The 72,089-nt window shown below is 32.8% G+C and overlaps 2 protein-coding genes across 2 annotated transcripts; one reads left to right on the top strand and one right to left on the bottom strand.

Moving 5' to 3' along the window:
- The first annotated feature begins 16,164 nt into the window (after positions 1–16,164).
- LOC139852047 (isocitrate dehydrogenase [NAD] regulatory subunit 1, mitochondrial-like) lies at positions 16,165–23,836 on the top strand. The gene is made up of 4 exons (XM_071841263.1): positions 16,165–16,788; positions 22,575–22,814; positions 23,008–23,086; positions 23,201–23,836. Exons 1-4 carry the CDS (start codon positions 16,276–16,278, stop codon positions 23,473–23,475), a joined length of 1,107 nt encoding a protein of 368 aa, XP_071697364.1. The 5' UTR covers positions 16,165–16,275; the 3' UTR covers positions 23,476–23,836.
- A 4,280-nt stretch (positions 23,837–28,116) lies between these two features.
- LOC139851960 (protein DETOXIFICATION 45, chloroplastic-like) lies at positions 28,117–36,112 on the bottom strand. The gene is made up of 16 exons (XM_071841156.1): positions 35,912–36,112; positions 33,903–34,294; positions 33,204–33,373; positions 32,875–33,009; positions 32,625–32,767; positions 30,917–31,052; positions 30,642–30,738; positions 30,262–30,362; positions 29,980–30,143; positions 29,731–29,802; positions 29,486–29,602; positions 29,276–29,371; positions 29,048–29,169; positions 28,768–28,825; positions 28,602–28,676; positions 28,117–28,428 (listed from the first exon to the last, which is right to left on the bottom strand). The coding sequence occupies exons 2-15, from the start codon at positions 34,250–34,252 to the stop codon at positions 28,665–28,667; spliced, it is 1,773 nt and encodes a 590-aa protein (XP_071697257.1). The 5' UTR covers positions 34,253–34,294; positions 35,912–36,112; the 3' UTR covers positions 28,117–28,428; positions 28,602–28,664.
- Between the last annotated feature and the right edge of the window lie 35,977 nt (positions 36,113–72,089).

Genomic DNA, 72,089 nt, shown 5'->3' with positions numbered 1-72,089 from the left:
CTCCAGCTTCTATCGAATCTCAGATTAGAATGCAGTGTGTGTTCAGGAATCGTTGGGTATTCTACTGGCGGATGCATCGGAAATACTATGAAGGCATCAACAAATTGTAGCGGATCATAATATGGAACGTGTTCATCAGGTTGTTGTTATGGTTCCTGTTGTTGCTCCGGTTCAGGTTCATATTGCATTTCTGGTTTAGGTTCTGGAGCAGGTTGCCTGGATGATGATGTTGCACCATCAGTATCTGTAAATCTCTGCAAAACACATTAAACACAAAATTTGTGCATCCAAATATGCATTAGTGTTAGCAAAATAACAAATTGAAACAATTACAATAACATGTTAAATCAAAATTAAACTTATACACATTTTCACAATTTTTTACAATTCTACACTTTTTCAAATAAGCATATATGAAAATGTTTACAAAGTTCATAAGCATTTAACTCAAATAACATGTTAAAACAACCATTACTAGTAATTAAACAAGTTTCAAATGGCATTTACATCAATTTAATCAAGTTCATGAATTTTATACCTAAAAAGTCCACTTTAATTCTCAAAAATCATGTTTAGGATCAAAGTTTGGATCATTTAGCTACCTAAACATGTTACACTACTTAATTTAGCAATAATTCATGACAAAAATCGGCTATAACATGTTTATATCAGAAAGCCCCAAATTGCTCAAGAACACAAACCCTAGATTCCTAAAAAATTTGAAGTTTTTGGCTTCAAATCATGTTAAATAGCATCAATCTAGGTTATACATGCATAAAATACTAACAATTTAACTCTAATTACACTAGAAATTAAAAAAATCAAATTAGGTAAATTATAGCTCAAGAACACTAAAAATCAAATTTAAAGAGGTTTAGGGGTGAAATTTTTACCTTCTTTGAAAAGCTTCTGAACAATTTCATGATTAGAGCGAGAAATTTGACGAATTATGGTGAAAAATTGCGAATTTTAGAGGTGATTTTTGGGTTATTTTCGTGTATATGTGTGTGTGTTGTGGTGAAGACAGACTCGTCTGTCTATTTGATCTGCCCAGATATTCTGCCTCATGCGATCGCATGAGGTTACAAGCCAAACCCCATGCGATCGCATGGGGGTCTGTATTTTTTTTTTTTTTGAAACCTTTACTAATAAAACATATATATTAAAAATTAAAATTTTGTTTTTAGGATGAGGGCGTTTCGGATCGTTGTCCTAGTCCGTCCCTCGACAAAATTTTAAAATTTGTCATTTTTTTAAGCACAGTTTTAAAAGCAAAGATTTTTAAGTTTTTTCTTTATATGTTTTTGGCATACTTTAATTCAATAAGATTAAAAATAATGATAATAAAAATTCTCGTCCCTCCCTTGGGTAGAGCAATTTCGGTTCAACGACCTAGTTTTCAACTCACGACGAATTTTAAAAATCATATTTTTAACTTAGCGAAATAAAGTAAATTTTTGTTTTTAAATTCACACCAAACTTAAATTTAAATTGCATAAAATTAAAAATTCATATTATTAAAATTTTAAAAATTCACACCAAATTTATATTATATTTTTGTTTTTATACATACAAACTTATATTAAAAATATTAATTTTTTTTATATTTACAAAATTAAATATATTAATTCAAAAAGTTTACAATAATAATTTAATATTAATATATTAATTTTAAAAACAAAGTAAAAATAAAAATTAAAAATCTTTTTAGTCTTTTATCCCACTTTAATCAATCAAATATTATCAAAAATATACTCCCCTCTTTTCGGTAAAGTAATTTCGGCTATATTACCTAGTTTTACTCCTGACGAATTTTTGAAATATTTTGGGTTGATTGATTAAAGATATTTATACCTTAAGAATAAACGGTAAATTTTGCAGTGATGTAATAAATTTTTGTATGATATCAATAATTTCGGTCACAAAACCTAATTTTATTGAGTATCAATTTAATACTTTATAGCGAACAATTTAGCGTTTAATGTCAAAAGGTTAAAAGCAATAAAATAAAAATAAAAATAAAAACTGTACAAACTTACCCGGTAGATAGAATTCTCAGTGACCTGCTTTAGCCCACTCATAAGATAGTCGGACTAATTAGTTTTCCATAGCTACATAGGCGTAACCTCGAGCATTCAACGATTTTTCTTCGAAACATATGAACGGTCCTTCTCTGCATAAAGTAACGAACTCGGTATTGGAATATGTCTGATTCGTAGAGCATTTTCCTTCGTGTGACCATTTTTCGCATTTGTGACATCTTTCAAGGTGTCATGCTCTTCTTTTCACTGCGGATTTTGATTTTCCTTTACCAAAATGTAACTTATTATGATTGTTTCTGAGTTCTTTTCTTACTCAGTCTAATTTGGCTCTTATTACTGATACCAGGTCACTCGGGAGTGTGTCATTATTACGTTTAGTGATCAAAGCGTGTAGCATTAGACCATGGTTTAGTTCACAGGAATTCTTCATCTCGTAAAACCTAAAATAAAAATAAAAATTCAGAATGGGGGGAGAAGACTAGTTCTTTAGGGTCTACTAGGGAAAGACCATTCGGATTCCATTCTCGAGAACTACACGAAAACATAATATCTAACTCTAACAGAAATACGTATTACCCTTAAAAGACTCGAATCTTCCCACACTTAGTTAGCTGTGGTGTCGAAATTGTGATTAACTTCGTTTTCAATTTCCATCGGTCCATGTATGTAATGTTTAACTCTGTGACCATTAACTTTAAATTCAATCCCATTTGAATTTATTAACTCTATTGTTCCGTATGGGAAAACTCTTTTGACGATGAATGGTCCAGACCATCTTGATTTCAATTTTCCAGGAAACAGCTTGAATCGTGAATTGAAAAGAAGAACTCTGTCTCCTTCTTTAAATTCTTTTGAACTTCTAATTCTTTTATCATGCCATTTCTTCGTTCTTTCCTTATAGATTAACGAATTTTCGTATGCTTCAAGTCTTAATTCTTCTAATTCGTTTAGTTGACTTAATCGTAGACATCCGGCTTCATGTAAATCAAGATTACATGTCTTCAAAGCCCAAAATGCTTTGTGTTCAATTTCTACTAGAAGATGACATGCTTTTTCGTAAACGAGTCTAAAAGGTGTGGTTCCAATTGGAGTTTTGTAGACTGTTCTAAAAGCCCAGAGTGCATCCTCCAATTTCATGGACCATTCCTTCGGATTTGATCCTACGGTTTTCTCTAGAATACGTTTTAATGCTCGGTTGGTATTTTCAACTTGTCTACTTGTTTGTGGATGATAAGCAGTGGAGGTTTTATGAGTTACTCCATATCTTTTGAGAACTTTCTCAAGTTGATTATTACAAAAATGAGTACCCCGATCACTTATTAAAAAGTTGACTACAACTCGTGCATCGTTAGTCGGGAGAGCTTGTGCTTCCGCCCATTTAGATACATAATCAATGGCAACGAGAATGTAGAGATTATTATGAGATTTTGGAAATGGACCCATAAAGTCAATACCCCAAATGTCAAATACTTCACATACTTGAATGATATTTTGTGGCATTTCATCACGTTGACTTATTTTTCCGGCCCTTTGACATGCATCACAGGATTTTCAAAGAAGGTGTGCGTCTTTGAAAATTGTAGGCCAATAGAATCCAGCATCGTAAACTTTTCTTGCTGTGAGTTGAGGCCCATAATGCCCTCCTGTTGGTCCTGTGTGACAATGGTTTAAAATTTGACTAGCTTCATCTCCGAATACACATCGGCGTATTATTCCATCGGGACAACTTTTAAATAAATGTGGATCTTCCCAGAAATAGTGTTTTATATCACTAAAGAATTTCTTTCGTTTTTGGTACGACAACCCTTTTTCAAGGAATCCACATACTAAGTAGTTTGCATAGTCTGCAAACCATGGAATTTCATTATAATCTATCTTCAATAGATATTCATCAGGAAAGTTGTATTGTATGGCCGATTCATTTAGAACTTCTAATTCGGGACTTTCAAGACGAGAAAGATGATCAGCGGCGAGATTTTCTGCTCCCTTTTTGTCTCGAATTTCAATATCGAACTCTTGTAAGAGTAAAATCCAATGGATTAATCTTGGTTTGGCATCTTGTTTCGAAAATAGGTATCTAAGAGCAGAATGGTCGGTATAGACCACCGTTTTATCTAGAACGAGATATGAACGAAATTTGTCAAAAGCAAAGACAATAGCAAGGAGTTGTTTTTCAGTAGCTGTGTAATTCGTTTGTGCTCCTTGTAACGTCTTACTAGCATAATATATAGGTTGAAATCGTTTTTCAATCCTTTGTCCTAAAACGGCTCTCATTGCAAAATCACTTGCATCGCACATTAGTTCAAACGGTAGATTCCAATTTGGAGTTATCATGATCGGCGCATTAGTGAGTTTTTCTTTAAGAATATTAAAAGATTTGATGCATTCATCCGAAAAGATGAATGGAACATCCTTTTCTAGGAGTTTATTCATAGGAGTGGCAATTTTAGAAAAATCTTTTATGAAACGTCGGTAAAAACTGGCATGCCCTAGAAAACTCCTAACTCCTCTAACATTGGTGGGATGTGGAAGTTTAGCAATTACATCTACTTCAGCTCTATCTACTTCAATTCCTTCCTTTGAAATTTTATGACCAAGAACGATGTCTTCTTTAACCATGAAATGGCATTTCTCCCAATTAAGTACTAGATTTAATTGTTCGCATCTAATAAGCATTCGTTCAAGATTAACTAGACATGATTCAAATGTATCACCGAAGACTGAAAAGTCATCCATGAAAACTTCCATACATTCTTCAATCATGTCGTGAAAAATCGCCATCATGCACATTTGAAAGGTTGCAGGGGCGTTGCAAAGTCCAAATGGCATGCGTTTGTAAGCAAAAGTACCATAAGGGCACGTGAATGTGGTTTTCTCTTGATCTTCGGGTGCTATTGGAATTTGAAAATATCCGGAAAAACCATCAAGAAAACAATAGTAACTATTTCCGGCTAATCTTTCCAACATTTGATCAATGAAAGGTAATGAAAAGTGATCTTTTCTGGTGGCGTCATTTAATTTTCTATAATCAATACAAACACGCCATCCTGTTACAGTCCTAGTAGGAATAAGCTCATTTTTCTCATTTGTGATGACAGTCATGCCACCCTTCTTAGGCATGCATTGAACTGAGCTTACCCATGGACTATCAGAAATTGGATAAATTAAACCTGCATCTAGCAGTTTAATAAGTTCTTTCTTAACAACATCTTGCATATTAGGATTTAGTCTTCGTTGACGTTGCACATACGTTTTATGACCTTCTTCCATAAGGATTTTATGTGTGCAATACGAAGGACTTATTCCTTTAATGTCATGAATCTTCCATGCAATAGCTGGTTTATGAGCTTTTAGCACAGAAATGAGTTGAGATTTTTCATTTTCAGTAAGAGAAGACGATATTATTACAGGTAATTCAGATTCACCATGTAAATAAGCGTATTCCAAATGGTTTGGAAGTGGCTTTAACTCTAATGTCGGTGGTTCTTCTATCGATGATTTATATCGATATATGTCTTCTTCTTTTAGCATTTGAATTTCTTCTGTTGTTGGTTCATATCCATTAGCCATAAGTGTAGCTAACATTTCAATTTCATCAATTGGTTCAGTTCCTTCTCCTAAAGAACATTCTCATGTTCCTTGTAATTCTGGAAATTCTTCTAATAATTCTGCATGTGAATCTATAGTTTGAATATAATAACATGTATCATCTGCAGATTGCGGTTGTTGCATGGCTCTATCAACAGAAAAGGTAACACTCTCGTCCTCTATACTTAGGGTCAGTTTCTTACTGAACACGTCTATTATTGCTTTAGCCGTGTTTAAAAATGGTCTTCCTAATATGAGAGGAACTCGAGAATCTTCTTCCATATCCAGAATAACAAAATCTACTGGAAATACTAAAGTACCAACTTTAACTAGCATGTTTTCCATTATCCCTCTAGGATATTTTACTGATCGATCGGCTAGTTGTATACTTATTCGTGTTGGTTTCAATTCTCCAAGGTCTAGTTTGGCGTATAGTGAATACGGCATTAAATTTATACTAGCACCTAAGTCTGCCAATGCTTCTATTGAACTAAGACTACCCAGAAAACATGGAATTGTGAAACTTCCTGGATCAGATAATTTTTCTGGTATCTTATTCAACAGCACTGCAGAACAATTAGCATTCATAGTAACAGCCGAGAGTTCTTCTATTTTCTTTCTATTTGTGATTAGATCTTTCAAGAATTTAGCATATCTAGGCATTACTGAAATCACATCAATGAAAGGAAGATTGACATTTATCTGTTTAAACATATCCAAGAATTTGGATTGCTCGGCTTTAAGTCTTTCTTTTCTCATTTTACTCAGGTAAGGAAGTGGTGGTTGATATGGTTTAACATAAGGTTTAGCTTTAACTGTGTTATCTTCATTAACCTTTTCAACTACCGGTTCTGTTTCCTTATCTTGCTCAGATTGTGGTTCTTGTGGAGTAGGAATAACTTCATCAGAAATTACAGGCATTTCAGGTGGTTTAAGTGTAATACCACTTCTTGTGGTAATGGCTTTAGCTGTTTCATTCCGGGGGTTAGCATTTGTATCACTAGGTAAACTTCCCGATTTTCTTTCACCTATTAACCATGCTAGGTTGCTCACTTCTTATTCCAGATTTTGAATAGAAGCTTGTTGATTTCTAAATGCTTGAGCATTTTGTTCATTGGTTTGTTTCTGAGATGTGAAAAACTGTGTTTGAGATTCAACTAGCTTCGACATCATATCTTCTAAATTTGGCTTTTTATCATCGGTTTGTGGTGGTTTGTTTTGAAAAATAGATCTTTGCTGATTGTAAGTATTGTTAGATACTTGTTGATTGCTAGGACCTTGTTGGTTGTTGTATGGAACATTTCGGTTATAGTTCTGGTTTTGATTGTAGATTGGTCTTGGAGGTTGATAATTATTCTGATAATTATTTCCAGGCCTTTGGTTTATGTATGAAACATTCTCTCTTTATTCCATTGTTAGTTCAATACTGAGACAATCTTTTGTTAAATGTGGTCCTCCACACTGCTCACAACTAATTCGTATTGAGTGAATATCTTTAGTCATCTTTTCCATTCGTCTCTCGACAACATCTATCTTTGCAGAAATGGAATCAAAGTCATGGCTAGAATCGGCTCTAGCTGCTTTAGATGATCTAACGATATATTTTTATTGATGCCACTCATGTGAGTGGGAAGTAGTGTTATCAATGATTTTGTAAGCGTCAGTTGCGGTTTTCTTCATAATGAAACCACCAGTTGCTATATCGATGTCTTTTCTTGTAGTGATGTCGCATCCTTGGTAGAATATTTGTACTATTTGACAAGTGTTTAAACCATGTTGCGAACATCCTCTCAATAACTTTCCAAATCTGGTCCACGCTTCATATAAAGTTTCATTTGGCTTTTGTGTGAACGTAACAATTTCTCCTTGAAGTCTTACGGCTTTAGATGCCGAAAAGAATTGTTTAAGAAATTTTTCAACTAAAACATCCTATGTATCAATCGCCCCTTCAGGTAACGATTCTAACCAATTTTTGGCTTCTCCCTTTAAAGTCCAGGGAAATAACATGAGATATATCTGTTCATCCTCCACTTCTCTTATTTTAAATAGTGTACAGATCCTATTAAAGGTTCGAAGATGTTTATTTGGATCTTCCTTCGGTGCACCACTAAATTGGCATTGATTAGTTACCATGTGTAGAATTTGTCCTTTGATTTCATGGCGCATTAATGTCTGGTTGAGTAATTGCGTGACCTTGGCCAGTGCGTTTAGCTCTCATTCGGTCTTCCATACTTAGAGGTTCCAGATTTTCCATGATTGAATTTGTTGAATCTGAATCACTAGAGGATTCTGATTTAATGGTTGGTTCCTCTACAATCTCTGTTTGAATGATTGGTGGTTCCGGAGGAAAGATTAATGGTTCAGGATCTATGAATTGTCCCTGAATATTCTCTGGATTCTCAATTGTGAGGTTGGGTTCAAAAAATGGATTATTGGAAATTTGAATTGGAGTACTTGGTCGACTAGATGACGATTCTAAAGAAAAATCAACGGCGACAATATTGGCTAGATGTCTTGATCGAGTTACAGGTGGTGAACGTACAAAAGGTGGTGAACGTTTTGCTCGGTGCATTCACTAAATATCCTATTAGTTATAAAAAATAAAAATTATATAAGTTATCAAATTAATAGACTTTTCTGCTTTTGCCCACGTTTCGAATAGCCAATAGATGCAGCAGGGAGCCAGAACCCTTTAAATCGGAAGCTCACAACTCAGCCACTAACAAATCCAACTATTACTACGAAACAGAAAATTTGGATGTCTATCAATTTAACCACTTAAAATAATTTTTCGTTGAAGTTTAAAGAAATTTTAGATAAGAAATAGAAAATTCTATGTCCTAAAAACTAGAGCGGCGAAAAATAAGAAAGAAAAAGAGCGCGTCGGAAAACGTTGAAAAATAAAAGGTCGAAAAATAATAAAAAGAACGTAGCGCGTCGAAACTTAAAAGTCTAAAAACTAAGAATTAAAAGTTGCGTCTAAAAATATTAAAGCTTAAAAGGAATTCTATATCCAAAACAGTATAAACTTAAAAAGGTACTAAAATATTAAAACGGCGTCGCAAAATTCTAAAGCACCTAAATCTTAGTCTAAAGAAAAAGTACTTAAGGGATTTTACGGTAAAGCCTAAAAATCTAGAAATAAAAATAACTATGGCAAAAACTATGACTTAAAACTAATTATGAGCGAGAAATACAAATATTACGCTAAAACGAATAAAAAGATACAAAATATAAAAATAAACTGAAAGTTGTAAAAAATACAATTTTTATAAAAATATTATTTTTATATTATTTATTTTATAAAACTATTAATTTTATAATTTATTAAAACTAATTAAACTAAATAAATCAAATTAATTAAAAACTAAAAATAAATAATTAAAAACATTAACCCTAATTAGGGTTTTAATTAAATAATAATAATAATAATAATTACCACGTAATTAATGCAGTACCAGGTCACATGGGACGTGTCAGATCACTTCATGCGGTCGCATGAAATTTTGCCTTCGGGTTCATGCGATCGCATGAAGTAGGATTTCGGACCAAATGCTGGGCTGCAACAGTGATCGGGCCGAGTACTTTTTATATTTTTTTTCTTTTTTCTGTTTTACTGTTTTTAAAATAAATAAATATTTATATAAAATAATAAAATACTTATATTTAAAAACTAAAATAGAAATAAAAATACTTTTTTTAACTTTATATATTTTAAACAAACTCTTAAAAATAAATATATAGATATTTTTCTTTTATATTTTTGTATATATTTTTTTTATATTTTTTAAAAACGTATATTTTTAATAAAAACTTAATAAAACTCTAATAAAATCTTTTTTTTTTATATATAGCGTTGCGCTTCTGGCGTTTAAGCAAGAAGTCCCCGGCAGCGGCGCCAAAAATACTTGATGTTAAAGCAGAGGGGTACGAAATAGTTATATTTTTACTACAAAATACTATTAAATACGATACAATTTTACACAAGTGATTTATTTATTTATAGAGTGGATATACCTAAACCTTGCTACAACACTTATAGGCAGTGTACCTAATCGTACAGTAGTGTAGTTTTTAGTAAGTCCGGTTCGTCCACAGGGAACTCTAGCCAAGTTTAACGCTATATTTTTTTTAACTTATAATTGTAAAAATAAATAAATATATATAAGTAGTATTATTATTATAAAAGGGGGTTTTACCATTTAATGACCGGTTTGTCGATTTTAAAACTTAAGTCGCAGTTAAAACCTAATGTAAAATATTAAAAATAACTTAATTTAAAGCGTAAAATAAATAATGATAATGAAATTGCGATAAATAAAGTGCTATAAAATAAAATTGCGATAATTAAAAAGTACGATAATTAAAAGTGCAATTAAATACAATGACAGTAAATAAAAGTGCGATAATTAAAAGTGCAATTAAATATGAAATAAAGGAATTATGCTTATTTAAACTTCCGTAATCATGATGTTTGACGTGTTGTTTTTAGTTTAGTACCATGGGTTAATTGTCCTTTATCCTGGATTATTTGATATGTCCATACGGATTTGTCCATAATAGTCCATCAGTCATAATCATAAAATGTGGAAGTCTTCGTTAAATTATTCTTATTCCCGAAGTCAAATATTCCAACTAATTGGGGATTCGAATTGTAACAAGGTCTTAATACTTTGTTTAATGAATACACCAGGTTATCGACTGCGTGTAAACCAAGGTTTTAATACTTTGTTAACAATTACACCAATTACCCTTGAATGTAATCCACCCCTGTTTCAACAAGTCTATTAACTATTAATCCAGTTCCGTGTCCGGTAAAATTAACAATTATTGGTATTTATAGATATCCCGCCCACCGTGCCCAGTAAAGCGTATGTAGTTATATATAAATATGTCAAATTATAAGTCTATATATTAAATTAACGAGGCATCGTTTAGTTAATATAAAACCCATTAATAGCCCATAGTCTAATTTCTACAAGTGTCGTTCTTTTATCCAAACCTCAATTATGGTACAAAGCCCAATTACCCAATTTAAGTATTTAGCCCAACATCACGATTACTTCGGCATTAAATAAGCATAATAATAACTTAGCTACGAGACATTAATTTAAAAAGGTTGAACATAACTTACAATGATTAAAAATAGCGTAACGTTACACGGACAGAATTTCGACTTACACCCTTACAACATTCGCTAACATACCCTTATTATTAGAATTTAAAATTAAAATTAAAATTATAATATATATATATATATTTTTACGTATGAGAGAAAGGAAAGAAAAAGATGGTGTAATGTTGCTCAAAACTGCGAAATTTATAGGCATGTGGCCTAGTACCTACTGCCATGCAATCGCATGGATTTCTCAGGCCATGCGATCGCATGGCCTGCTTTTCCAGGTCACATGTCTTTGTTTGCATTCTGCCGATGGTTTATAAATATATATATAATATATAAATAATTTTAAGAATTATTTAAATATTATATTATATTTATGTGCATAGTTGACTTGTAATTTTTAGTCCGTTGCGTCGAGCGTTGAGAGTTGACTCTGGTCCCAGTTCCGGATTTTCGAACGTCCTTGCGTACAATTTAATATCTTGTATTTTGCATTTTGCGTCTTGTACTCTTGTAATTTTGAGACGTTTCTCATCAATAATTTGAACCACTTTGATTGTACTTTGTACTTTTGAGCTTTTTGGTCGTTTGCGTCTTCAATTCATCGAATCTGTCTTTTGTCTTCACCTTTTATTATTTAAACGAATATTACTTGTAAATAGAACAATTGCAAATAAAAGCTTGTCTTTCTTGAGGGATAATGCTATGAAATATATGTTCGTTTTTAGCATTATCAGGACGACATTGAACAAGTGTAGGGTTGGCCTTGGATTCATGAACCTATATCATTTGTATATATATTAATACATATACTTGTAGTCAAACAAGATATATATATATATATATATATATATATATATATATATATATATATATATATATATAAATTTATTAGTTATATCCTTTTTATATTAATATTATATATATGTTTCTTATATTCATTTTGTATATAAAAATATTAATTTTCGTTATATTATATGTATTAAATATATCACTTTTATATTATTAATAATAGTTATAATAATACTAAAATAATATTAATAGTGGTAAAAATAATTATAATACTTAATATTGTTAATAAGATAATAATAATGTTAGTAATTCTATTAATAATAATAATAATAATGATGTTAATGATGCAAAATGTAAAAATGTTAATTTTATTGTTAGTGATAATTATGATAGTGATTTTAGTAACTACGTAATAATATTAATAACCATAATAATGATAATTTTAGTGATATCAAAATAATAATTTTAGTAAAAATGATAATATTAATAAAAGTAATTTTTAATAATAACAATACTAATAATTGTAATCATTTTAATAATAATGATAATATTGATACATATATTAATAATAATAACTCCAATATTTATATAATGATACTAATACTAATGTTTATGAAAATAATAATAACTTCTTATTATATATTATAATAATAATAGTAATAGTAATAATAATAATAACCAGTAATGATAATAATACTAAAATGATAAATTAATAATAATAACATTAATAATACTTATGATAACAATAATTGTTTTAATACTTATAACTATGATAATAATAATAATTATTATAATTCTTATAATAACAATAATAATAACAACAACAATAATAATAATTGTAATAATAATTAATAATAATAATAATAGTATTAGAAAACTACCTCAAGTGAAATGGGTTCCAAAAAAAAAAAAATAACATGACAGCCCCTGGACTTGAACCCGTGACCACACGCTAACCCAACACCCTCCTAAACCATTTGGCTATGCTTGTTTTTATGTTTTAATACGCGGACCATATATATATGTATCTAATATCTGTTCCAGTCTTATTCACCATCTTCTTCAAAACAAATAAAGTCGACCAGGGGATCACATAATCATATCCACTAATTACTTGATCGATTTAAGGCTTTAACATGAAACATAATCGATCAATATCAGGTCCTTGATTTGTTTAAAACAGATAATTAAAAATAAAAAATAAACTTGCTGCAGACCCGTTATGAATGTGATGAACTCTCATCGTGATTTTGAAATTAAAAGCGTTTTAGACACAACTTTCTTCATGAAAAAGTTTTCATTCCACTCCTAAAAACTCTCTGTAACCTCAATTGAAACTACAACATCAAATTAAACTCGAATTTTACGATGAACAAATTATTTGACTTTTTGAAGTTTAAGTTTGACCTCAAAATTTGGAATCGATAGGAAAATTTGAACTTCAAAACTTTGCAGATAGTTCAAACAAAAGGTTTCTATCATATCTGCATTTCTAGATTTTAAAAATCATTAAGAATTCTGAGAATTGATAAAAAAAAAAATTACACGTACAGGGGACATATCTGGTTCCTTTGCTTTCTGTTTAAAATTTGCTGGTAATCAATAATAGTGGAGTAAATGTCGATTGGTTTCTCTCCCCAATAATAGTTTGTTATCTAGATTTTAAAGAATTCGACAGGTTAATCAATCCAGGAAGTAAAGAACAAATATAAAGCATATAAGAATATATAAATATAAAAATATCTCATTGGTCGATCCATAACTGAATTTGGATTCATTCAGTAATTGAATCCATGATTGGTACTATTTAAAGACAAGAAAATCATAAAGCAACAGTCTGAAAATGATTTACATCAGGTTATCTAGTTTTCTGTATTTATATTTATATAATTATCCGTATTTTATTTATTTAGTTTATATATATCTGTTTTATATTTTTGTATATATGAAGTCTGTATATACCTGCATGATATATCTATATATATATTTAGTTAATTATATCTGTATTTTACAGAAGATATAATATTATTTATAATACAAACCTTAATATTTAACATTAATATTAATATTAATAATAATAACAAAACTAGTAATAATAATAATTAATAGAGAAAATAATATTATTAATGATATTAAGATCATAATAATACTAATAAGAATAATGACAATAATAAAATGATAATTTTGTAATCAAGTTAATAATACTTTTAGTAACCCTAATAATAATTAAATTTATAATAATAATAATACTAATAATAATTACAATAATGTATTAACTTTTAATTTAAATTTAATATGTTAATATTACGATTTATTATTCTCATCCTAATATATATCATATGTTATTATATATTGAATATTTATTGTTTATAAAATTTATAAATACTACAATATATTAGTTATTAATAGATATCTTTTATATATAATTATATAGTTTCATAATGATATGCTATATCTATTTGTATAAACTCATTTTAATAATAGCTTACTTATTTTGTTTATTATTTTGCATTATTAATTCTAATTGATTAAAATATATTTCATTAATTCAAATTATCATATACACTTATATATATATATATATATATATATATATATATATATATATATATATATATATATATATATATATATATATATATATATATATATATATATATATATAAACAATTGTTCGTGAATCGTCGAGCACAGTCAAAGGGAAGTTGATTACATGAAACAGTTAAAAATTTTGAGATTCAATTAAATAGACTTTGCTTATCGCGTCGGAAACATATAAAGATTAAGTTTAAATTTGGTCGAAAATTTTCAGGTCGTCACATTGTGAATAATGTCCCCCTCAACATAACGAAAGGGAATCCCTAATTTCATATTTTCATAGCTTTGGTAAATTTATTGATATATACATTCATGTAAATATCAAACGAGCTTTTGTCCAGTTATCTGAAAGAGAAGAAGCAGAGGCTCTCATGGCACCTGATGTCGTGATGGGCAATCGGACCCCCATTTGAAAAACGTTCTCTTGTCGATTCACGGGGATCTTGTTTATCTTTTTCAAGCGTACTCGATTTTTTCTAGGGTTTCACAAATCAACGACAATTTTAAATAAAATATGATACGTATTTATAATATGTAAAACGCACGTGATGGCATATGTCTTGAACTTAACGGACATTTAATGGTCGTTAGTATGAGAGAATTAATTTAGGAATAAAACGTTAATTAAGTGACTATTTATGCAGTAAATTAATGATAGTGACTAAAACATTAAAAATGACAAAATACGATAATTGTTTTAATTTATTATTATTTTTATTGAAAATCAATCAATTCCAACGTCCTCCAACATGTCGAACAACGACAATTAGCACCACGACCATCAACCACGCCTCTATCAACGGTTTCTAGTAGCGGCGCCGTTGAAGGGCGTAGCCAACGACGGACGAGCTTAATACTAGTGGTCTTAATTTATAGTTTCTATTAAAATCCTATAATGATGATGTCATTATTAGGCTAGTTCCTTTTGTTAAAAAAATCAAAAAATAAAGGAAAAAAATCTTAAGCATGGTGAGTGATGTCATTAATCTAAATAATTTTTAATTAAAATTAAATCTTATTAATTAATTATTATTATTAAATCTTATTAATAATTATTTTAATTATTAAAGTTATATAATTTTGAATTATTTTAAGTTGAGTACATGAAGGTATAAAAGCTAGGCAGAAGGAAACCAATTCTAAACTTATATTTTAATTTACACTTTTAAAATAAAATAGAAATCAATATTGGTAGAAAAGTTAGGCAGAAGTAAACCAATTCTAAATTTATATTTTAATTTACACTTTTAAAATAGAATAACAACCAATATTATCTCTTATGATTTGATGTGGATTGTTTAATATGCATTTTAGGTGTTTGATGAAATGTTCAGCTGTTGAGTTTTTTAGTCTGACTCTATGGTTCCACGGGTCATTAAACTAAATGACTTTAGCATTTACGTTCACTCAATACTTAAAACATATCATTAAACTGTTCCGTTTAAACAAATCCGTAATTTCACGGGTAATTTCACTAGTTAATTATTTAATTATTAATACGATTAATAATTATTAATAAAATTTAATAATAATAATTAATTAATAAGATTTAATTTTAATTAAAAATTACTTAGATTAATGACATCACTCACCATGCCTATGATTTTTTTTTGTCTTTTAATTTTTTTAACAAAAAAAATTAGTCAAATAATGAAATCATCATTATAGAATTTTAATAAAAAAATTATAAATAGATAGATAGATAGATATATTAGATAATCGCCTTTTACTGAAATTAGTTTTGAGATTTTTTTTGGGGAGGTGATATTTCCAAACAAGTTTTTTATAGATCCACACACTTTTGTTGATATTTTTCAATAATGTCCCTAAAATAAATTGTAGTAAAAAACTTGTGTACTATATCATTAAGGACAGTTTAGTAAATCTGGGTGGATTTATCAAAAATGTGTTTGGAAATTTTCACTTCCCTTTTTTTTTTTTTTTTTTTTGGGGATGATTGGAAAGTCTTTCTCCCTCTAGTCGCTCCTCATGTGCCTCCTTCCAATAATTTGCCTGCTCATTCCACTTGCCGATTTCTTCCCCATATAAACCCTAATCTCATCTCTGTCTTTATTTTTTTATTCCTCATAATAATAATTCTATTCACATCAAAAATCGACTTCATTTGAAGCAATGGCCAAACGAACTCTACCTATTCTCAAACAACTACTCCACCGTCGATCACCGCTGATCTCAACCTCAACCCGATCCGTCACCTACATGCCTCGACCCGGAGACGGTGCTCCACGTACCGTAACCCTAATTCCTGGAGATGGAATCGGTCCTCTGGTAACCGGCGCCGTCGAACAAGTAATGGACGCGATGCACGCGCCGATTTATTTTGAGAAATTCGACGTCCACGGCGATATGAAAACGATTCCGACTCAAGTATTGGAATCGATCAAGAAGAACAAAGTGTGTTTGAAAGGTGGATTGAATACACCGATGGGTGGTGGTGTGAGCTCTTTGAATGTACAGCTAAGGAAAGAGCTTGATTTGTACGCATCGCTCGTGAACTGTTTTAATGTGCCTGGACTCCCAACGCGTCATGAGAACGTTGATATTGTTGTTATTAGAGAAAATACTGAAGGTGAATATGCAGGTCTTGAACATGAGGTTGTTCCTGGTGTCGTTGAAAGTCTCAAGGTATATATATTCTTTAAGTGTATAATATGCATTTATATTGATTGGTATATGGTTCACATATTTGTTTGATGCATATAAATTTTAGTGCTCACAAATGTTGAATGTTTCAAGGAATTGATAATAAGAATGAACAATTTCTGAATATAGAATCTAGAACAAATTTCCTTTGGGTTTCATACATTGATCCCGTGGGTACATAGTTTTTTGTTTCTGGTGTATAAATAATCCTTTAACAGACACCAGAGGAGTTGGTTTTTTGCCTTTACATTGTTCGACTTGAACTTCCTTCTAGTCCTAGAATCACTACATCTTTAAACCTATGAATAGTTGTAGGTGAAAGAGGTCCTTTAGCTATAAAAATGAGAGATCTTATAGATTGCTGTACTTGTTCTTAGTTGCGTGAATAAGAGAATAGAATTCCTCATTTACTTTAATGGTAGTTAGTCTGACTTATGATTATCACCGGAAGTAGTTGGCAAGTGCTAGTTGTTAGCAAACATATGGGTCCGGGATCAAAACGGAACCAATTTTACAGGGAAAATGAGAATCGAGGACCGGACCACCTAAATATGATTCTGTTTCGGTTTGGTTCACCAAAGATGACTCTGGGCTACCCGCAAAGCGGGTGGTCGCCCAACAGTTAGTTGGCTCGCAAGTTAATCCGAAAGAATACACTAGCCATGGTAAGATAACAAATGTTCGTGTCATGTACCATGTAGGTTTTGAAGATCAAGGCTACCACAAGTTAATATAAGAAATTTCAGGAGTGGTATTGTGGTTGGAAAAGGAGGAAAATTGCAATATGAAAGTCAATTGGGATTAGAGGTAGCTTTACACAAGTTCTATGAGGATTCAATCAGATACCAACTCATTGTTTTTCTTCTGTTTAGTAGTCAATTTCGGTTTATATTTGTGCTTAGTTGTAAATCACACTGATTAGATTAGAGAACACAATGAGACTTTAAGCGTAATATTGTGAATGCAGAGGAAATGGTGGACATCACATGCCCCATTATCCTACTATGCCGGTGTTGTTTATTTGGAGAAATGCAATGGTTATCTTTCTTCTCATATTCTCACGTGCTCTTATTATACTTTTCAGAGAGCATCAGTTTTTGGATAGAAAGGTTTAGTAGTTCTTTATGTGTTTTGTGGTTAACTTGATAGGCGTATCTGGGGTTTTTGGGTAAAACTATATAAGTGATTTCTGCCATTGTGTAACTGGTAAATGAACAGTATATGCTATATGCATATAGTACGAAAGACGGTTTAAGTGGGCTTTACTACATGCTCAAATAATGTTATTTTTTTTTTAAATTTTTTTTTTTTTTTTTTTTTTTTTTTGCGAGTAATAACGAGATGTATCAACATCCGCATATTAGAGAGCACTCACTTTTTTTTCTTTTTTGATCACTCACAAGTCTCCTGCCGGCCGCCGCCGCCGCCGCTTGTAACCGGAAAGTTATCTTTCCGGCCGGTTACGTTTCTCTCTCTCGATCTATCTTTGTGTTAATTGCTTGCTGATTCCTGCCTATACTTTTATATTAGGAGTAAACCCTTATCTATATATATATCATTGTTATATATATTCACATATTTTTATCATATTTATATAGATATTACTGTTATACTTGCATTCCAGTTTGAATTTTATATTAGCTATAACATACATCTATTTCTATTTATCTTCTATTTTTATTATTTTTGCAACTATAAATACTTATTTATCATAGTCTTTTTTTAACTTTTACTTGGGTCATCTTTTGGTGTATAGGTTAATATTGATCTTACGCATACCTATGGTCACTTGAGGTCATGTCCTAGTTTAGGGGTGGGTAGGCTTAGAGGGGTTAGAGGCGGTAGTAGGGTAGCCACCCTTGGTAAGATTAGAGTGGGTAGTTGGAATATAGGAACCTTGACGGGCAAAAGGATTGAGCTCGTTGATACCTTTATCAAGAGTAATGTGGACATAGGGTGTGTTCAAGAGACTAGATGGAAGGGTGAAGGGGCGGTAGACATTAAGGACTATAGGTTGTGGTACTCGGGTTCTAGGATAGCACGGAACGGGGTAGGTATCTTTTTGGGAAATCTACATAAGGATAACGTTGTTGACGTGGGTAGGTTTAGCGATAGGATTATGTCGGTTAGTCTAATTATTAAGGAGGAAACTTTCACGGTTATTAGCGCTTACGCACCTCATGCGAGTTTAAGTGATACGGAAAAGAAGAGTTTTTGGGAATTGTTAGATCAGGTAGTGAGGGGGTGCCCAGCGGATCATCGACTAATTATAGGGGGTGATCTGAATGGACACATAGGAGTGGAGACAGAAGGTTACGAGGGAGCCCATGGGGGTTTTGGGTTTGGTCCTAGAAATGAAGAAGGGCGCTCAATCCTTGAGTTTGCCATTGCCCACGAGTTGGTTGTAGCTAACTCTTTTTTCAAGAAGAGGGATGCTCAGTTAGCCACTTTTTATAGCGGGGGCCGTTGCACCCAGATTGACTTTTTGCTCCTTCGTAAAGGGGAACTTAGGACATGTAGGGACTGTAAGGTCCTTCCAGCATATACGTGCTCCTCCTAGCACAGATGGTTGATCATGGACCTAGTTACCCGGAGAAGAGTTCGTAGGAGGGCTAAGGTTGTGTAACATAGAATCCTTTGGAAGAGCCTACATGGAGCGAAGGCAGAGACTTTTAGAACGACTGTTGCCGATAGATTGAGTGTAGAAGGGGATAACGTAGCCCCTGCTCACGTTGACCAGTTATGGAACCGTATGGCGTCCACTATTAGAGAGGTGGCAAAAGAAGCTTTAGGGGTGGCATTAGGGACATCGAGAGCCCATAAGAGTAATAGAGAATCGTGGTGGCTTAGTGACGATGTCCAAACGAAAGTCGCGTTAAAGCAGACGAGGTTTAAGGAGCTCATTACTTTTGGAGCAGGGACACCTGCAGAGAGAACTAGAGTAGAAGAAAGATATAAAGAAGCTAAAAGAGAAGCAAAGAAGGCTGTAGCAATTGCAAAAGACAAAGCTTATGAAGATTTATATAGGAAGCTAGACTCTAAAGAGGGAGCCAATGACATATATAGAATAGCTAAAGCTAGGGAGCGAAGAGGCAGGGACTTAGTTAGCGTCAAATATATCAAGGATGAAGCAGGTCAAAGTATAGTGAGAGAAGACCTTATTAAGAAAAGATGGGAAGAGTATTTTGCATCCCTTTTTGGTAGGGAAAGAACAGAGCGGAACGGGGAACTCCACGAGGTTCGTGAATACCAAAACAACTGTTTCTGCACGAGGATTAACCAGGAGGAAGTTAGATCAGCCCTACGAAAGATGGGGAGAAACAAAACAGTAGGACCAGACCAAATCCCGATTGAGGCGTGGAGGTGCCTAGGAGGCGATGGGGTTAGATGGTTGACTAACCTTTTCAACACGACGTTTAGAAGCGCAAAGATGCCTATGGAATGGAGACTCAGTGAGGTCATACCCATTTACAAGAACAAGGGAACCTATTTACAAGAACAAGGGAGATGCACAAATATGTAGTAATTACAGAGGCATAAAGTTACTTAGTTATACTTAGTTATACTATGAAGCTTTGGGAGAGAGTGATTGAGACGAGGCTCCGACGCGAGACAAAGGTTTCAGAGAACCAATTCGGTTTCATGCCAGGACGCTCGTCGATGGAGGCAATTCACATCGTTAGAAGCCTTATGGAGAAGTATAGGGAAAAGCAAAAGAACCTACACATGGCGTTCTTAGACCTGGAAAAGGCTTATGACTGTGTCCCGCGCGAGCTGATTTGGAACTCTTAATGCTAGGGGTGTCCCAAGTAGATATATAAGAACTATTAGAGATATGTACGACGGGGCGAAGACTCGCGTACGCACGACAGTAGGAAACACAGAGTTTTTCCCTGTAGAGGTAGGTCTACATCAGGGATCGGCACTTAGCCCATATCTTTTCGCTTTGATCCTAGACGAACTAACTAAGAGGATACAAGAGGACATCCCATGGTGCATAATATTCGCCGACGATATTGTTTTAGTTTCGGATTCCCAGGATGTGCTTAACAGAAGGCTAGAGCAATGGAGGACTGCACTAGAATCAAATGGCCTACGGATTAGCAGACCTAAATCGGAGTACCTTAGATGCGATTTCAAGGCGAGCGAAGAAGAACAAGAGGATTTAGTGGATGTCAAAATTGGGGATCAGATTTTACCTCCTCAAGAGTCCTTTAGATATTTAGGCTCGATGCTTCACAAATTGGGAAGGATAAATGAGGACGTGACGCATCGTATACGAGTAGGATGGTTGAAGTGGAGGGCAGCGAAAGGGGTGTTGTGCGACAAGAAGGTACCCCTTAAATTGAAAGGGAAATTTTTCAAGGTGGCAATCAGACCGGCCATGTTGTACGGCTCAGAGTGTTGGCCAATGACGAAAGCCCAAGAGAGGAGAATGGAGGTGGCAGAAATGAGGATGCTTAGGTGGACGTGTGGCAAGACCATGCTAGATATGATTCCAAATGAAGTTTTTAGGGAGAACTTGGAAGTTGGGAACATAACCAACAAGTTGAGGGAAGGACGACTTAGATGGTTCGGGCATGTTATGAGGCGCCCACTTTTAGCCCCGGTTAGGAGAGTCGAGACCCTCGTTGTTGGGGGCGTAAGGAGAAGGGGTAGACCCAGACGTAGGTTGGAGGATAGAGTGAAGCTTGACATGAAGGAGCTCTTATTGACCGAGGACATGACTTCTGATAGGAATTTGTGGAGGAGTAGAATTAGAATAGATGACTAGGTTCTACATATGGTTTTTTATTTTATATATTTATATTATATTTTTTGTCTACTTGCTTGTGTGCACTTCATATATGTTTTTTTTTTCGTGGGACTTTACGTATATATAATATATCTATACTTATTGTAGCTTATTCACATGCTTTATTGCACTTTATGGTTACATGTTTGTATTACATTATATAGCTATTAAATTATACGTACTTACATATCACATGTTTTTATGCTAACATTGTATACTTATTTGTCTATGCCTACATAGTATACCATCTATTTTATACTGCATATTATACCTACATGCTTCTTACCAACATGTTTACGTATACTTATTGTACTTACATGACTTGTTATACTTACTTATTTGACACTCACATATTTTACTTATATGCTATATTACATTATATTGTTATATGCTGTATTTACCTATACATATCGTATTGGAGTATACATTATTCATGGTGAAGTTTATATTTTATCAACTTTACTTGTTTATTTTTTATTTCACATATCGGTTTTCATGGTTCTTTCTGGTCGGAGGTCCCTAAGAGGCAGCCTCTCTGCTCTACAGAATAGGGAGGGACGACTTCCTCTACCTGGGGATCGATAGGTATCCGTGGGTGTAGGAATGACTTCCCTTTTACTTTAGGGTAGAGGAAAGGACTGTCTACATCTAACCTCCCCATACTCCACTTCAGTGGAATTGAGTATTGTTGTTGTTGTTGTTGACTTGTTAATTGGAACTCACCAGATGGTGCAATAAATGCCATGTAAAGGTGTACAACTAACTCGTTATATTTTAATAATGATCTTTATCTCACACATGTAGCTCGTTAGTATACAGATAATGCACATAAATGCTGTATATTCTTATTATGTGATCTATCATCCATTCAAATTTGCAGCTTTGTCACTTTTATCATGGACTTGTGATTCGTCAAAACGAGAGGTAATATCCTTAATTCTGGAAATAATGATTGATATTTTAAATTTGGCAGGTGATCACAAAGTTTTGCTCGGAACGTATTGCCAAATATGCGTTTGAGTATGCTTATCTCAACAATCGGAAGACAGTGACTGCTGTGCACAAAGCAAATATTATGAAACTAGCAGATGGTTTGTTTCTAGAATCATGCCGAGAGATAGCAAGCAGGTATCCTAGCATCAAATACAATGAGATTATTGTCGACAACTGCTGCATGCAGCTTGTTTCAAAGCCTGAGCAATTTGATGTTATGGTAAGTAATTCTCGAGCAATATGATTTTCCTAATTCATGAGTATTCAATTGCGTGTTTATTTTGACTCTGGGCTCTTCTCTGGTTAGAGATAATAAGTATATGAAATACTTAATATTATTATCATCTCACGATGAGATGATTTTGCTGCTATAATATAAAAGAGATTTGATATGATAGTTTTTTATTATACAGGTGACTCCTAATCTGTATGGAAATTTGGTGGCAAATACGGCTGCTGGTATTGCTGGAGGCACTGGTGTCATGCCTGGAGGTTTGTCATCTTTGCATGATTATTCTCTGTTTGTTACTCTTGCAGTTGGTATTAGTTCTTATTAGTGCATTTATACGGTTTGATTGATATAGAAATAAATAAATGTAATTGCAGGTAACGTGGGGGCTGATCATGCGGTGTTTGAGCAAGGAGCATCAGCAGGAAATGTTGGAAAACAGAAAATTGTAGATCGGAAGACGGCAAATCCAGTTGCTTTGCTCTTATCATCAGCAATGATGCTTAGACATCTGCAGTTCCCTTCATTTGCAGACAGACTAGAGAACTCTGTCAAGCGTGTGATTATGGAAGGAATATATCGAACAAAAGATCTTGGTGGCACCAGTACTACTCAGCAAGTCGTAGATGCTGTCATTGCCAAACTCGAATGATAAACAATGTGCTTGGTTGGTTGATTAGTAATCCTCTACAGATGCTGTCACCAGATACATAGATAACATCATTTTATTGTTTTATCTTCTTCTTCAGACTCTATTCTATTGGGGGGATTGATTTCCTTGTGAATAACAAACATGACCCATCGGGCCGGCATACTTTAATAATAAGAAGAAAGAAAAAAAAAAGAGACGTTTTGTTGGTACTGACACAAAGATGCGTTCAGGAAATATTGTACGTAGCGAAGTTGAAGGTCAATTTCTCTTAAACTAAACATAGTTGTTTTTTTGCTATATATCTCTGAATGAATTGACTTGTAAAACTACTTTTTTTTTTTTTTTTTGGCATATTTATTAACATCAATTTCAGGTGTGTATGACTTATGTTGTACATAAATGTTTGCCTTGAATACATATGAATTTTTAATCTTTCTTCAATTGAAGATGAAATTTACAACACTTAATAGTCAAAGCTCCACATTTAAAGTAACTGTGGCGCGTGAAGCGAAGAATTAAGCAATGCAAATGGTGGTGTTTTTTTTTAAACTAGCCTTTAAGAGCCCGTGCGTTGCACGGCGACTCTTAATCAAAAAACTATAAATGTAGAAATATTATGCTAACTGAATCCTAAACATAAAATATGTAATTTTGCAAACACATAAATATTGCGATGAGTACATAAAAGTCTCATACGAATGAGTACATTTAGTAGTAGTATCAATTACTGGTATGATACATTTACAATAACGAAATCCTTCATTATTGATAGTATTTGTATCGGAACCAAATTTATTGAAAAATACAATATCGTAAGCGCTTTGAATGAATACACTTACAATGCAACTACATGACAGTATAAAAATGAATACAGTTTGATTAAATTTCATGTACTTGTTCCATGACAGTATAAAAATGAATACAGTTTGATTAAAACAACTACATGTCAATGATATGGAAAAAAACATTCTTGTCATCTATATTCCGAAACAATGTGTATTGTAATTATCCAATAATTATGAATACATGTAGATGTTGTCCTGGTGAAAATTTAAGAACAATATTGTGTAAACATCCACACTGAAAATTAATGTAGCACAAAATCAACATTTAGTACATGATGTGTAGGCCCTTATATAACTATTATTGTATTTTTCTTTTACAACATGTTAACGGTCATGTCCTATGTTATAATTTTCCAATGTAACCAAAAAGTAGGTCAAACGGGTCAAAGGGTCGAAATGGACAATCATAACACTTTACATATTATAACAATGAAACTTTCATAATATATTACTTCGTAGAAACTATAAGATGCATACATTCCTTCAATTAAACCATAGATGATATAAATTATATCCGTTTGGAATATTGCTAACCGAAATCAATTGAGAGCATAATAAGTGCTAATCGAAAGAAACAATCAGATCCAAAAACCCCATTTTCATATATTTGCTATTAGTCAAAAATATATTATTGAGTTGAGTAAAAAAAATGAAAGATAAGAAACATTTATCTACTTTTAGAATTGAACTTTTTAATCAATAAGCTATAGTTCATCTACTAAATACTTCACTTAGTTTTGAGATAAACATAAAACATTTGCATGTATATACTAATAAAAGTAAACAAAATCATGCTTATTGAGACTAGTATCTTTAATAATAGCATTAAACGGGTCATACCTTCAAGACCAATGTCCACCTTCAAGAATAATATCCAGGTCATATAAGTACTGTAATAGAGCAAAAATAGGTTAGCCAGGCTAAAAAAATTCAAGAGAAAGGAGCATAGAGAGATTTTATATGTAAATAGGTTAAGGGGAAAAAATTTCATAATCCAACAGAAGGTATGTAGGTCGACCGAAAGAGGATAACTGCAAGCCTACATTGAATACAATGTAACTATAACTTAGACGATAATAAACGCTGTGAATCTGCAAAACAGTGCAGGCATCTACCCGATAGATTTACTAACAGTTTCTCGAAGTTTAATATACGAAGAAAAGTTATAAAATCCATCACTTGTAGGCAGATTCTACTGTTTCCAATGTTATTCTTCATGATTCTGCATCTTTTTTAAAGCCTTCCTAACGCCCGACTTTGAATTAAAAAGGATAACATGAAACAGTAGGGTAACACAGTTAGTACATAAAACATCATCAAGAATAACTATTGGTTGAACAGTCAATTCCAACCCATTTTACTAATGAATGACTCAATTTAGGTTAAGATTTATTTTAAGAAGTTGAATCAAGACATTCAATTTAGCTATGCATGGGATGTGTCCAATGGGAATAGGTTAGAAATTGCCAAACCGTATAATTTTAAAGTAGATATCCTCCTATGTAATTTCTTTTAGTGATTTAAATTATTAATGTTAAAACTATTATTTTGTACTTAAAATCAACCCCTAATCTCTTTTGTGGGACTCTCTTGTGTGATACGTCTTTTGTGGGACTTTCTTGGTTGAAACCTCCATAAAATTGCAGAAAAGTACAAAAAACTTAAGTGAATGAACAATCATAGCAACCCTCGCTTCATTAGTCGACGGAAAAAAAACGACAGAGAAAAAGAATAAAAAACTTTAAATTGGCATTTTATCAAATCTAATAAGGTTAGGCGCATTAGAAGCATAGATCACAAATACTAACCTCATCACTGGTAAATCCACTTTCAAGCTTATTTCATAAACAATATGATTTGCCCCATCAGCTTAAGGAGCCTTACTTATCATTCTGATTTACCAGCATTTCACCTGAATAAAAACCGACACATTTTGGAAAGCTCATAACAGGTTCCTAAATTAGTGAATTATACATACCATTTCTGCCATCCGGTTGAAACTAATCACTTGTGCTTGATATTGCAAAAACCCGACAATAAGCCTGAGTGATGTTACCTTTCCAATGAACTTTTGTGCCTTCTTGCTTCCTTACCACTACAAAAACCCATCCATATTCATTGCCAAATGTAAATGTTAAACATATGCAAAATTAGTGTATGAGAAAAGATAATGTAAAAAAGGCGCGCATACAATATGCACACTCTTAAACCATGTGTCTGCAAAAATGCATAAAGCCAATAGCTCTCTTTGCACTATTTTCGCCAACTATTGAACCATGTATCTGCAAACAATTCGAAAACAAATTCCTTCTATTAGTATGATTAAAATACCTTCCTTAGTTATGAGACAGTGTCAAAGAAAAGTGTCACCCATCATAATAACAAAGCAGCATCACATAACCAATAGCCATCTGGATAGCGTCAAAGATTAACAAAAAACACAACCTTTGTTTGATTCTAATTAAACTATAAAAACAACACATCGAATAATGCAACAACAATATGTGCTGCAGTTGTAAGGACATGAAGATCAATAAAATGCAATATCACAAATTCAATGAAACTTACAATTTTACTCTCCCCGGTCTGCATCAAAATAAACTGATTATGCTATAAACGACTTCTTTAGTTGTACATGAAAAAAAAAAAGAAAAAAGAATACAGAACAAACAAATATATTAATTATGTATCCCTAAATGTATTGAATAATTGGTTTTAGGTTTTATTATTAAACAATATAAAGGGATATTACAAAGAAAATCTCAACTTTGATATACAATTGAACGAAGATTACAAAAATATTTCGAAATTACAAAATACAATAGAAAAACCTCTCCTCTGATTCAATTGAACGGAAATTCAGTAATTAGATCCTGACTGGTCACTGTCGATTTTGGGTACCCACTGAATGAATTATCAAATAAATCAAATTACTACCAAATGGAAGAATGATTTTTATTCGAAATTCGCAAATTAAATCGAAGAACGAAGTTTCATTCAAATTACGTATTAATCACTAAATCATATACCGTAATAAACGGTCAAGAAATTTCGATATTAAATATTGCACAAGTATTCAACGAAAGTAGGTTAAATTAATTTACAGTAGTATGTGAATTAAAGATGGCCAGATTCAATTGAATTAGTAAGGATTGCTAATTTATTAAATCAAAGGAGAATGGCGTACCTGAGTTCACGTGAAATTCAATTGAAGATATAAAATAACCAAATTAATCAAAACCTGACAGATCCGTATGAATAAATTAGGGTTGAAGCAAACGGTAAAGGATCGGAGCAAATGCTGTCGACGTGAATCGTGTGAAACCAAATTTAAAACGTATAAAATCGACGTGAATGGAATTTAGATTTAGATGTGTGGCGATTGAGAAGATTGAAGAAGAAGAACAATTAGATTAGGGTAACTGAGGGAAACAGATTGAATTCGTGTAGGTGTGAGAGATTATTTTTCTTTATTTTTCTTATACCGTTTATGTTTTTTTTTTTTTAAAAAAAAAAAACAAAACGTAGCTGAATAAACCTAGGGAATGACACGTGTAAGCATAGTAGGAGTATTCTTAGGGTGTGACACATAGGATGATTTGTATGTCATGATTTATGTGAGGTAGGGGATGGACCGACTTTGTTTACTAGACCAATATCAAAAACTACAACCAAGACATTATTAGTTATCTTTCTTGATTACAAGGTGATGATGACTGACTGCTTAGCATAATGCCTGTATATGTATGCATCAATAGTTGACGTCAAAAAAGGAGGTACAAGAGGAAACCAGAACGAAAATGTGTGATTTTTATGTATCGTCTTATTCAAATCTAATCTAATAGGACATGATAACCGCATAAAGAAAAAGAAAAAAACATATTACTGTTAAAAAAAGGCCTAAAAGTCTATGCAAAGAGCCAAAGAGGAGCTCAGAGTAGGATTCTGCGTATGTACAGTACAACTGCTAAAATAATTAACATCCAAAGTATGATTGTCTACGATTATTAACATAAATTAAATTCAAATATAATTCATATCCTTCCAGAACAAGTCGCTTGAAGAAAACATGTTAATGGATGGACCCATTCAATTACTTTCTCTAACCCTGCAAGACCATTATAGCCACATTACACTCACTTGAGAAGAATACAAGGATCATGTATGTTAAATACTACACGATTTACAATCTTCACACTAGTAGAAGAAAAAGTTAACCCGCTAGATATTCAACTAATCACCTAGTATAATTGGACATCGATGCCAAAAAAATCAACTTACATTCAGCATGTATATCAGCAGTCAGTATTCCCTTGTGTATCCGTGTTATTTTCAAACCTCCTTCTAATGCGTAAGCTGGAATAATAAGTTGAAATTAGCCTACGTAGACAAATAAACAAAACAAAACATGCAACAGGTTCGATTAGGCAAAAGAACAAACATCTACCTTAGCTCTATTCAGGTCCTGATACAGAAACCACCAAGGGCCATCCTTGGTTGATAATCTAATCAAAAGAAAAGTTGATCAGAACACGGACGCCTTAAACTAACATTAAGCAAAACCAAAAACAGAAGTATTATAGCATTTCCACTGTTGGCAACTTACAAAACAACTATGGTTACCTATTTACTTTACCCATTGTCATCATCACATATTGTTGCCATGTTTTTGGTCCACCATATAAACATCTAGAGACTAACATGTCAAAGGAGGACAAGAGTCAAACCTGATAAACCCTGCCACCATCCGCAATCCCATGAAGAGAGTCAAACCCGACCAAACGCCATAGAGACCAAAAGACGAAGGAGCATAGAATATAAATGCAGATGATAAAACCCCTACAAGCATCTGCAGCAATTCATTGAACGAATATTAGTCAATGCTTTTAAGGTAATCATATTAATATTAATTAATTAATGTGCATCATTTCATTTCAGTATAAATAAAAGCGTACCATGGAATAAGCTGCATATGGAAAGTCTGAAACACCATAATGCAATCCATCAACGATAAAAGCCAAAGCATTCAAAGGTTGACTAGCACTCACAAACTTTTTTCATGGGATCCCAACAACAACAACAACAACAACAACAAGAAAAGGCGTAAGAGACATAATAAATAAATAAAAGTTGTTAAAATGGAAAAGCAGATGTACAAAGTTTACCAGAACTCCGGTTCTAGCAATTCTTAATACTTCCGAGTCCTTAGTGAAGAGTGTGGCTATAGAACCAAAGGATATGCCCAATATTGCGGCCAAAGAAACACCCATCACCAAACCAATCTGCCAAACAAGTATAAAACAAACAAACAAACAAACAAACAAACAAACAAACAAACAAACAAAAGTAACTCAAATTTAGCTCTCTTTAAAAATACAAAGTTTTTCATAGGAGTTTTTAATTTACTTACCATCAACACGAAGTATGTGATATCCTTGACAGATTTGTAGTCACCTTTCGAAACTGAACTAGCAATCAATGCCTAAATCAAAAACAAAAAAATCAAACTGAGTTACTCCCACGTCGTTAGGACAAATGTGTATATATTCGTGATAAGTGAGGGGGTTGTGAGTATTTGCCTTTTTTCATAAAAAAGTAAGAATCACTGCACAAAAAACCACAATAAATTATTCAAAAACTATGGGAACCATAAACATACCTGACCTGAGGCTGCAAGTGCATCTGTTATAAGTGAAACAGCCAACCAAACTTGGAGACATATCTGGTGAGCAGCCATAGCAATAGGGCCTTGCCGAGCAGCCATTGATGTCCCCAAGGTGGTGGTTGTAAGTACTGCAACAGTTCTTCCAAGCAGAAAACCACCTAAATACATAAGTATGGTAATAAAACACCATAGAATTAATTAAAAACATTTCATTTCATGCTGCTAAGAATAAGAAAGAAATCATGACCTGTTGTGGTTGTTGTTGTTGTTACTCACCAGATTTCATATAGCCACCAAATTGTAGTGCTCCCAGCCTTAGAGGCAGTAATACAGCTCTTTTATTAAGATGCCATATCATTAAAAAGGTCACCATGTATCTGAAACAAACAAACAAACAACAGCATTAAGTTTTTGAATACCTTAAACAAGTTAACAGAATTACCATTATAGCATAATAAAGGACATCAAATAGTCATCTGACAGCTTTTTAGTAATAATAAGCACTTCAGCTTATTTGGGGGTTGTGAACAACATTTTCTCACATTATAATATATATATATATATATATATATATATATATATATATATATATATATATATATATATATATATATATATATATATATCGTCAAAAAAATTGACATGGTAATACATACTGTGATATAACAGAAGAAATAGCAGCTCCACTCACACCTAATCTGAAGTAATACATAAGCACGGGAAACAAAAAAACAGCACAACAATTACCGATGCCTGCACAACAACAACAACAACAAAAAATGAACCAATACGGAATTTATTAGAAAACATGGAAATATGGAATCATCTTTCTTTTTTTTTAATCAGAATTCACTTTAATTCACTGATCGGATGATTGCATGAAAACTGACATGATCAACCAAATCGGTACACAAAATTACGAAAAACTTGCCTATACATAATACAGGGGTCTTTGTATCCTTAAAGCCACGAAAAACTCCTTGAAGAGCCAGAGAGAGGACTACTGCAGGAGCACCAAGGGCTCTAAGAGAAAGAAATCGCTGAGCTGGAGCATGCATCGATGAAGCCTGTTGTTGTAACAAATCAACTTATTATTCATTACTTATCGCATCAACCACAAACGTCAAAATCAACGATCAAAGCGGATGAACAACAACTACAATTTTCTCATAATTATTACTTTTATTATCAGTCCACGCTGACATGGTTTTTGAGATAAGCTCAAAAGTATATTTCTACTGTAGTCTTGGGCTCAATTAGCACTAAAAAAGTCTATTGAATTGGCATTTGTGGTTTCAATACCTTCTAGTGTTTTTATTTCAAAGTTCCGGCTGGTTATCTAAACTAACATATAATACATTTGTGACGTTTTTTATAAGAAGGAAATTTCTAATTTGCACCTAACATAACATAGGGCCTGTTTATTAACACCTTAATGAGCTGTGTGTCCTAGAAGTCTTATTCGGTCAGTTTTTTTCTTTGTTTCTTTAGGACTTTTTGGCTCACCAGGGTATTCATCGAGAGATTATTGGACAGTCAACAAATCACTGTCCTCTGCATATTGATGTTTTTTTACACTAGTTTTCCAAGACTACCCTTGTATCTTAGCAACTAAAATTTCATCTTCTACAATTGACTTTCTTTCTTCTTTTTGAAGATATCTTCTTCAATTGATAATGGATCAAATAATATATTCTTGAAAGGAACAACATCGTAAAAATGAAAATCTCAAAATCAAAGATCTAAATATCGAAGTTGAAGATCTCGAAAGTGAAGAACTTGAATAAGAAAACTAAATTATTGTGATTTGCAGATTAGACAAAAAGGTTTGAGAGAAAATCAGATTTTCAAAATCGTAATAAAAAAACCCCTACCAACTGAAGTGTGAAAAACCGTAAAAACCGATCATCAATTAGCTACACATGCCGGTAGGAAACAACAAAATGGGCCAACTATGAAAAAATTTGCTACAAATGCATCCGTGTGAACAAATCTAGAAATACCATGGATGCGTGAACGAAAGAAAAAGCTAATTAGATGTTTTTATATTTTGTTTACAGAAATGGATAAGTGTTTATAAATAATACTACTGTATATTATATTACATGAATTATACGATCAGATATTTTATTTAATAAAGACAATAATAATAGTATTAGAAAAAAAACTATTTTAGGGGTAAAATAGTCAATTTTATAATTCAGACCGTTTATTCACCATAAAAAGTAAACAACATTATTCATTCACTGATTACTACATAAATTTGTTCCTTACCCATTCTGACATCTATATCCATATTGGACTTAATGAGAAAAAAAAGTAAACGGGCCCATAGTATTTGAAAAACCTACTTGAAATTATTAGCATACCCCTACATATAAACTAAATTCTCAATTATACTACTATTATAAACTAATAAACATGTGACATAACTTTTTAACCAAGAGGTCTTAATTATGATTTACATACTACATATCGGATAAATATGAAGCTAATTGTGTGTGTGTGTGTGTGTGTGTTGTACCTTTAATTGAATTGATAAGGAAGTTGATTATAAAATTAAAACAAGTCCATTAAACCTCAATAGTATATAATATAAGTTGAGAACAAGGGTTGTAGTTAGTGTAAGGCTTACTTACTGATGATATACCCATGAGATTAAGAAAGACTCCTGATCCAAAATATAAAGCCAAACCCTCAAATACGCCAATCCCAACAGCCAAAAGCAATGCTGTAGACACAGAAGCTAGTTGCTTTCTTTCTGCTTGCTCAGAATTATCCCCTGTATTTTCATCCATTCGCAAAATAGAATCAATATGATATGGTAAATTTGTTTTTTGAATCACTATTTTTTTTTTTTAAAAAAAAAAAAAAAAAAGGTATGCTTACTACTAGTATTGTTGTTCTTTGCAATATCCTCAGCCACAAAAGAAGTAGCAACACTGAGGAGAGGAATGTTGAATAGCTTGGAAACAATGTTGAAGATTGATATGGAGACACCAGCAGATGCCAACTGCACTGGGCCTGTCAATATCACCATGTGAAGAGCCCATCAACCAAGAGCTTGTGGGTCCAACTATCATTGCATTGCAGACAATCTTTTTGTATATATGTTTTGTTATTGTACATAAAATAATATGTCGTGTCGGTTGTAGGGTTGTCGTTTGTAAAAAAAAAAAGAAAATTAAAATTAATATGAAACCAGGATGCTTAATTACCCAATCTACCAATATAAGCCGTCTCCATTAACTGGGCCATAGGTTCAATAGCTTGTCCAGCAAGTGCGGGTAATGACAGCCCAATGAGCTCCTTTTTAATGTTTTTTGAACGTTCTTTCTCAATCAACAACAACTCTCCTTCCTCCGTTGAACCAACACCCAGCAAGTCCCTGTGTATGCATAGATAGATAGATAACACAGATAATTCGTATGACTATAATTAATACATATCAATCCATTAACTCTCTTTTTCATTTCAAATGGGTCATAATCAAGTCATAATCTCTTTTAGGACATACGTGTTACAAGATCCCAAAGTATGCAACAAAATAATTGTAAAAAACAAAACCTGTCTGTTGATGTTTCTGTAAGAAGTATATACATTGGTTTACATTTTAGCATCTCAGTATCATCATTAAGAATGTATGTATTGTTAACGATTTATTTATACGTTTCATCAGCCCCTCCCCAAAATAATAAGCAAATTTATATGACGTTCAAATGATCAAGCAATCAAGGCATATGTTTGAATGGCAGCATTATGTCCAGAATGTAACCAAATGCAGATAATACGTACAAAGGCAAGATAAGGACCACAAGCAGATATGTGTGCCCTTACATGAACTCGTCAAATATTTGTTACAGCATAATAGTGTCTACAGATAAAATAACGTATTAAATGTAATGTTGAGGACTTACGGATAAATTTCTCGCATGTTTGAGACGTCATTCTCTTGTGTGACAGTACTCTCTTCAAATTCAGAAGAGCGCACATTACAATCTGAATTTATGTGTCCACCTTTTATTGCAGAAGAAACACGCTTCCTGTTATGAATAACTGAAGAATGCAGCATCATCTTTGATAAAACAGAGGAATTATTTCCTACAACACCTGCTGCTGATGCATATCTCAACCTCCTGCGCTTGGTGTTTATAAATAATGAATCACCAACCCCGACTGATAGTTTTTCAATTTTGGTCCTTTCACCTCTTTCAGTTGCCAGCCCATTATTATATAAGACACTGTTATTCAGTTGCCCACAAGCCATTGATCTTATATTATATTACTATTATCTAATCGAATTAGGTATCTGCGTATACAATTTAAAAAAAAAAAAAAAGGTTATCAGATTCAGGTGACACATCAAATAATCCATAAATAGTTTATGTCCTTTTTCTCACATGAAAAGTTGTATATTCATAGCATAATCTTACAAAAATACTAGTATTACTAATCTATGATGATGCAGTTATATATTTAGTACTTTATAAATTCAGAGTGGAGTAGAGGAACCAACTTCACAACTTGTACAAACTTGCAGCTGCCAATAGGTGAGTGCCTTTTAAAAAAGTCGGGTTATGTTTAAAAAAAGGGGGGAGTAGGTGAGTAACACCAAATATAACATTAGTTATTTATAACTAAAATCACAAGAAACAATCATAGAGGACAAAAAATCCAATCAGACTGACTCCAAAATGACACTTGAAAACTGGAAGGACGGTGTCATCTATATCCAATCGTGACTGATTAAAGTAATAAAAGTGGGATGATACTCGTTCATATCACGTGGGGTTATTCGGTGGAGATATTTTACATGCATCCGACTCATACAGGGTGGGTTTCCAAAAGGAAAGACAAGGTTTGATGTCTCTGCCGACCTACACCATTTGCCAAGAATAACATCGAGGCATTTCTTGATCAAAACTACTTTAATTAACTACAAATGATGTGTCAGATGGTACATTTATGGTTGAGGGCTTGCTTCCCTATGGTTTATAACATAAGTACAATATGTATTAGTACTGTTTATAGTACTATCTGTCTACAACCTTAGTTTTGTTCCAACCAACTGCCGACTATATAAGAGTTGTATCCATTCACAACATTTAAACGTTCTCCATGTGATCGAGAGACTATCTAAACTTGTACTTGCATTCTCCAGTATATAAAACCATGTTATATTTTTGATTCTTCTCCAACCATCATAATTCATATCATATTCATATTCATAATAATGATAATGATAATAACAAAAATGATGACATGGACCCACAAACAGATAGCAGTATATATTTCAGATTTAGATGGGTAATACAAATAGAGGGTTTGTACAGCAACCCGGATTTCAGAAATTGCAAAGAGCTGTCTAAGTATAAAAGAGCTGTCTAAGTATAAAGTATGTGTCAAGATAAACAACAACACCCTCATCATCGGGTAACAATAGATGGTGGAAATTGGTAATCAACAAACATACATTTAACTACATACAGATTACCTACATATTTATTACACATTTGCTTATAATTATTACAACAACTACTACTATTATTATTACTATTAAAAATTTAAAATCCTTATGATTATGATTAGTATATATTAGGGTTATTATATTATTAAAATTATTTATTTATAATTATGAATTATTATATCATCTTATCTTATCATTAATCATTAATCATTAATTTAATTACTCCTCCATATATTTTTTTATAATTATTATCTTATTGTAGGAACAAAAGTGGTGCTCAACATCTGTTAAAATATCATACCCCAGTACATAATTAAGATGTTCCGAATGAAAATACAAAATTAAAAAGACGCTGAAGAAACTTAATTAGGAAACAGAATCAACCATGAGCAAACAAACAAGCAATAAGAATTAAAACTGCAAAATATAAAGGAGAAGAAGAAGAAGAAGAAAAGAAACCTTTGATGGATACTAACTGTTTAGTTTAACTCCGCCGTGGTTTCGTATACCAATACCAATTAATTTAATTAATGGATACAAATAAATAATGAAATGATTTGATTTATTTATTTATATGATCATGACGATTCTGGATATAATCGTATCGGTTGCTGTTACGTAAGAATAATATTTGCATTCTCGACTTCTCCTAAGGGTGCGAAACAAAGTAAGGACTAAGGAGTCATAGTTATTCTCATTTTTTATTTTAGGTGTAAAAGAATGAAAGAAAAGAATAATGAAGGGGAGTGTATGGAATTTTTAATACATTTATAATTTACTACTCACAATATATACATAATTGTTATAATTCAGTAGGCTTATAACTTATAACTACCTTTAATGGTTATAAGAACAAAGAGAGAAGAAGGAGAGAAGAAATATTGATATTGATATTTCAAGAGAAATGGTGCACCTTAAATGGTTACCATACATGTCTATTTATAGTATAAAATATTACTATGCAAGAAATATAATAATAATAAAATTAACATCCAATCTAGATATTTTATAACACAATCTAGATATTTTATAACACTCCCCCTTGGATGACAATTTTATTAGAGAATAACTATTACTGCCTCGTTAAAAACCTTGCTAAAGAAAATCCATTGGGATAAAACTTTAGCTAAGGGAAAAAGAGTGCAGCATAGAGTTGACTCCCCCTCAAATAGGCAACGCCTGAGTTGTTACATCTTCTGAACATGTCTCATGCCAATATTATGAACGTGTGTTCTGAAAATAGCAGTTGGCAGTGCTTTGGTATAAAGATCAGCAGAGTTGTTGATTGAACGTATCTCATTTTAATCTGGTTGTTTTTTACGAGATCTTGAGTATATGAGAAGAATCTGAGGTTTTCATCTGAAACTGTATCATCTAAATCTTTTATGTACAAGTTTAGCCCTTGTGATTTGTCTACAGTCTCCTTCATGGTTTGCTCAAACCCTTGTTTCAATTCCTATTCCTTTGTAGTCTTTTCTGAGCCTTACCAACATACCATTCTTTTCCATCAAACTTATGACCGTTAAGACCGTCTATGGCTTTGGCGCCTCGTCAGTATTTATATTTTATTCAGTCACTTTTGATACTCTTCTTTCATTTGTATTATGCAAGCTGCATTATCTTCATATATAGTTGTTGGTGAAGATAGTTGTTAGTCTTTTATAGCGTTCTAGTCCACAAGAATCAATAATGATTTGTGTCATTGATCTCAACCAAACACATTTTCGAGTAGTTTCATATAATGCAATCACTTCGTCATGATTTGATGATGATGTTGCAACAAGTGTTTGTTTTAAGAACGCCATGATTTTGTGGTATCTCCATTTAGGAATACATATCGAGTTTGAGATTTATTTTTATGAGGATTTGATGAATGACCTGCATATATATAATCAACCAAATCTTGTTTTAAAACGTTATAATAAAATAATTTTAAATCAGCAGTTTCTCAAGGGTATCAAAATATGTGTTTGATCCCGCTCCATTGTCATTTGAGCTGAATCTTGCCAACAAATTGTAACAACCCGTCCTAATCCTCCTGGACGAAGTCATCAACATTTAGTTCCATTGCAATGATCGATTCCAAGATATGTCCTTAACATGAGCAAATGCACAGCGGAAAACTTAGTTCGTACCTGAGAATAACATGCTTTAAAAAGTCAACATAAAGTTGGTGAGATATATAGGTTTGATGCTAGCAGCGTTATAACAATGGACCACAAGATTTCATATTTGTAAACATAATACACTCGCAAGTGTATGTAAAGCATTCTAAGTGGTTGAGCACCTGGTAACCATACTTAACATTTAATCACGTCGCATATTCCCTTTAATATGAAATCTTACTACACCGTACCATGTGTAGTCACGAAACGAAGTACTGTGCAACCGTTGAAAACTGGTCGTCCAGCCCGGTTGGGGTTGTCAGGCCCGATAGATCTATCAACAGGATTCGCGTTTACAATACCCCTGTAAATATTAGTTACCAAGCTACAGGGAAGTATGCCAGTGGTACAACTCAACGTAGAATGTAATTTTTGTCACTTGTGTCCATAACGTAAATCATTTATAAAAACAGCGCATGTATTCTCAGCCCAAAATATTTAGAGTTTAAAAGTGGAACTATATACTCACCATACTGTATTTTGTAGTAAAAATACATATAACATCATTGAACAAGTGTAGGGTTGGCCTTGGATTCACGAACCTATATCACGTATATATATTAACACGTATAATGATAATCGAACAAATTTAGGTACTATTTTTAATTGTTATTTTAAAAATTTGTATGTTTCATTAATAACTAAATTAACTACATATATTTCATATATGTTAAATAAATAATTAATATTTGTTACAAAAATATTAATATAGTTATGCTTTATGTTAATAATATATTTTTACATAGAAAATCTTTATTTGATATATTAATAATAATAATAATAATAATAATAATAATAATAATAATAATAATAATAATAATAATAATAATAATAATAATAATAATAATGATAATAATAATAATAATGATAATAATAATAATAACATTGTTAATAAAAAAAATATATACTTATAATAATGATAATACTAATAAATAAAAATGTTATATGTTAATACTTATTATAATAATATTAATAATAATGACTAATAGTAAACAATAATACTACCTTAAAAAGAATAACAATTATGTCACAGGCAGGGCTCGAACACCTGACCTTTCGTTCCCTAACATCACCTCTAAACCATCTGATCTGTTATGCTTTTGTGATTTAAATCGAACTTACAACTATATAACTCATTTGGCTAATGTTTCATCTAAGTCATCACCCATCAAAACACCAATTCATCATTATACTCGTTTACCCATGTCTCATAAGTGGGTCTTGGACCAACCAAAACAAACTGCCCAATCCAAGTTAAATTTTTACTAGCCCGTTATAATGATTTAATATCCTGGCCCGTATATATTAACAAGCCCAATAGGTCTAAGCTCTTAACACACTGCTAATGAGAAAAGAAAAAAAAAATGTAGTCGCCAACCCTTGAACCCGCAACCTCCTCCTTGACTCCTCACGTCAGAACCAACTGAGCTGGATTATTCTTTTTGAAAATAGAGTCACGAATAAAAACATAACCCGTATTTCGTTGCTTCCTTTCTCTTCTCCTTGACAAAATCCAAAACCAGAATAACGGCTACAGTATGTGTCGGTTTGGGGTTGATTTAGTGTGGTAGGTGGTGACGGGGTGGTGAATCACGATGGTGTGATCATGGGTTGTAAAATTTAAGGTGGCGGTGGCGTGGGGTGAGTGCCGGAGGTGATGGATGACGGCTTGGTGGTGGTTGTGTGGTGCAAGGTAACCGACGGTTGAGATAGGGAGTAGAAGAGAGGAAAGATTGAGGTGGTATACGGTGGAAGGTGGCGGTTTAGTAGGAATTTTTAAGGTGGTGAAGATGGTGTGGTGGGTTACGGTGGTTATGGGTTAAATAGGTTTACGATGGCGAGGGTTTCACGAGGGAGATGATGGTTTCGAAGAAAAAGAAGGACAAGGTGATGGGTTGTGATTATGGTGACCTCTGGTGGTGGTTGATGTTTCGGTGATGATAGAAGGTTGAAGATGGTAGCTTGAAGATGGTTGACGGTCGACCGTGATGAGCGGTTATCAAGAGTGGTGATGAACTTCGAAACAAAATAGATACAAGTCCCCTGTTGATTGAAACAAGAATAATTCCATGGATTTGGTGTCGGGTTTGATCAAGGAGAAAAGAAATGGGTTTAGTGTGATATAATAGTCATGTTAGTTGTGTTTATTTGAAGAATACACAGAACTGAAATGTAAGTGGGTTTTTAGTAGTGATAATTGAATCCATCTGTTGATATGCAATTGCATATATATGTCCATATGTATGGAAAGTGGTAGGAATGATAAGATAATATAATAATAATAAATTATATTATATCTAACAACAAATAAAATGTGAATCATCAATAATACACGAGCCATCTTCTGCCGACAGTTTTCCCGGGGTTTTATATCGTGTCCACTGCTAAACAGTTTGCATATAAAAGTGTCCCTAAAAATCTCAAATTTTTAGATTAAGTATGTTTAATTATTTCACTCATTGACTGATTGAAACCCGATCAAAAAGGTCCAAAAATTGTTTAGTTTCTGTTCCAAATTATATATACGGAGTGCAAAAACTTAGTTCGAAAAGGTAAAACAAAGATTTATCATAACCATTAGCTTTTTATTCCAATTATGTACCAACTTTTATTTTCAACCCTCATAATAATAGTTTCTATTACAATGTATTTTATTTTACATATTTAATTATAACAACAAATATATATAATAATTTATTAATGTTCATGTTATTATATATATACATATATTTATATATACACATATTTATATACCCACATGTTACCAGCAATGGTTCGTGAATCATCAGGCTTGGTCAAAAGATAACTAATTATCAAATATAAATTTTGAACTTTCTAGACTCAATATTAGGGTTTTGGCTTATCGTTTCGGAAACTTATAAAGTTTAAGGTTTAAATTTGGTCGGAAATTTCCGGGTCGTTACAGTACCCACCCGTTAAAGAAATTTCGTCCCCGAAATTTGGTAGAGGTTGTCATAAATAACAATAGGAATGTTTTCATGACGAATATGAGGTAATAATAGAGTTTTATTATTATTGGAAGATATGGATAAAACGATTTGATCATGTGAAGCGCACGAGTGAAGCTATCACAAAAGAATGAAATGAGTGAATATGGAATTGTTTTAGCCGATGACGTGATTAGGATTGATTTCCGGAATTTAAGGGATTTAAAGAAAATCTTACGTAATAAGATTTGATTCTTCGGCGATCAGGATCTTCTTGATTTAATGTGGTAATCTGTTTCGATTTCTTTGTCGAATCTTTCACTATAAATCCATTTCTTCATTTCCTTATTTTTCACAACTCACATCTTCTACTCTTTCTCCTTAATTCCTTCTTTAAAACATTCGCCAATATGCTCCATCCCCTTCTGATTCTTGATATACTCTTAACTTTTACATCTGTCGTTCTTCTTTTTCATCTACCACCAGAAGAATCTATTTACTTCTACTATACTCTTGTGTTTATAGTGTTTCTAATTCTCCCGTGTCTCTATATTGCTATCTGCATTGCTATACACGGTTTGTAAATTCTGGGTGGTTGTTGGGTTTTATATCTTCTCGTTCTCAAGTCAAACGAGCAAGGGTCCGAAATTCGTAGGTATGAAATTTGGAATGAACATAGCTAATGCTCTTAGAAAGAAATGGTAATAGCACGATTTTGATTTGTCAGATTACCAGAATACCCTGGATAAGATAAAACTATCAAGACAATATGTGCCTAATACGTTTGAGAATTGGACAGAATGTAAGAGTCGTGTAACATGGCACATGATGACGGTACTGTGAATCATCACATTCCATTAGAAACGCAACGTGACTTACTGTAATATAATGAAGTTGATCAAGTTTCATTATATTATACTAATTCACGCATCAGTTCCCAACACTGCTTCAAAACATTCATATTTTAAACTTTAAGATTTCAGAATTTAGAAACTACCACAGTTTCTTTTATGTTGTAACGCAGATATTACGGGGAGATAGATGATTGCAGATAGGAATAGCTGTGAAAATATCTTTAGAATTATGGAGAATATGTATAGCGGAAAATATGAAAATATCTTATAATATCTAAGATAAGATGATGATGAATAATATCATCTGAAAAAGTTTAGAATAAGGAGTAGGGTTCATACTAACGGTTTCAGGAGGCACTGAATCGTTTGGATTCTTTGAAGACAGGTTCAGTCCTTGTATTTGTTCTTTGTTTCCTTCACGGTTAGCTCAAACCATTTTTTTTTTTCGTACCAAATTTTCTATCGAGCGTTCCTAACACTCCCTTCTTTATCATCAAACTTTTGGCTATTTAGGCTATCTATGAATTTACTGTTTCCTCTGCATTTAATGCAGCCATAACTGAATCGTCGGTTATCAATCCGAGGTGTTTTCGAGCGAATTATGTTTTTAGATGATTAAACGCTTATGGTAGTATGGTGGAATATAAAAGGGTTTTCCGGTAGCGACTGCGCAAGAATAACGTATATATATCGAGACTAACCTTTCTGAGAAGTCGAAGTTAACTTGTTGAAGCTGTGATAAAATTGGCTAATTTTGGAAAGGGATTACAAAGTTATTTTGGGTAATAATAACACCAAAGGAATTATCACTGCTACGTGTTAACTGTTGACTCGGTTTTCGAGAGTTTTCAGGTGTATAACTATATGCATAAATCTTCCTTCCGTAAACGAGGCGCGGTTGGTTCAACTTTTCGATCGAAGTGTTTTCAAGAATCATGAAAAGATTTGAATGTAATTGTAACTGTCGAGATACAAATGAGGTTTAAGATGGAATCAAGTGGCAAGCTTGAAGAATTATTTAGTTTCATATGTTATAATCAATATTTTAATTTAATTCATTTTAATTGTCCAAAGTTAGCAGTCCAATAGTCTGATGGTTCAATGATTCATATATAATTTAATATATAATATTCGAATTACATAATACGTATCGTGACCCGTGTACCGGTCTCGGTGTCGATCACAACTCAAAGTATATATATATTTTGGAATCAACTCCGACCCTGTATAGCCAACTCCAACATTCACATATAGAGTGTCTATGGTTGTTCCGGAATATATATATAGATGGGTCGATATGATAGGTCGAAACCTTGTATACGTGTCCCGTTATTTAAAGTGCGTAAAATAAATAACAGAACTTAAATGACAATAAACTAAATTGCGATAAAATGTAATACGGAATTAACAGTTAGCTGGGAACAGTTAACTAGGAACAGTTAGCGTGGAATCCTTAACAGATTTCAATTAGTTAATTCGTGTGTTTCTAACAATTTTTAATTTGTCCAATGTTTCTTCTTTATGCCACTTGTTGGATTCTGATAGATAAAAATCCAAATTTGAAATTGAAATGGAAATGGTAAATCTGGGGTGAACAGATACGTATATCGGTGATTGTAAGTAGGATAGCAAATGACCGTTGAATCAGATTCGAAGAATATACACTGTAACTTATTAATGTGAGATCTAAATATTCCTCGGGTACTACCTACCCGTTAAAATATTTTCATCATTAACAGTTTGTACGAAAGAATTTTTAATTACAATCTTTATGAAAATATACTTGTATATATATTTTCTTCAGATGTAATCATGGATCTAATGAGTCAATAAGATATTAAATTTTTTTTTATTTATCGTTAATACTTGATTACATGATCTCTAAAACATTAAAGATTACATAATTACCATGTCGAACGAAGATAAATGAGATAGAACGATAAGTAAAGCGAAGATAATCGAAGATCATACTCGAAGTACAGATAGTGATATTGAGGTGTGTGATGTTGATATCCGAGGTACAAATTGTGATGTTGAGGTTTACGACGCGGTTGTGGTTGAGGGTGATATGGGTACTGTCGGTGTTGATGATGGTGGTACGGATTATGCTGCTGGTGCTTGTAGTGACCCGAACTTTTCCATGTTTATATATATTAATTGAGATTGATGTTTACATGATTAAATGTTTCCAACATGTTAAGCAATCAAACTTGTTAAGACTTGATTAATTGAAATAGGTTTCATATAGACAATTGACCACCCAAGTTGACCGGTGATTCACGAACGTTAAAACTTGTAAAAAAACTATATGATGACATATATATGGTTATATATATAGTTAACATGATATTATGATAAGTAAACATATCATTAATTATATTAACAATGAACTACATATGTAAAAACAAGACTACTAACTTAATGATTTTGAAACGAGACATATATGCAACGTTTATCGTTGTAACGACATTTAATGTATATATATCATATTAAGAGATATTTGTACATCATAATATCATGATAATATAATAATTTAAAATCTCTTTTGTTATTATAAACATTGGGTTAACAACATTTAACAAGATCGTTAACCTAAAGGTTTCAAAACAACACTTACATGTAACGACTAACGATGACTTAACGACTCAGTTAAAATGTATATACATGTAGTGTTTTAATATGTATTTATACACTTTTGAAAGACTTCAATACACTTATCAAAATACTTCTACTTAACAAAAATGCTTACAATTACATTCTCGTTCAGTTTCATCAACAATTCTACTCGTATGCACCCGTATTCGTACTCGTACAATACACAGCTTTTAGATGTATGTACTATTGGTATATACACTCCAATGATCAGCTCTTAGCAGCCCATGTGAGTCACCTAACACATGTGGGAACCATCATTTGGCAACTAGCATGAAATATCTCATAAGATTACAAAAATATGAGTAATCATTCATGACTTATTTACATGAAAACAAAATTACATATCCTTTATATCTAATCCATACACCAACGACCAAAAACACCTACAAACACTTTCATTCTTCAATTTTATTCATCTAATTGAACTCTCTCAAGTTCTATCTTCAAGTTCTAAGTGTTCTTCATAAATTCCAAAAGTTCTAGTTTCATAAAATCAAGAATACTTTCAAGTTTGCTAGCTCACTTCCAATCTTGTAAGGTGATCATCCAACCTCAAGAAATCTTTGTTTCTTACAGTAGGTTATCATTCTAATACAAGGTAATAATCATATTCAAACTTTGGTTCAATTTCTATAACTATAACAATCTTATTTCAAGTGATGATCTTACTTGAACTTGTTTTCGTGTCATGATTTTGCTTCAAGAACTTTGAGCCATCCAAGGATCCATTGAAGCTAGATCCATTTTTCTCTTTTCCAGTAGGTTTATCCAAGGAAATTAAGGTAGTAATGATGTTCATAACATCATTCGATTCATACATATAAAGCTATCTTATTCGAAGGTTTAAACTTGTAATCACTAGAACATAGTTTAGTTAATTCTAAACTTGTTCGCAAACAAAAGTTAATCCTTCTAACTTGACTTTTAAAATCAACTAAACACATGTTCTATATCTATATGATATGCTAACTTAATGATTTAAAACCTGGAAACACGAAAAACACCGTAAAACCGGATTTACGTCGTCGTAGTAACACCGCGGGCTGTTTTGGGTTAGTTAATTAAAAACTATGATAAACTTTGATTTAAAAGTTGTTATTCTGAGAAAATGATTTTTATTATGAACATGAAACTATATCCAAAAATTATGGTTAAACTCAAAGTGGAAGTATGTTTTCTAAAATGGTCATCTAGACGTCGTTCTTTCGACTGAAATGACTACCTTTACAAAAACGACTTGTAACTTATTTTTCCGACTAGAAACCTATACTTTTTTTGTTTAGATTCATAAAATAGAGTTCAATATGAAACCATAGCAATTTGATTCACTCAAAACGGATTTAAAATGAAGAAGTTATGGGTAAAACAAGATTGGATAATTTTTCTCATTTTAGCTACGTGAAAATTGGTAACAAATCTATTCCAACCATAACTTAATCAACTTGTATTATATATTATGTAATCTTGAGATACCATAGACACGTATACAATGTTTCGACCTATCATGTCGACACATCTATATATATTTCGGAACAACCATAGACACTCTATATGTGAATGTTGGAGTTAGCTATACAGGGTTGAGGTTGATTCCAAAATATATATAGTTTGAGTTGTGATCAATACTGAGATACGTATACACTGGGTCGTGGATTGATTCAAGATAATATTTATCGATTTATTTCTGTACATCTAACTGTGGACAACTAGTTGTAGGTTACTAACGAGGACAGCTGACTTAATAAACTTAAAACATCAAAATATATTAAAAGTGTTGTAAATATATTTTTGAACATACTTTGATATATATGTATATATTGTTATAGGTTCGTGAATCAACCAGTGGCCAAGTCTTACTTCCCGACGAAGTAAAAATCTGTGAAAGTGAGTTATAGTCCCACTTTTAAAATCTAATATTTTTGGGATGAGAATACATGCAGGTTTTATAAATGATTTACAAAATAGACACAAGTACGTGAAACTACATTCTATGGTTGAATTATCGAAATCGAATATGCCCCTTTTTATTAAGTCTGGTAATCTAAGAATTAGGGAACAGACACCCTAATTGACGCGAATCCTAAAGATAGATCTATTGGGCCTAACAAACCCCATCCAAAGTACCGGATGCTTTAGTACTTCGAAATTTATATCATATCCGAAGGGTGTCCCGGAATGATGGGGATATTCTTATATATGCATCTTGTTATTGTCGGTTACCAGGTGTTCACCATATGAATGATTTTTATCTCTATGTATGGGATGTGTATTGAAATATGAAATCTTGTGGTCTATTGTTACGATTTGATATATATAGGTTAAACCTATAACTCACCAACATTTTTGTTGACGTTTTAAGCATGTTTATTCTCAGGTGATTATTAAGAGCTTCCGCTGTCGCATACTTAAATAAGGACAAGATTTGGAGTCCATGCTTGTATGATATTGTGTAAAAACTGCATTCAAGAAACTTATTTTGTTGTAACATATTTGTATTGTAAACCATTATGTAATGGTCGTGTGTAAACAGGATATTTTAGATTATCATTATTTGATAATCTACGTAAAGCTTTTTAAACCTTTATTGATGAAATAAAGGTTATGGTTTGTTTAAAAATGAATGCAGTCTTTGAAAAACGTCTCATATAGAGGTCAAAACCTCGCAACGAAATCAATTAATATGGAACGTTTTTAATCAATAAGAACGGGACATTTCAGTTGGTATCCGAGCGTTGGTCTTAGAGAACCAGAAAATTTGCATTAGTGTGTCTTATCGAGTTTGTTAGGATGCATTAGTGAGTCTGGACTTCGACCGTGTTTTCTTTAAAAATGATTGCTTAACATTTTTGTTGGAAACTATATATTTTTAACATATGAATATTATGTGATATATTAATCTCTTAACGTGTTTGATATTATGTGATAGATGTCTACCTCTAGAACAAGTCCCATTGACTCACCTAATAATAATGAAGAGTCAAATGTAAATTGGAATAATTTGTGGACTGATTCACAAGTTCCCGAAGAGGAACCGGAAGAAGAGTCAGAACCGGAAGAAGAATCGGAACCGGAAGAAGAATCGGAACCGGATGAGGAAATAGAACCGGTGGGGGAAATAATAAAACGGTTAAGTAAAAGAAAATCCTCAACCAACCGACCAAAGTTAATTATGGTCAATGGTGTTTCCGCCAAGGAAGCAAAATATTGGGAGGATTACCAATTCTCCGATGAATCGGATTCCGACGAGAATTCCGATGATGTTATAGAAATTACCCCAACTGAATTTAAAAAGGCAAAAGAAAATAATAAGGGAAAGGGCATAAAAATAGAGAAATCTAATTCCAACCCCGATGAACTTTATATGTATCGTCAACCCCCGAAGTCCTTAAGTTGTAACAATGACCCGGGAACCTCTAAACCACCAGGTTTTTCTAAACCAATGTGGACAACGACGGTTCGTATTAGGGGAACATCATATATCCCTAGAAACTTGGCAAAACGAACCAAAACCGAAGAAGAAGAAACGAGCGAGTCGGAATAAGATAGTTGTATTCGTGTGGTGTAATATATGGAATATAGTGTTCTTATGCTTTATGATATATGTAAAAATTGCTTGTATTAATAAGTATTTTTTTTATGAATCTAACTTTTGTCTATTTTACAGTTTAAAAACACAAAATGGATAGACAACCCAATATTTTAAGAGACCTACCCGGAGACATGATTGATGAAATCTTGTCTAGAGTCGGCCAGAATTCTTCGGCACAACTATTTAAGGCGAGATCGGTTTGTAAGACATTCTAAGAACGTTCCAAGAATGTCTTGGTTTATAAGAGACTTTCGTTTGAAAGGTGGGGGATATCACATTGGGAAACCCATAAGTTACGATGTGTTTACTTTGACGCATATATTGCGGGGAACCCAAATGCTATTTTACGCAACGGGTTAAGAAATTATTTTGACTCAATATATCCGAATATTGGACTTCGTGATTTAGAAAAAGCGGCTAACATGCAACATAAAGAAGCATGTTATGCTTACGGATTAGTAATGTTCGCTTCTCACCAAAGTGAGAACAAGAACATCGGGCTACAACTATTAAACAAAACGTTTCCACAAGTGACGGAGTCGGTAATTGGGGTAAGAAATGAGGTTTTTAGATTATTACGGGACTGTTGGACATTACGTAACCCTCGTCCCTTTGATGACGTTACAACACGCTGTCTTATCAACGGCCATAACGGTTATGTTGCACAAGACCAAGGATGGGAAGTAGTCCTAGTAAAACCAGAATGCATGACTTGTTTCTGGACGTATGAATTACGTGTCTTTATTGCCTTTGCTGAACGACTTGTGTACTAGCTAGAATTGTCTTCACAACTATCTTGTATCAAAGTTATTGTGTGCTATATTTCATGCTTTATGTAAAATAAGCGGTATTGTAAGTTTGTAAAATATTGTATAAAAGTTTGAACGCGAAATATTATTATAATCAGTTTTTCATATAGAATTGTAGTAGTTGAATTGTATATTAGCTACTAAGTATGAACTTAACGGGTAGGTACTACCCGAATTTAAACTTATAAAACGCTAATATGAAGAAAAAGCTTTTATAAATGAGTTCATATTATGCTACGAAATACTATTAACTACTCTTAATATTCTGTATGATTAACTTGTTCCATTTAACTATTTTGAAGGAAATGGCACCGACTACTCGACACACCGTGAATATGAATGAAGAGGAATTCCGTACTTTTCTAGCTTCAAACATAGCCGCAGTACAGGCTGCGCTACATACCAACAATAACCTTGGATCTAGCAGTACAGGAAATCGTGTAGGATGCACCTACAAAGAATTCACTGCCTGCAAACCTTTGGAATTTGATGGAACCGAAGGACCGATCGGATTGAAACGGTGGACCGAGAAGGTTGAATCGGTGTTTGTCATAAGTAAGTGTACTGAAGAGGACAAAGTGAAGTACGCTACGCATACCTTCACAGGTTCTGCGTTAACATGGTGGAATACCTATCTAGAGCAAGTGGGACAAGATGATGCGTACGCACTACCGTGGTCAGCATTCAAGCACTTGATGAACGAGAAGTACCGTCCCAGAACCGAGGTCAATAAGCTCAAGACAGAACTTAGAGGGTTACGAACCCAAGGATTTGATATTACCACGTACGAAAGACGATTCACAGAATTGTGCCTATTGTGTCCGGGAGCATTCGAAGATGAGGAAGAGAAGATCGACGCGTTTGTGAAAGGATTACCGGAAAGAATCCAAGAAGATATAAGTTCACACGAGCCCGCCTCCATACAACAGGCATGTAGAATGGCTCACAAACTAGTGAACCAGATTGAAGAAAGAATTAAAGAACAGACTGCTGAAGAGGCCAATGTGAAGCAAGTCAAAAGAAAGTGGGAGGAAAACGGTGATAAGAATCACCAATACAACAACAACAACAACAATTACAACAATAATCGCAACAATTATCCCAACAATCGCAACATCAACCGCAACTACAACAAACGGCCCAACAACAACAACAACAACAACAACAACAACAACAACAGCAACTACAACAATCATCCCAACAACAATAATAACCGCAACAACAACAACAATCAGAAGCAACTATGCCAAAGGTGTGAAAAGAATCACTCGGGGTTCTGCACCAAATTTTGCAACAAGTGTAAAAGAAATGGTCATAGCGCGGCGAAGTGTGAGGTCTACAGACCAGGGGTTAATAGAACGAAAGGAACAAATGGTGTCGGAACGAGTAATGGCGGAGCAAGTAGTGTCGGAGCAAGTTATGCCAATGTAGTTTGTTATAAATGTGGAAAACCAGGCCACATTATTAGAAATTGCCCGAACCAGGAGAACACGAATGGACAAGGCCGTGGAAGAGTTTTCAATATTAATGCGATAGAGGCACAGGAAGACCCGGAGCTTGTTACGGGTACGTTTCTTATTGACAATAAATCTGCTTACATTTTATTTGATTCGGGTGCGGATAGAAGCTATATGAGTAGAGATTTTTGTGCTAAATTAAGTTGTCCATTGACGCCTTTGGATAATAAATTTTTACTCGAATTAGCAAATGGTAAATTAATTTCAGCAGATAATATATGTCGGAATCGAGAAATTAAACTGGTTAGCGAAACATTTAAGATTGATTTGATACCAGTAGAGTTAGGGAGTTTTGATGTGATAATCGGTATGGACTGGTTGAAAGAAGTGAAAGCGGAGATCGTTTGTTACAAAAATGCAATTCGCATTATACGAGAAAAAGGAAAACCCTTAATGGTGTACGGAGAAAAGGGCAACACGAAGCTACATCTTATTAGTAATTTGAAGGCACAAAAACTAATAAGAAAAGGTTGCTATGCTGTTGTAGCACACGTCGAGAAAGTACAAACTGAAGAAAAGAGCATCAAGGATGTTCCCATTGCAAAAGAATTTCCCGATGTATTTCCGAAAGAATTACCGGGATTACCCCCACATCGATCCGTTGAATTTCAAATAGATCTTGTACCAGGAGCTGCACCAATAGCTCGTGCTCCTTACAGACTCGCACCCAGCGAGATGAAAGAACTGCAAAGCCAATTACAAGAACTTTTAGAGCGTGGTTTCATTCGACCAAGCACATCACCGTGGGGAGCTCCTGTTTTGTTTGTCAAGAAGAAAGATGGTACATTCAGGTTGTGTATCGACTACCGAGAGTTGAACAAACTTACCATCAAGAACCGCTACCCACTACCGAGAATCGACGACTTATTTGATCAACTACAAGGCTCGTCTGTTTATTCAAAGATTGACTTACGTTCCGGGTATCATCAAATGCGGGTGAAAGAAGATGATATTCCAAAGACTGCTTTCAGAACACGTTACGGTCATTACGAGTTTATGGTCATGCCGTTTGGTTTAACTAATGCACCAGCTGTGTTCATGGACCTTATGAACCGAGTGTGTGGACCATACCTTGACAAGTTTGTCATTGTTTTCATTGATGACATACTTATTTACTCAAAGAATGACCAAGAACACGGTGAACATTTGAGAAAAGTGTTAGAAGTATTGAGGAAGGAAGAATTGTACGCTAAGTTTTCAAAGTGTGCATTTTGGTTGGAAGAAGTTCAATTCCTCGGTCACATAGTGAACAAAGAAGGTATTAAGGTGGATCCGGCAAAGATAGAAACTGTTGAAAAGTGGGAAACCCCGAAAACTCCGAAACACATACGCCAGTTTTTAGGACTAGCTGGTTACTACAGAAGGTTCATCCAAGACTTTTCCAGAATAGCAAAACCCTTGACTGCATTAACGCATAAAGGGAAGAAATTTGAATGGAATGATGAACAAGAGAAAGCGTTTCAGTTATTGAAGAAAAAGCTAACTACGGCACCTATATTGTCATTGCCTGAAGGGAATGATGATTTTGTGATTTATTGTGATGCATCAAAGCAAGGTCTCGGTTGTGTATTAATGCAACGAACGAAGGTGATTGCTTATGCGTCTAGACAATTGAAGATTCACGAACAAAATTATACGACGCATGATTTGGAATTAGGCGCGGTTGTTTTTGCATTAAAGACTTGGAGGCACTACTTATATGGGGTCAAAAGTATTATATATACCGACCACAAAAGTCTTCAACACATATTTAATCAGAAACAATTGAATATGAGGCAGCGTAGGTGGATTGAATTATTGAATGATTACGATTTTGAGATTCGTTACCACCCGGGGAAGGCAAATGTGGTAGCCGATGCCTTGAGCAGGAAGGATAGAGAACCCATTCGAGTAAAATCTATGAATATAATGATTCATAATAACATTACTACTCAAATAAAGGAGGCGCAACAAGGAGTTTTAAAAGAGGGAAATTTAAAGGATGAAATACCCAAAGGATCAGAGAAGCATCTTAATATTCGGGAAGACGGAACCCGGTATAGGGCTGAAAGGATTTGGGTACCAAAATTTGGAGATATGAGAGAAATGGTACTTAGAGAAGCTCATAAAACCAGATACTCAATACATCCTGGAACGGGGAAGATGTACAAGGATCTCAAGAAACATTTTTGGTGGCCGGGTATGAAAGCCGATGTTGCTAAATACGTAGGAGAATGTTTGACGTGTTCTAAGGTCAAAGCTGAGCATCAGAAACCATCAGGTCTACTTCAACAACCCGAAATCCCGGAATGGAAATGGGAAAACATTACCATGGATTTCATCACTAAATTGCCAAGGACTGCAAGTGGTTTTGATACTATTTGGGTAATAGTTGATCGTCTCACCAAATCAGCACACTTCCTACCAATAAGAGAAGATGACAAGATGGAGAAGTTAGCACGACTGTATTTGAAGGAAGTCGTCTCCAGACATGGAATACCAATCTCTATTATCTCTGATAGGGATGGCAGATTTATTTCAAGATTCTGGCAGACATTACAGCAAGCATTAGGAACTCGTCTAGACATGAGTACTGCCTATCATCCACAAACTGATGGGCAGAGCGAAAGGACGATACAAACGCTTGAAGACATGCTACGAGCATGTGTTATTGATTTCGGAAACAGTTGGGATCGACATCTACCATTAGCAGAATTTTCTTACAACAACAGCTACCATTCAAGCATTGAGATGGCGCCGTTTGAAGCACTTTATGGTAGAAAGTGCAGGTCTCCGATTTGTTGGAGTGAAGTGGGGGATAGACAGATTACGGGTCCGGAGATTATACAAGAAACTACCGAGAAGATCATCCAAATTCAACAACGGTTGAAAACCGCCCAAAGTCGACAAAAGAGCTACGCTGACATTAAAAGAAAAGATATAGAATTTGAAATTGGAGAGATGGTCATGCTTAAAGTTGCACCTTGGAAAGGCGTTGTTCGATTTGGTAAACGAGGGAAATTAAATCCAAGGTATATTGGACCATTCAAGATTATTGATCGTGTCGGACCAGTAGCTTACCGACTAGAGTTACCTCAACAACTCGCGGCTGTACATAACACTTTCCACGTCTCGAATTTAAAGAAATGTTTTGCTAAAGAAGATCTCACTATTCCGTTAGATGAAATCCAAATCAACGAAAAACTCCAATTCATCGAAGAACCCGTTGAAATAATGGATCGTGAGGTTAAAAGACTTAAGCAAAACAAGATACCAATTGTTAAGGTTCGATGGAATGCTCGTAGAGGACCCGAGTTCACCTGGGAGCGTGAAGATCAGATGAAGAAGAAATACCCGCATCTATTTCCAGAAGATTCGTCAACACCTTCAACAGCTTAAAATTTCGGGACGAAATTTATTTAACGGGTAGGTACTGTAGTGACCCGAACTTTTCCATGTTTATATATATTAATTGAGATTGATGTTTACATGATTAAATGTTTCCAACATGTTAAGCAATCAAACTTGTTAAGACTTGATTAATTGAAATAGGTTTCATATAGACAATTGACCACCCAAGTTGACCGGTGATTCACGAACGTTAAAACTTGTAAAAAAACTATATGATGACATATATATGGTTATATATATAGTTAACATGATATTATGATAAGTAAACATATCATTAATTATATTAACAATGAACTACATATGTAAAAACAAGACTACTAACTTAATGATTTTGAAACGAGACATATATGCAACGTTTATCGTTGTAACGACATTTAATGTATATATATCATATTAAGAGATATTTGTACATCATAATATCATGATAATATAATAATTTAAAATCTCTTTTGTTATTATAAACATTGGGTTAACAACATTTAACAAGATCGTTAACCTAAAGGTTTCAAAACAACACTTACATGTAACGACTAACGATGACTTAACGACTCAGTTAAAATGTATATACATGTAGTGTTTTAATATGTATTTATACACTTTTGAAAGACTTCAATACACTTATCAAAATACTTCTACTTAACAAAAATGCTTACAATTACATTCTCGTTCAGTTTCATCAACAATTCTACTCGTATGCACCCGTATTCGTACTCGTACAATACACAGCTTTTAGATGTATGTACTATTGGTATATACACTCCAATGATCAGCTCTTAGCAGCCCATGTGAGTCACCTAACACATGTGGGAACCATCATTTGGCAACTAGCATGAAATATCTCATAAGATTACAAAAATATGAGTAATCATTCATGACTTATTTACATGAAAACAAAATTACATATCCTTTATATCTAATCCATACACCAACGACCAAAAACACCTACAAACACTTTCATTCTTCAATTTTATTCATCTAATTGAACTCTCTCAAGTTCTATCTTCAAGTTCTAAGTGTTCTTCATAAATTCCAAAAGTTCTAGTTTCATAAAATCAAGAATACTTTCAAGTTTGCTAGCTCACTTCCAATCTTGTAAGGTGATCATCCAACCTCAAGAAATCTTTGTTTCTTACAGTAGGTTATCATTCTAATACAAGGTAATAATCATATTCAAACTTTGGTTCAATTTCTATAACTATAACAATCTTATTTCAAGTGATGATCTTACTTGAACTTGTTTTCGTGTCATGATTTTGCTTCAAGAACTTTGAGCCATCCAAGGATCCATTGAAGCTAGATCCATTTTTCTCTTTTCCAGTAGGTTTATCCAAGGAAATTAAGGTAGTAATGATGTTCATAACATCATTCGATTCATACATATAAAGCTATCTTATTCGAAGGTTTAAACTTGTAATCACTAGAACATAGTTTAGTTAATTCTAAACTTGTTCGCAAACAAAAGTTAATCCTTCTAACTTGACTTTTAAAATCAACTAAACACATGTTCTATATCTATATGATATGCTAACTTAATGATTTAAAACCTGGAAACACGAAAAACACCGTAAAACCGGATTTACGTCGTCGTAGTAACACCGCGGGCTGTTTTGGGTTAGTTAATTAAAAACTATGATAAACTTTGATTTAAAAGTTGTTATTCTGAGAAAATGATTTTTATTATGAACATGAAACTATATCCAAAAATTATGGTTAAACTCAAAGTGGAAGTATGTTTTCTAAAATGGTCATCTAGACGTCGTTCTTTCGACTGAAATGACTACCTTTACAAAAACGACTTGTAACTTATTTTTCCGACTAGAAACCTATACTTTTTTTGTTTAGATTCATAAAATAGAGTTCAATATGAAACCATAGCAATTTGATTCACTCAAAACGGATTTAAAATGAAGAAGTTATGGGTAAAACAAGATTGGATAATTTTTCTCATTTTAGCTACGTGAAAATTGGTAACAAATCTATTCCAACCATAACTTAATCAACTTGTATTATATATTATGTAATCTTGAGATACCATAGACACGTATACAATGTTTCGACCTATCATGTCGACACATCTATATATATTTCGGAACAACCATAGACACTCTATATGTGAATGTTGGAGTTAGCTATACAGGGTTGAGGTTGATTCCAAAATATATATAGTTTGAGTTGTGATCAATACTGAGATACGTATACACTGGGTCGTGGATTGATTCAAGATAATATTTATCGATTTATTTCTGTACATCTAACTGTGGACAACTAGTTGTAGGTTACTAACGAGGACAGCTGACTTAATAAACTTAAAACATCAAAATATATTAAAAGTGTTGTAAATATATTTTTGAACATACTTTGATATATATGTATATATTGTTATAGGTTCGTGAATCAACCAGTGGCCAAGTCTTACTTCCCGACGAAGTAAAAATCTGTGAAAGTGAGTTATAGTCCCACTTTTAAAATCTAATATTTTTGGGATGAGAATACATGCAGGTTTTATAAATGATTTACAAAATAGACACAAGTACGTGAAACTACATTCTATGGTTGAATTATCGAAATCGAATATGCCCCTTTTTATTAAGTCTGGTAATCTAAGAATTAGGGAACAGACACCCTAATTGACGCGAATCCTAAAGATAGATCTATTGGGCCTAACAAACCCCATCCAAAGTACCGGATGCTTTAGTACTTCGAAATTTATATCATATCCGAAGGGTGTCCCGGAATGATGGGGATATTCTTATATATGCATCTTGTTATTGTCGGTTACCAGGTGTTCACCATATGAATGATTTTTATCTCTATGTATGGGATGTGTATTGAAATATGAAATCTTGTGGTCTATTGTTACGATTTGATATATATAGGTTAAACCTATAACTCACCAACATTTTTGTTGACGTTTTAAGCATGTTTATTCTCAGGTGATTATTAAGAGCTTCCGCTGTCGCATACTTAAATAAGGACAAGATTTGGAGTCCATGCTTGTATGATATTGTGTAAAAACTGCATTCAAGAAACTTATTTTGTTGTAACATATTTGTATTGTAAACCATTATGTAATGGTCGTGTGTAAACAGGATATTTTAGATTATCATTATTTGATAATCTACGTAAAGCTTTTTAAACCTTTATTGATGAAATAAAGGTTATGGTTTGTTTAAAAATGAATGCAGTCTTTGAAAAACGTCTCATATAGAGGTCAAAACCTCGCAACGAAATCAATTAATATGGAACGTTTTTAATCAATAAGAACGGGACATTTCAGTGCTGCTGCTGGTGTTTGTAACCTTCGCACCATATTCTCCAAAGCCGTCACGCGAACGCGAAGTTCGTTAACTTCTGCTAGTACACCGGGATGATTGGTGGTTGGAGTGAGCGAATGAACAAGATCTGAAATATGGGATAGTATATAATCGTGACGAGATACTCTAGAAATGAGAGAGAAAATGGTTTCTCGAACAGGTTCGCCGGTAAGTGCTTCAGGTTCATCTCCAAGAGGGCAATTTGGTGGATGGAAGGGATCACCCTCTTCATGTCTCCAGTGACTTAGTATGTTACGAACCCACCCCCAATTCATCCAGAATAGATGATGGGAGATTGGTTGATCCATTCCGGTGACGCTGCCTTCGGAGCTTGAATGAAAATCCATATCGGCATAGCTGTCATAATCTGAGGAATTCGAACTAGATGCGGAATCCATCTTGTATAATCGGAAAATGAATTTTTGGTATGAAATAGATTATAGAAGTTAGATTTGGTACTCTTCTATACATACGTTACATATGTATATATAATACCAAAATCCCGTAAATTACGGAGAATCTTTGAAAAGATGTCAACTAAAGTCCAAAGTAACAGATATGCTAAGATATGAATTTTGTCTATACACTATCGATGCACTAAATGCAGTAAGACGTGTCTAGACTTATGAATGATAGGCAGGCAATTTCCTAAGGATGATAAGCAGATGATTTCCGACTAGAAATGATAAGCAAAACTTTTGACATGTAGACACGGTCAAAGTCCAGACTCATTAATGTATCCTAATAACTACTAGTCAGACACACTAATGCAAGACCTGGTTCGCTAAGACCAACGCTCTGATACCAACTGTAACAACCCGTCCTAATCCTCCTGGACGAAGTCATCAACATTTAGTTCCATTGCAATGATCGATTCCAAGATATGTCCTTAACATGAGCAAATGCACAGCGGAAAACTTAGTTCGTACCTGAGAATAACATGCTTTAAAAAGTCAACATAAAGTTGGTGAGATATATAGGTTTGATGCTAGCAGCGTTATAACAATGGACCACAAGATTTCATATTTGTAAACATAATACACTCGCAAGTGTATGTAAAGCATTCTAAGTGGTTGAGCACCTGGTAACCATACTTAACATTTAATCACGTCGCATATTCCCTTTAATATGAAATCTTACTACACCGTACCATGTGTAGTCACGAAACGAAGTACTGTGCAACCGTTGAAAACTGGTCGTCCAGCTCGGTTGGGGTTGTCAGGCCCGATAGATCTATCAACAGGATTCGCGTTTACAATACCCCTGTAAATATTAGTTACCAAGCTACAGGGAAGTATGCCAGTGGTACAACTCAACGTAGAATGTAATTTTTGTCACTTGTGTCCATAACGTAAATCATTTATAAAAACAGCGCATGTATTCTCAGCCCAAAATATTTAGAGTTTAAAAGTGGAACTATATACTCACCATACTGTATTTTGTAGTAAAAATACATATAACATCATTGAACAAGTGTAGGGTTGGCCTTGGATTCACGAACCTATATCACGTATATATATTAACACGTATAATGATAATCGAACAAATTTAGGTACTATTTTTAATTGTTATTTTAAAAATTTGTATGTTTCATTAATAACTAAATTAACTACATATATTTCATATATGTTAAATAAATAATTAATATTTGTTACAAAAATATTAATATAGTTATGCTTTATGTTAATAATATATTTTTACATAGAAAATCTTTATTTGATATAATAATAATAATAATAATAATAATAATAATAATAATAATAATAATAATGATAATAATAATAATAATGATAATAATAATAATAACATTGTTAATAAAAAAAATATATACTTATAATAATGATAATACTAATAAATAAAAATGTTATATGTTAATACTTATTATAATAATATTAATAATAATGACTAATAGTAAACAATAATACTACCTTAAAAAGAATAACAATTATGTCACAGGCAGGGCTCGAACACCTGACCTTTCGTTCCCTAACATCACCTCTAAACCATCTGATCTGTTATGCTTTTGTGATTTAAATCGAACTTACAACTATATAACTCATTTGGCTAATGTTTCATCTAAGTCATCACCCATCAAAACACCAATTCATCATTATACTCGTTTACCCATGTCTCATAAGTGGGTCTTGGACCAACCAAAACAAACTGCCCAATCCAAGTTAAATTTTTACTAGCCCGTTATAATGATTTAATATCCTGGCCCGTATATATTAACAAGCCCAATAGGTCTAAGCTCTTAACACACTGCTAATGAGAAAAGAAAAAAAAAATGTAGTCGCCAACCCTTGAACCCGCAACCTCCTCCTTGACTCCTCACGTCAGAACCAACTGAGCTGGATTATTCTTTTTCAAAATAGAGTCACGAATAAAAACATAACCCGTATTTCGTTGCTTCCTTTCTCTTCTCCTTGACAAAATCCAAAACCAGAATAACGGCTACAGTATGTGTCGGTTTGGGGTTGATTTAGTGTGGTAGGTGGTGACGGGGTGGTGAATCACGATGGTGTGATCATGGGTTGTAAAATTTAAGGTGGCGGTGGCGTGGGGTGAGTGCCGGAGGTGATGGATGACGGCTTGGTGGTGGTTGTGTGGTGCAAGGTAACCGACGGTTGAGATAGGGAGTAGAAGAGAGGAAAGATTGAGGTGGTATACGGTGGAAGGTGGCGGTTTAGTAGGAATTTTTAAGGTGGTGAAGATGGTGTGGTGGGTTACGGTGGTTATGGGTTAAATAGGTTTACGATGGCGAGGGTTTCACGAGGGAGATGATGGTTTCGAAGAAAAAGAAGGACAAGGTGATGGGTTGTGATTATGGTGACCTCTGGTGGTGGTTGATGTTTCGGTGATGATAGAAGGTTGAAGATGGTAGCTTGAAGATGGTTGACGGTCGACCGTGATGAGCGGTTATCAAGAGTGGTGATGAACTTCGAAACAAAATAGATACAAGTCCCCTGTTGATTGAAACAAGAATAATTCCATGGATTTGGTGTCGGGTTTGATCAAGGAGAAAAGAAATGGGTTTAGTGTGATATAATAGTCATGTTAGTTGTGTTTATTTGAAGAATACACAGAACTGAAATGTAAGTGGGTTTTTAGTAGTGATAATTGAATCCATCTGTTGATATGCAATTGCATATATATGTCCATATGTATGGAAAGTGGTAGGAATGATAAGATAATATAATAATAATAAATTATATTATATCTAACAACAAATAAAATGTGAATCATCAATAATACACGAGCCATCTTCTGCCGACAGTTTTCCCGGGGTTTTATATCGTGTCCACTGCTAAACAGTTTGCATATAAAAGTGTCCCTAAAAATCTCAAATTTTTAGATTAAGTATGTTTAATTATTTCACTCATTGACTGATTGAAACCCGATCAAAAAGGTCCAAAAATTGTTTAGTTTCTGTTCCAAATTATATATACGGAGTGCAAAAACTTAGTTCGAAAAGGTAAAACAAAGATTTATCATAACCATTAGCTTTTTATTCCAATTATGTACCAACTTTTATTTTCAACCCTCATAATAATAGTTTCTATTACAATGTATTTTATTTTACATATTTAATTATAACAACAAATATATATAATAATTTATTAATGTTCATGTTATTATATATATACATATATTTATATATACACATATTTATATACCCACATGTTACCAGCAATGGTTCGTGAATCATCAGGCTTGGTCAAAAGATAACTAATTATCAAATATAAATTTTGAACTTTCTAGACTCAATATTAGGGTTTTGGCTTATCGTTTCGGAAACTTATAAAGTTTAAGGTTTAAATTTGGTCGGAAATTTCCGGGTCGTTACACAAATTAACTGCAAGAGAAATGTCAGGTCTTGTACAATCTATAAGATACATAAGAACCTCAATTGCACTAAAATATGGAACTTCCGATCTGTTAAGATTTTCATGATCTTTCATTTCAAAATAATTCTTTAGAAGTTGAATGATTTCATAGATCTCTTTATTCGTTCATATGATGTTAAGAACATTGACATAAACAACTACGATCTCATATCCGAACATTGTTTTTATAAAACATACGTGCAAAATAAGTTTATATTTATACCCTTTTTTTTAAGTAGTCATTTAATCGGTTATACCACATACGTCCCGTTTGTATAAACCCACTTAGAAATCTTTGTGATTTAATGGAATATATTCCCTTGGGTTTTACATTAGATGCTTATGATACCTTAACCCTTTAGGTATATTTATATATATCACTATTAAGTGATCCATACAGATAAGTAGTAACAACATTCATGAGATGCATTTAAATAACTACCAGGTTGATTAAGTATCTAATAAGTAATTGTATCCATTACAGGAGGATAATTTTTCCTCCTAATTCATTTCTGGTCTTTGTGGGAAATATTGAGTTACAAGTCTAGTTTTGCCTTGTAACTTCATTTGCACATTTCTTTTCGGATAAAAATTCATTTGTATCCCATACGTTTCACATCTTTAAAAGTGATAACGATTGATCCGAAAACTTTTCTTTTATCGAGCGATTCTAATTCAGCTCTTATTGCTCCTTTCCATTGAGCTCAATCATGTCCATTTTGTATATTCAATGACAGATTTTAGTTCCAGATCATCATCTTTATTCATGATGTCATTGTAACATTATATGAAAATATCTCATAGAGATTTTAGTTTCATTTCGGTTCCATAATATTGCATAATTTATCGCAATTTTAGTATTTACATTTATCAATATCCTCTGCAGAAGGAATATTGATTTGTGGTTCTTCTTGAACACTTTCTCTTACCTCATTATCAGCTGATTTTCTTTTTCGAGGATTTTTATCTTCGGAACCAATTGATCTTCCACGTTTGATGCGTGGCAAAGACTCAACAATGACATTATTGCCAGCTTTTGGAATTTCAGTTCGAGCTGGAGCATTTATCGCTGGTATATATGATTTAGTCACTTTTTTATATCTGTAAATGCATAAAGTAATTAATTTGCAAGTTCTTGCATATGCATTATTTTTGAACTTTCGTTTCACATTCTTTTGTGCGAGTTCAATATACCTTAATTGATGTTCACATCATGAAGCATCATTTTATTTTTTATTTTTATTTCTCCCTCTAATCTAGGGAACAATGTTTTATTAAAATGACAATCAGCAAAACGTGCTGTAAAAACATCACCCATCATGGGTTCAATATATCTTATGATTGAAGATGTTTTATATTCAAAATATATTATCATTTTTCTTTGAAGAACCATTTTATTGTGTTGTGGTGATACAATTGGAACATACACTGCACAACCAATGTTTTAAGGTAGAAAATATTTGGCTCTTGGCCAAAATCAAGTATTAAGTAAAAATATTTACGACTTCCACATGGTATAATGCGAATTAATGTCGCAGCATGTAAATTTACATGTCCACATATAAATATTGAGAGATTTGTACTCATTATCAATTGTCTAGTTATTAACTGTAAGCGTTTATCTATTGATTCAGCTAAACCAATTTTGTGCATGCACATGAGCAACTGGATGTTCAACAACAATCCCTGTAGATATATAATGATCATTAAATGCTTGAGATGTTAACTCACCAGCATTATCAAGTCTCATCCTTTTAATTGTGTAATCAGAATAATGTGTTCTCAATTTAATAATTTGTGCAAGAAACTTTGCAAATGCCATATTACGGCTTGATAACATACAAATATGAGACCATCCGCTAGATGCGTCTATTAGAACCATGAAATATCAAAATGGTTCACATGATGGATGAATTGGTTCATATATCTTACCTTGAATTCTTTCAAGAAACATTTGTGATTCTTTTTCACAATATATAATCACCATATGTGCTTTCCATTAATCACCATATGTGTTTTTTTTTTTTTTTTTATAAATCACCATATGTGTTTTTTTTTTTTATCATATATCCTTTTCACCATATACGCTTTTAATCATATGCGCTGTGTTTTTCACCATATGCGCTTTTAATCATATGCGATTTTCATCATATGCGTTGTGCTTTTCATCATATTCGCTTTTTATCATATGCGCTTATCATATGCGATGCGCTTTTTATCATATGCGCTTTTTTATGTGAATAGTAAATTAATTAATTTCGTTTTACTATTCATATGAATTAATTTAGATTTACTATTTTGTTAATTGAGTAATATATATATACATCATATACTTGTGACTCCGAAGGCTCAAATGAATTTGACCATATAGTTATACGTTGTACCTTGCACATTAATTTTCAGTAGAAGCTTTAGATGCATATTATTTTCAGTAGAAGCTTTAGATGCACTTTTTTTTTAATCACCAAATACCACAAACACTTTGTTTGCGTTTGTTCATAGTCATCAATGAAAACCATTTTCTTTAATTTTATTTTATACAATAAAATTAACGCATCAGTATTCTTTTCAAAAACAATAATCTATTGTTATTGTTCACTTGTGCCATGTTTAACAACAAAATTCAACAACCTCTGTCTTGTTTGTTGTGGCAACCAAAAACAACCTTTGCTTTTGTTACCGAGAATCCAAGACCAAAAAACCAATTAATTTTTAATTAATCTTTTATCAAAACCATAAATGATTTTATTGATCTACGTTGATATGGCCATAAAGAATTGACGGCTGACCTACTTTTGTAAGTGTATTTCGGCTATCATCCCGAAAACGCACAACGACCTTTTTTTTTTTTATGAACTATTTGTTTCATATCTAGCTTAGGCAATTATTGTGAACATTTGGTCCCTATAAGAGCATTTATTTTTTAGACTTTTAGTTGATTTGTACTTGTCACAATTAGGGATAGCACCCGCGGGTCGTGGATGCGGATCCATTGGATCCATCACCCGTACCCGCGGATTTTTTTTAAGAGACATCCAATTGAACCCTTGTTCGTTGAAACAATTTGACTATATTTTTACTCCCCATTATTAAACGGGCCATTTTGATGCACACTCTTAAAAAAATAATTTGTTTTTTAAGTTTTATTATTCAATCTCCTTTTTTCAACGGTCACGTTTTTAACAAAACATTTGACAAGTTTGGAAAAAAGTTTTTTATTGATTATCATCAAAAGTTTTCTATTGTCACTCTACTGGATGGAATTATGGCATACAACCAAAATTGCAACCCAACACTACATAAGAACAAAAAAGGTTGTTTTTAATTAACATATGTATATGTGTTAAACTCGGAATAATAATAACTTATTTTAGAAAATTAACATAAGACATGTTGAAACATTTTTGTCACATTTAGCTCATCAAGTCTAATACTTATCATTGATAGATTTTATCACGTCTAGGAGATGTTTACTTTTTTCTTGTATTAAGTCCTACTTTCATTTACCTTTGTTTGGAAAAAAGTTTTTTTTTTTACTTTGCTTTCCCCCTTTCTGTAAAACTCATTTAAACACTTTCTTTGTTTTTTTTTTTATAAAAAAAACTTCCTTTTTTTTACGTTACCCGTAAATTATAAATATATAAAAAAAAACTTTTTGTTTAAATTTTTTTTCTAGTTTTTAAAAGGCCACTTGACCAATTTTTTAATTCTTTCACAACACCTGATATCGTGATCGTGACCTTTCACCAAAGCAAGAGATATTCTTGATAAACTAAACACAGACTCGTGTTTGAAATTGTCGGCCACAAAAAAATTCATTTGATAAAAGTATATATATTTTTTTTTAGTTATAGAAGGAGACCACTTCATTTTCAATACTTCATTTTTGACAAAAAACTATTCCATTTTACCATCCCTTTTTTTTCTTACTTTAACTTTTAAGATATACTTTTAATAAAAATACAAACTACTTTTTCTTATTTTAACTTTTAAGATTTACTTTTAATAAAAATACAAACTACTTTTTGTATTTTAACTTTTAAGATTTACTTTTAATAAAAGTACAAACTACTTTTTTTTATTTTAACTTTTAAGATTTACTTTTAATAAAAATACAAACTATTTTTTTATTTTAACTTTTAAAATTATAAATTTAAGAATAAACATTAGTATGCATGAAATAAATAATGATTAATTGCATAAGTAATCATAAATGTTAGATAACATATAAAGACCCCGTCGTATTCGTATTGATCGGAATTAATCTCGACCCATGGTACCATGTTGTCAAATGACGTGTTGCGTACATAAAGTACTGTGTTGTCAAATGACGTGTTGCGTACAATCATGAGGTCTTATTAACATAAATATAAATGTTAGTGAAGTTAATAAGAGTTAGATTACAGAAAATATAATTCAGGCGGTATAACCGACCATATATAACTTAAATAACATAAATATAAATGTTAGTGAAGTTAATAGGAGTTAGATTACAGAAAATATAATTCATGCGGTATAACCGACCATATATAACTTAAATAACATAAATATAAATGTTAGTGAAGTTAGTAAAAGTTAGATTACAGAAATATAATTCAGGTGGTATAACCGACCACATATAACTTAAATAACATAAATATAAATGTTAGTGAAGTTAGTAAAAGTTAGATTACAGAAATATAATTCAGGTGGTATAACCGACCATATATAACTTAAATAACATAAATATAAATGTTAGTAGTCCAAAATTTGATATATTCGAGTCTGAAAATTATTAATAATTTCATACCTTGATTAGTGATTCGTGATCGTTTGAGATATCTTTTAATTACACTAAGCTTTTCGTGCTGATAACGTGTTATAATTCAGTAGGCTTATAACTACCTTTAATGGTTATAAGAACAAAGAGAGAAAAAGAGAGAAGAAGGAGAGAATAAATATTGATATTGATATTTCAAGATAAATGGTGCACCTTAAATAGTTACCATACATGTCTATTTATAGTATAAAATATTACTATGCAAGAAATATAATAATAATAAAATTAACATCCAATCTAGATATTTTATAACACAATCTAGATATTTTATAACAATAATCGATTATTCTTACTTTAATGAATTCTTTATATAAATAAATTAATTGTTTTTATAATTTACAAAAAAACAAACATAATGTAATTAAAGAATAAATAAAATAAAAAAGAGTGATAAGATTATTTGAAAAAATAAGTGATTTTATTTGTTGAAAATAATTAAAAAAGCAAACCGAAAAGAAGAATAAAAAAGAAGAGCGAAAATGAGAAGGTTGCATGATTCAAACCTTAAATACCTTGAACGGAAATGACAAGCACATACTAGTTGCTCTAGACTTCTCTTCATTTTTAATCAGGGAAATTAAACATATAACTCGAAACATGTTGAAATGACGTAAAAAGTACTCAGTGAACCGTACTCTTATTTTTTTATGATATAAGGATAATACTTTTCGATCCTAAAATAATAAAAAACTAGATTCGGAAGCCCGCGCGTTGCTACGGTTCTCAATGTTTTTGTCATAACGTTTTTGCAATAACGTGTTTTGACAAAACATTTGTTGTACGCATTTAGCGTTGATTATTTACTCATTTATCCCCACTATAAATTTATAGACATTTATTTTTATTATGTTTTTGAGCAAAATATATGAAAAATGAAAGGATTTATACTCCGTAATATTGCAGTATTTTTTTGATTAAAAAAAGTTGGAAGATGCAACGGCCAACTGGACTTCATATTTGGTAGCCACATGATTTGGTCAACAATTACTTTACTACTTTGTCTTACCCCTTTACTCTCGATTAATCGAATAGGTGGTTTCGGTCGTGAGATAAAAAATTAGTTTTCCAACCCGATATCATATTTCGCTGCGGGATGATTTTGATCGGTTAACGATAAGTTAATTATACGTAAAAGGAAAACGGTTACCGGTAATATTAACATACTCTAAAGTTTATATAGAGTATAATATAAGAATTTAATTTAATTGATGTTCGAAATATAAATCTTTACAATTTTATGTAGGTTCAATGTTTTGTGTAACACATATTGAAGCTAAAAAAAATAATTTAAAGTGGTAATGTTTATAACTTAGAGGTTCAATTTGTCATTTTCATCGTAAATGAGGGTGTAAATAAAAAAAAATAAAGTAAAATGGGTTGATTTCATCCACATATACATCCTACCCTATCTTTAGTACTCCGTATTCTCTCCTTTAACAGCTTATTATCCTCTTCACCGATCTTCCCCAATTTTCCATTCTCATTTTCACTACCATTATAATATCTTACACTAAAATCATAAAAAAAAAATCAAGAAAAATTATATCGATGGCTGCGGTTGACTCGGTGGTTTCCAGTAGTTCCGACCACTTGAACTCGATTTAGTTTTTGAGTTTTTCTAACACCCCACTCTCAATAGAGTTGTACTATTTGTATGGTTAGTTATACCGTGTGCATATTTAGTTGTAATATATATGTGAATAGCTAGTTGTACTCAAGAATGCAGGTAAGAAAAAAATTATTATTTTTGATGTTTTTTTACAATAGTAAGGTGTTGGCCGACGGTGAAGGTCGACGGCGGCGTCGGCTGTTGTGATCGTAACTGTTGCCGGAAGTAGCTTTCCACCGCCACTCTCGTGGTGTGTTGGGCTATTGTAGTTGTTCTCCTACAGGAGGTCCAGCGCTTAACATTTATCAGAGCCACGGTCGTGAAAAACCCGACTCAAAAACTTGACTTTTCAGGTATGTGTTTTTTCTAGCCACTACCAAACCGTCCTATGTTCAAATTTGTTTATTGACCGGTTGATTTTTAGATTTGTTTTTGTTCCTTTAATATATATGTTTATCGTTTTTTTCCCCCCTTAAATCAGACAATTGGGTGGACTCGTGAGGTATTTGATATGCTGGGTGTGTCTTTTAAGTTTTCAGGTATGTTTATATATTTCATCAAACACTAAATTGCCCTTTGTTCCGGAAGTTGTCTCATGTGTGGATCTGGATGTTTTTTCTTTAGATCAGATTTGATGGTGGTTGAAAGTTGTGGACGGTGACGGTCGTAGCGCCGTGAAATCGGCGGTGGTAGGTGGCAGTGCATGGTGGTGTAAAGTGGCTGATGGTGGCGGTTGCAGGTGGTTGGTGGACATGGAATACTGGTGTAGATGGAAAAGAGACCCGAAAATTAATAAGTTCATGGTTTTTTTTTCTTTTTCTTTTTTGAATATATGTAAAAAGACGAATATTAACTGGTGGTCGTTGTATAAAATCAGAAGATTAAATAAATTATCTAAAAAAAAAAAAAAAAACTACTGTAGCTACAGTGCGCTACAGTAGCTACAGTGTTTTTGGGGTATGTGGCTGGTTATGATTGGAGGGTGTTGTCCATATTTAGTATATAGTATAATATATATGTGAATAGCTAGTTGTACTCAAGAATGCAGGTAAGAAAAAAAATATTATTTTTGATGTTTTTTTACAATAGTAAGGTGTTGGCCGACGGTGAACGTCGACGGCGGCGTCGGCTGTTGTGATCGTAACTGTTGCCGGAAGTAGCTTTCCACCGCCACTCTCGTGGTGTGTTGGGCTATTGTAGTTGTTCTCCTACAGGAGGTCCAGCGCTTGACATTTATCAGAGCCACGGTCGTGAAAAACCCGACTCAAAAACTTGACTTTTCAGGTATGTGTTTTTTCTAACCACTACCAAATCGTTGTATGTTCAGATTTGTTTATTGATCGGTTGATTTTTAGATTTGTTTTTGTTCCTTTAATATATATGTTTATTGTTTTCCCCCCCCTTAAATCAGACAATTGGGTGGACTCGTGAGGTATTTGATATGCTGGGTGTCTTTTAAGTTTTCAGGTATGTTTATATATTTCATCAAACACTAATTTGCCCTTTGTTCCGGAAGTTTGTCTCATGTGTGGATCTTGATGTTTTTTCTTTAGATCAGATTTGATGGTGGTTGAAAGTTGTGGACGGTGACGGTCGTAGCCGGCCGTGAAATCGGCGGTGGTAGGTGGCAGTGCATGGTGGTGTAAAGTGGCTGATGGTGGCGGTTGCAGGTGGTTGGTGGACATGGAATACTGGTGTAGATGGAAAAGAGACCCAAAAATTAATAAGTTCATGGTTTTTTTTCTTTTTTCTTTTTTAATATATGTAAAAAGACGAATATTAACTGGTGGTCGTTGTATAAAATCAGAAGATTAAATAAATTATCTCAAAAAAAAAAAAAAAAAAACTACTGTAGCTACAGTGCGCTACAGTAGCTACAGTGCGCTACAATAGCTACAGTGTTTTTGGGTAGGTGGCGGGTTATGATTAGAGGGTGGTGTCCATATTTAGTATATAGTATAATATAGTAGCTACAGTAGTTTTGGGTAGGTGGCGGGTTATGATTGGAGGGTGGTGTCCATATTTAGTATATAGTATAGAGTTGTAATCACTTACATCCATTAATTTGCTTGAAAATCAAGGAACCAATGAGAGCGCGACATGTGGCGCGAAAATCACATGTGATTGAAAAAAAAAATCAAAAAAAAAAAATTTGAAATTTTTTTTTTCGAATTTTTTTTTACAATCACATGTGATTATGCATGTCAAATCTAATCACATGTGATTGTACAATTCAATCACATGTGATTGTGCAGGTAAATCACATGTGATTGTAAAGAAAAATTCGAAAAAAAATTCGTAAAAAAAAAAATTCGAAATTTAAAAAAAAAAATTCGGGAAAAAAAATTTTTGAATTTTTTTTTTCAATCACATGTGATTTTCGCGCCACATGTCGCGCTCTCATTGGTCCCTTAGATCTCAACTTAATTTTTGGATTCAAATGAATATTCCTCTATAAAATATAATATAATTATATATATGTATATGTATTTATTGTAAAAATAGTAATCTTTTGCTCGTTAACATTAACATACAAATATATAAGAACAATTAAAATGGCCAAAAAGTATAAAAGGTCAACTAAATACACACACGTATATATTAATTTTAATGTATCTTTAATAAATACAAATCAATGGCTTATACAACGTCATTAGTTTACTTATTTATTTTATATTTTGTATTATTTGTTTACTACACACATTATTTGTTTACTACACAAAAAAAAAATGAAAAGAAAAGTGAAAGTATAAAATAGCGAGTTTCGTATATTTGGAATTCTCATTTACGAATCAATTTTCGAATAGATTGTAGTGCCCCGTCCTAATCCATCTGGACGAATACATTACATTTGGTTACATCGCGAGGTACTTGACCTCTATATGATACATTTTACAAACATTGCATTTGTTTTTAAAAGACAAACTTTCATTTCATCGAAGCTTGACGGCATGCATACCATTTCATAATATATCCAACTATAATTGACTTAATAATAATCTTGATGAACTCAACGATTCGAATGCAACGTCTTTTGAAATATGTCATGAATGACTCCAAGTAATATCTCTAAAATGAGCAAATGTACAGCGGAATATTTCTTTAATACCTGAGAATAAACATGCTTTCAAGTGTCAACCAAAAGGTTGGTGAGTTCATAGGTTTATCATAAAACAATAAAATTCATCATTTTGATAGACCACACGATTTAAATACAGTACACTTATCTCGTGTACAAAATCATTTTCATAAATCTTAGTAACCGTACACATATCTCGTGTACAAAATATCATACACATAACTTGTGTATAAAATCATTCTCTCGATACATAACATTCACTTTGCATTCATTGCTTGGCTTGGTAACCGACCTTAACATATAATGCGCATCAATAATATCCCCAAAACAGAACATCTCGTCTGTATAATATATAAACCTCGAAGTACTAAACACCACGCCCACTAGCTCTTCCGTCTAGTGAACATTCTGAGTGGGGGTGTTAAACCCGGTAGCTACCTTTAGGATTCGCGTGAATTAGGGCTATACCCGATTCTAATTCTTAGGTTACCAAGCAATAATAATCAGGGGAAAAATATTCACAACAATTAGTGTCAATTATCACGTCCAACTAATTCAATAATAATCCACAGAACTTTCGTCTGCATAATAATTCATTCGAGGAATGTTTTGCTTGTGTCTATCTCGTCAAACATTTATAAAAGCATTTCATGTATTCGCAGTCCAAATATGTATTTCAAAAGCATTTAATAAAACAGTTGTAAAAAAATAGCGCATGTATTTTCAGTCCCAAAAATGTAAAGAGTAAAAGGGAATCAAATGAACTCACTATACGATATTTTGTAGTAAAAATATGCATACGACGGAACTGAACAATGCAGGGTTGGCCTTGGATTCACGAACCTATATTAGGTATATATATTAATACATATAATGGTAATCAAACAATATATATATTATTAGTGATTTTATTTGTTATTTTATACCATGTGTTTTATTAATAACTTAATTAGGTGTATTTATCTTTATATAGATAATTAACATTTATTGCAAAAGTATTAATATGGTTAGGTTTTATGTCATAAATATATTTTTATATAGAAAATCTTTATTTAATATACTAATAATAATAATGATAAAAATCATACAAATTTTAGTAAAAATGGCAAATTTAAAAATAATGATACTTTTAGTAATGACGATAATAATAATAATAATAATAATAATAATAATAATAATACTGATATTAATAATAACTATAATAATAATTTTACTAATAATGATAATAATAAGTATAAGATAACTACCTAAAAAGCTTTTCCAAAAAAAAAATATGCATCAGACAAGGCTCGAAACCGAGACCTCTCGGTTACATGACACACCTCCTAACCATCCCTTTGTTGTTACATTCCTAATTATAATCACCCCATAATTTCATTTAACCCAATTCTTTCTTCTCCTTCAAAAACTATTCAACTGTATTTTCACCAAAACATCATCATACGTTTATAAATCCCACAGCACAAATCGAAGTTGGGTCACGGCCCACTACTAATCATAAGTAAAAATTCGGCCCAATAACAAAAAGGATTCCAGCCCAATCATGTTGCAGTCCAAATATCAACTTAGTTGGCCCAAGATGCAAATCTATCTATTCGGTTTAATGGATCCAAACAGCCTGCTAACATGTTTAGTTATATTAATCGATGGATTTGGGAGTTGCTGGGTTTCAACAGGACGAAACAGAAATTTAGAACAATAGGTCATCGGTTCTTGGTTTATCATCCTCCGCGATCAACATCAAGCAACAACAATAGGTCTTCGTTAACAGCAGTAGTACAAGGGTTGTTTGGTTTGGTTATTGAAACGGAAATTTATTGCAACAAATTACAAGTGGGCTTCGAATATAGTGTTGATAGAAACAGATTCGTTAGCAGCAGCAGTTAGCTGCAATCATAGCAGCTGTGCAGCAGATTTAGATATACATAGCAGTAGCATAGCAGCTCATTGGTGGTCGGTTGTTGGTTAAACGAAAGAGAAAACAGAAACATAGGCTGCAGTA

This window comes from Rutidosis leptorrhynchoides, chromosome 6 (assembly GCF_046630445.1).
Source record: "Rutidosis leptorrhynchoides isolate AG116_Rl617_1_P2 chromosome 6, CSIRO_AGI_Rlap_v1, whole genome shotgun sequence".
Classification (NCBI taxonomy): Eukaryota; Viridiplantae; Streptophyta; class Magnoliopsida; order Asterales; family Asteraceae; genus Rutidosis; species Rutidosis leptorrhynchoides.
The sequence above is the reverse complement of the archived record's forward strand: the minus strand, read 5'-3'. Positions and strand labels throughout refer to the sequence as shown.

Coding starts and splice junctions, on each gene's coding strand:
- LOC139852047 (XM_071841263.1), top strand. CDS start 16,276: ATGGCCAAACGAACTCTACCTATTCTCAAACAACTACTCCACCGTCGA. Junction 22,815..23,007: donor CTGAGCAATTTGATGTTATG/GTAAGTAATTCT, acceptor TTTATTATACAG/GTGACTCCTAATCTGTATGG. Junction 23,087..23,200: donor CACTGGTGTCATGCCTGGAG/GTTTGTCATCTT, acceptor ATGTAATTGCAG/GTAACGTGGGGGCTGATCAT.
- LOC139851960 (XM_071841156.1), bottom strand. CDS start 34,252: ATGGCTTGTGGGCAACTGAATAACAGTGTCTTATATAATAATGGGCTG. Junction 30,363..30,641: donor ATTTCTTCTGTTATATCACA/GTATGTATTACC, acceptor TGTTTGTTTCAG/ATACATGGTGACCTTTTTAA. Junction 29,803..29,979: donor CACTTGCAGCCTCAGGTCAG/GTATGTTTATGG, acceptor TTTTTGATTTAG/GCATTGATTGCTAGTTCAGT.